The sequence below is a fragment of the Eumetopias jubatus genome, unplaced genomic scaffold (genome assembly GCF_037043125.1).
Source record: "Eumetopias jubatus isolate StellerSeaLion01/CBP00866 unplaced genomic scaffold, mEumJub1_p1.0 scaffold_2, whole genome shotgun sequence".
Lineage (NCBI taxonomy): Eukaryota > Metazoa > Chordata > Mammalia > Carnivora > Otariidae > Eumetopias > Eumetopias jubatus.
Genome location: NW_028274808.1, coordinates 58,768,195 through 58,840,283, shown reverse-complemented (window position 1 = coordinate 58,840,283; position 72,089 = coordinate 58,768,195). Strand labels below are relative to the sequence as shown.

Genomic DNA, 72,089 nt, shown 5'->3' with positions numbered 1-72,089 from the left:
CCTACCCTTGACAGAGTGTAAATTTTGGTATTGTAGAATGCATGGGATATCTGTTTTTTGCTTTCTTTCCAACTAAATGTGTATCTTTCCTCACTTCCTTTTTTTCATAACTTCATCTCTTTGTTATTTTAGATGTAGCATGCCTGGGCATTGTTGATAGTCATCACCTGGCATCCCATCCCATTAGACTGGAATGGTAGGAAAAGTTTATGAGAAGGCATGCAGACCTATGTGATCCTGCCTGGAGACCAGCATGGGAGATGAGCAAGGGCAGTGGTTCTCATATGAGGTCCCCAGTCAAGGAGCATTAGCATCACTTGGGATGATATTTGCTAGAAATGTGAATTCTTGGGCCCCAATTAAGATCTACTAAGTCAGAATCTCGGGGGGTGGGGCAAGCAATCTGTGCTTTCATAAGCTCTTCAAGTGATCCTTTTACATGTGAAATTTTGAGAACCAGATTGGGCTGGGTTTTTGCCATGAGTCATTCAGTAACCACAAGTGATAGGTAAAGTTTAAGATTAATTTTCTGCTCTCCTCAAAGTGCTTACTACTGAGATGTCTTTGGGAGTTAGATTCTTTAAGTAATGATGATGAAAAACATATCTGCAGAACACTGAATAGTAGCCTGAGAAGACACAATGGTTGCTAACTAGGCTTTTTATGTGGAACACAATTCAGTTTGTGAAATTCCAGAGAATACTTGAAGCAAACCTACCTCTCTAACTTTCACTTTGACCATCCCATGTCTTGAGTTCTGTCATTTTTCTGGTACAAGTTATGAAGATCATCCCACTTCCTTTTTACATTCATCACAATAACTCACAACATAAATGAACCTCAGTTTGCTATGAAGTGTCTGGTTTCCTCTAAGCTGCAAAGCAGCTTTTCTCTTGTCATTCTTGTCTCCACATGACTAGAGATTAAGAAATGTCTATGTGCATGCTCCTGGGCTTACATTTAGTTTCCCTGTTGAGAGTGGGTATGAGGGAGTAATGGATAAAAAATGGTGACAGTTACTTTCACTGTGAGAGAAACTGGAAGGCATGAATTCAACAAATATTAATCATTATCATTTAGTGTGCTATGTAATGAGAAAAGAAGAGATGTTTATAAATAGCTAAAAGACAATATGATAGGTGTATAATAAGGATGTGTATAAAGTACAGAAAACTAGATGAGGAGCAATTAATGGGGTGTCTGGACCTTGGCATGCATGATGTTTTAACATGCTATTAAGCTCTTCCAGTAAAATCCTACAATACACAGTTTTACATTATTTTGCATATATTTTTATTTATATTGCATGAATGCTACATCAAAATATCCATATTTTAAGTAGATAAAATACAAGGTAATTCAATGTATGACAAATTGTAATAAAGCATAAGTATGTATTTTCTTGCCTGTTACCTAAAACTGGAGTTAGGCCTAAAGTCATAAACAACCAGGACATATATTAATACTATTTTAGGAGAAAGAAAGAAATTTTAACCAATATCCAGAGCATTATCTAATTCAATATAGAAGCTTGGGTTCTCAATACCTAATCACATATACACATTGAGTTTGTAACCATCCTCAGAGAGGCCTTCCCAGACCCTCCTATATAAAGTGGCCCCCTACATCCCTTTGTTTCTGCAGAGCACCTTGACACACCCTGCTCTTATTTTATTTATTACTTGTTCATGATCTCACCCTCCCACTGGAATATAACTTCTATGAGGATACATGCTGCGTCCTTCCTGCTCACCATGGCGTCCTAGCACTCAGAACAGTGTCTGGCTTTTAGAAGGATTAATAATTGAGTGAATGAATGAATATACACATGACAAGACCAAAGTAGGACATGAAAAAATAAAGGTAGTTGTGTGATAAGAAGGAGTATTTTTTGATATAGGACTTCCTTCAATATTGGCTTAGTATTTCAATATTAAAAATATTTTTTAAAGTGAATTGTAATTTCAGAGGCATATTCCAAAGGTAAGACCTAACAGGCTGCTTTCTATCTATGTTATTCAGCTTGCAAACTCTAGTTCTCACCTCAGGTTCCATCTCTTAGAGAGGAAGTCTGAGAAATCAAAGACCTTCCTTCATAGACTTCTATTTTCTTACACAGCCAGACAAGTCTCAGCATCATATCTTCTAGGAGTAGTTGAAGTTTGTCGTGTACTTCAGTTAATACCCAATCTCTTGCTCTTCATGTCCCCTCTTTTATCTTATTGTCTTCTACCATTACATCATCCCTAATTCATGTTGGTAAGCTGAGGGTGATTTTCAGTCCCATCTGAACTTCAGAATTTAGTCCAAGTCCCTAAACAGACCTAGCAGCACTCAACTTAAACTGCATTTTAATAAATGACACTAGTTACCACCTATTTTATGTGCTTTAATATGACCAAATATCTCATACAGCAATGCTGTGAAGTCAGTGTCCATGTTCATAATGAAATATTAAGCAATTGTCCGAAACATCAGAGCATGGGTGGGAGATATAGTTCCATGATTCCTTGTGTGAGAGGGTTCCGTTAGCCTCATGTGGGTGCTGCCTATGACATAAGGCACTCAGCATAATGCTTCCATCCTGCATCTACCTTTCTAAAACACACTTAGCTAAAAAAACAAAAGCAGCATTTATTTGACTCCCTTGCAGGTAGGGTTGTGGAAGTGAACCTGTTTCCTCAATGAGATACACAAGGGGAAGGGGAGCAGAGGTCATTTTGTGCTGCTGAGGCCTGAAGTTTTACAGCTGGACTCAGCATTCCAGTGTGTAGTACGCTGCCCAGTGAGTACGGGAGGCATTTGTTTTGGCAGCAAAGGCGACAACAGTATCAGCCTTCTGATACTATCTGATTTTCACCTGTGGTGGTGTATCTTTGAAATCAGAAGTCTGGTGGTAGCTTACCAACTACTTGCACTAAGCTATGATTTTGTAGGTGCTTAATATCTTGTGTGAAGTCTCATTGTGCTTGAAAATCCTGACTGCTACTATTCTCTTGGTAAAAAGCCTACTAGGGAGTCAATCAAATTCACTCTATATGACTCCTTGGCTCTTTTATTTTATTTATTTTTTTTTAGGAGGACCTTAATACATAATAAGTGCTCAATAAATATTGAATGCAGTACTTGCCCAATACAGAGTTTTATTGAAGAATCAAATTATGTCTTCTACATTAAGCAAATTACAGTATTTTAAAGTCTCTAAATATTCCAGTATCTCAATATATAAGACAAATATGAGAGATACAATAATGATCAAAGCTTATTTCTTACCTCAAATAAAAGTGATACAGGAGGTACTGTGCTTCATGCTCTCATAAAGATACAGGTTAAGTACCATGAGATCAGATTTGCAATTATTTACTTCTTCTTTCCCTGGAAAGGGAAACATTTTCATCCCTGTAGAAAATGGGGACTTGGCCATGTGATGTGCTTTGGCCAATGGAATGTGAGAGAACCAGAAGCGTATTACCTCCAGGCAAAAGATGTAAGAGTCATTGTGAGTTTCTACCAGCTCACTTGTTCTTTCTCTCAGCGGAAAGAGTAACCCAGATTGGGTTGATCCTTTAGGCTGGGTCTCAGAATGAAAGGATACACAATATATATGTAATGAGATTAAGAAACCTTTATTTTAAGCCACTGAGATTTGGGGGTTGTTTGCTCTTGCATAGAAATAGGTTGATACCCATGGAAGACAGAAATTTCATTTTGCAGCTGATCTTGAGTAAGTATTCTAGGAGGAGGACATGCAATATAAGATTTACTCTGAGGCATAAGTAAGATTTCAATGGACAGAGAAGGCAAAAGAAAGAATGTATATATGCAAAGATACAGATGTGGAAAAATTCAGGCAGTCTGGGACATAGGGTAGAGAGTAACAAATAAGCTGATAGATCTAGAAAATATGGTATGAATGAAGAGAAGTAGAAGATAAAGTTGGGAAATTTTTTTCAACCATATTTAGAAGGACTTGAACCTCACGGGTTCGGGGGTTCAACATTTCTTCAGGTAGACATTGAAGAGAGTCTCTGGAAGAGAAAGTAGTCAAGAGGATGTCTCTAGTTTAAAAATATTTAGAGGCTGGGGGAAAGAGCTGGTTCAGAGGTAATATTTGAAGATACAAGAGAGAGGAAAATTGGGATCAAAGAAGGAGACTTGGAGAAGTTTTTCTGAAGTCAGGAAAGAAAAATAATAACAAACGTAAGTGAAGATAATGAGAAATTCGGAAGAACAGTGACTTCACACCAGATGCCCTGATCTCAGTGAAGGGAGGGAAGAGTCTTGAACGTGATGGTGGGAGTGGGGTAAAACAGCCTTGGGAGTGAGAACCATTGTCTCAGATGAGGAAACAGACCCAGCGATCCATGACGGTGGTGCAAAGCGCATAAGTCAACAAGTAAAGTACCTAGAAAAATTCCTGACACACAGCTAATTGGTGTTCCATAAATGTTTGATCCCTCTTTTATTTTTCATTATGTAACTTTACCAGATCCCTGAATATGGACTCTTTTCAATCCAGGGCCCACAGGTCAGTGACTGTTCTGCCAGTGTATTCCTTCTCCCTGACCCACACTTTTCATTGTATGGTCTTGCAGGCACTGCCCCATCCCAGAAAATCCCACCTTCCACTTTCATGGTTCACAGGCTGGCATCCCACCATAAATCCAAATCTCAGAGTTTGTGATGTCACTTTTGAGTCAGTTTCGTGTTTACTTCAATCTCAGCCCTTTTACATGCTTGTTGACTCACATGGTTTCTTAAATTCTATTTATAGAGCTAGACATTTGAGAAGTGGCAAAATTGATTTGCATGTAGACACTGAATCAAAGATTTACCTCAAACCCAACAAAATAAATGAAGCCAGAATGAGGCTTCTGCTTGGCATTTAGCAGGGATGGCACAGATTTCCCCAGCATAGCACATGGAGGAACAAGTGAACAGCATTCCCTGAAGTATTACCAGGAGCTCTACACTACAGAGTCGAGCCAAATCAGGCTGCTAACCCAATGGAAAAAACTTGGCATGAATATACATATATATGTTACGTGTCTACGTGAACATATAATACTGTATCTATATATATCAGCTAAAGCTGGCAATGAAAACAAAAACTCTGTACTTTCTTGGCTTACTTAAACTGAGTAAAAATAGAGAACAATATGCAAGCCACTGCTAGTTAAAGGGTGAGTGCATTTCCCATGAAAGAATTTGTTAAGAATCTTGCAGTCTGACTGCCTCTTGGTTTGGAAGTCAGAGGCCAGCTTCTCATCATGTTCTGTACTAATTTAACAAGGTTGACTTCAAGGAGGGCTTTTATACCTAGGCATGATTTAGGGCCAGGAAGAAAGAAGAATTTTCTCTAAGCTAGTCCAAATTGGTGATCCCTTTAAGTGAAGAGCCCAATAAATATGTAGGTGCTGGTGAGGTGGGGGCAGGGAGTCTAGGGTGGATGAGTGCACACAAAATAGGTATGTACATTCATATGCATTAAATGTATATACAGATATACAAGCACTGCCATCCATTATTGCATTTTTGAGAATTCATAGAGCTTGGGGCTCTGAACAAAAACTTCCAGTGATTATAAACTAAAATTATATCTTAATTTAATTTATCATAATTTAACATTATTTGACATCTGTACTCTCTAAGAAATAACTTACTCAACAAACATATATTGAGCATCTATTAGGTGTCAGGCACCATATTCGGTGCTAACATACAAAGATGAATAAAGCAGAATTCCCGTCTTTGTGGAGCTCACAATCCAGTGAGTAGGACAAATAAAAATCATTATTCTACAATGTTATTGAGTGCTATAATGTTGATATATACAAAGTCTTTTGCAGTCAGAGAAAATTGTTCCAGTCACTTTGCTGTGTAATAAATTTGCCCAGGACTTAGTGGCTTAAAGCAACCTTTTTTCATTTCTCACAGATTTGATGGGTTAGGAATTTGGAAAGCGCACAGAAGAGATAGAAAAGAGATGGCTTGTGTGTGTCCCACAATGTCTGGGACCCCAACTGGGAAGGCATGATGACTATGACTACTCACCAGAATGTGCATACATGACCTCTCCATACAGCAGGGTTTCCTCGTGCATGGCAGCCTCGGGCTCCAAGTGCAGGTGTCCCAGCAGAAAAAGTGGAAGCCTTATCATCTTTCATGACCCAGCTTCATAAGACACGAGTTTCACTTATTGCCACTTATGCTCTCAGTGAAGCAGCTACAAGTCCACCCAGAAGCAAGAGGAAGGAACATGGATCCTAACTCTCAAGGAGAGGAATGTCAAGGACTTTGTGGCCATTTACAAACTGCTGTGAAAAGACAGTGCCTTACGAGCAGGGAGAATCAGGGAAGGCTTCACAGGAGAGGTGGCATTGAAAGAGGAATGGAAATTTTCCAGGAGAATTGGCGTGGGTAAGAAGTGATTCTTCAGAGGGAACAATGTCTCTCAGGCTTACACATACAGGGAACAAAGAAATGTAAGAAGAAACATGCAGGGTGACTATAAAGTGGATCAAGCATCAAAGGAAAATCAGTCTCATTGCTTTCAGACACCTTGAACACATCAGCATGTCTGAGCCGCTAATGCAACTCAACAATTGTCCATCGATTCTGAAAGCATGTACATTCATTTGGGAAAACATTGCACAGCAGATGGGTTTAAAGTGGGGGTTGTGAAGAGACTCTTTTTTCTTTAACAAACACAGAGTACTTACTGTTTACAGGTACTATACTAAGGACATGGCAATTTCAACTCATTTAATCCTCACCAAGCCCGACAAGGAAGCTGTGGTTATTAGCTCTCATTTACAAATTAGGAAATTGAGTCCCAGAGAGATTAAGTAATTTGCCCAGGGTCACATAGCTGACCAGTGGTGGACTGAGGATTCACAGCAGAGTCTGGACACCTTACCACTAAACAAGATCACCTCTCAGACAGTTGGAGCCTGAGAACAGTGGCTGAAATTGAAGGCCACACTGGAAGCTTGAATTTGGTCTATATGGTAACTGGGAACCACTTAGAGCAACTACAATGGCAATAAATGTGGTCTAAATTGTGCTCACATAGCTAGTTATTGGCTGAGCCAGATAAGAAAACAAGTGTTTTGCTTCTTAGTTCAGTGTTCTTTGCTCTTCCCTAAAGCTCTTGTGCCTAGAGAGAGTATTTCATGGTTTAGCACCACTTCTCAATCTTTTCAATCATGATTTAAGAGCTTGGGCTCTTGAAGAAGAAGCAAGCTGTGGGGGTAATTCATGCCTTGCCACTCAGCATTTATCTGCAAGGTACTCTCCAGGTTAAGTCAAATGAGTTGATTTACCTACATCCGTCATCTTAAGGCTAATCTAGAATAATGCAAAGCATAGTTTGTAGTTTGACTCTCAAAGATAAAACGCAATATATAATTAGAAGCAGTTTAATTTGTTCATCAATTCAGCACTGTTTTTTACTGCCATGAGCTATGGCTGACCCAATATTTTGCTGTATGGTGTGGTGCAATTTAAATATACATGCTGACATCAGGACAGACAGCATTAATGCAGGCAATATGTCTGAATGAAAATGCTATTATATTATTACAATGAAAAATGGCTACATCAGCAGAATATTAGGGATGGAGGCCGAGTAAAAGAACATTAACCTTGCACTCAATTTTAGTCTCACATCTCAGACTCCCTCATGTAGTTATTATAGAACCTAAGATGCATAATAGTTTAAAAAGTCGGGGGAGGCACACTATAATGGCTACCTTAGAAAAATGGTAGGAGCAGTTAGCAGCTTAATTTCAGGCTTTGTGGAAATGATTTAAAATGGACGTTGTGCTAATCATTTTCTATAAAAAATTTAAACATTTTACTTTTGGATGACTTTACACATTCACTGAGATATATTAAAAGGTGCTAGGAATAATAAAAACAATGAAAACCATAGCATCAAACGCCTGTCTCAAAAATGCCCACTAAGGAAACTCATGAAAAAGGACTGGACGAGGTTAAGTTAATTTTGAAATTAAAGGTGGTTTAAAGAGAAAATCATTGGTTCTGGTATTTGTGTATGGAGTGTAGAAAGACATGACATGGAGAAAATTCAGGCTCATTCTGGCAGGAGGTATGCAGTCACTGGGCTGAAACTTGGTGGGACCAAAGTTACAGGCCCTGATCTTACAAATCATCTCTGGTGGGCTGAAGTGGACACACACACTATATATTTTTGGTGAGTTTTCTCAGAGTAGTTAGCCATCAAATAAACAACCCTAAAAACTATGACTCCTTGAATGTATGTGTGTATGTATTTCTCTAAACATCTTTTTCTCCAATGAAATGATCTGTAGTTTCCTTCCTTGACTCTATGCCTACCTCCAGCTGGCAGCAGAAATGGGGAAATCAAAGTATCCAGTACTGGTTTGTCAATCAGACCAGTAGCCTGCACAGGGATTTCCTTTTTTTTTTTTTTTTTCTTTCTTGAGCCCATTATACATTTTTTTTTAATGCAGAGTGAAAGAGAGCTGAGAATACACATTTGTATGCCAAAGGCCATCTCTACAGACTGTTATTTAAAAAGGACATTCACACACACTGTACTCATCTTTTGAAAAAGCTAATGAGAATGTTTACTGATTCCTAAGCTATAATTTCAAAGACGCGATGGTGGGAAAATTGATCCACAAGTATTAAAGTGATCTTAGTCTTGTGGCATGAAGGTGACAGGGAAAGATCACATATTTCCCTTGACTCAAATCTATTAAGTACTCATTCTGGCCTATTACAGAGATTTGAATTTCTCTTTCAAAAATTTTTCTTGCTGACAAAGCTAAGTGCCACTAGCAATGGGATTTCAAAACTTCCACTTAGATGGGCTTAGAACATATATAAAAGAGAAGTCAAGCATTCTTTTTTATTTGTGGTTATCTTGGTAACCAAGAGTTGAAGAAAGGTCCATCACATGGCCAGGGTATGAAAATCACTGCTGTTCCCCGGTACTTACTCCCCAAGTTTTCATACATATTAAAACTTGGCTACTAACATGGTTATTCCATGCTGAGGCCAAATGCCGGATGTTTGGAAAGAGATTACTATTCAATAGGCTGAATTTTGGGAAGGAGTTTGTTTTACCTTTGCAAACTGAATTGCTTATAAGAAAATGAGGCTATTTTTGGATCCCTTTTCATTCTATTAATGTCAGCTCTGTTGAAGCTCTTTGATTCTTCTAGCCCGTTGCTTAGAAACATTTTATTAAATATTGTCAGTGCTTCAATCTGATCTGATTTAAAATGTTGCTTTTATCTGTCAATGTAGAATGAACTTTTGCTCTGCCATTTTTCCAGTAATTGTATTCTAAGTTATTTATAGTTATTGTTTTATTGACAGAAGAATGATAGGTCAGGGTAAGCCAGTATCTCTGGCATATCTATTTTAAGGGCATTGGATGGGGGTTGGTCTGGCAAAAGTTTGTGATAGGAAAAAACAGTAGTGATGAGGTGTTCTTAACATTCTTCATCTCTGACCTTTAGAACCTAAGGGGAGGCAGATATGGGGGATTCAAAATTCCCATTTCAAAGTCCTTCCAACCACTCCTACTGGTTTCAATTACCATCCTGGCCTGTCACTATCTACCTGAAATTCTACTGTTAGTGATATTTATTTCTTTGATCTTGTTTAAAAAGTTATCAGGTTCAAATGAGAGATGATGGACTCTGAAAAACAAACTGAGGGTTCTAGAGGGGAGGGGGGTGGGGGGATGGGTTAGCCCGGTGATGGGTATTAAGGAGGGCACGTTCTGCATGGAGCACTGGGTGTTATGCACAAACAATGAATCATGGAACACTACATCAAGAACTAATGATGTAATGTATGGTGATTAACATGACAATAAAAAAATTAAAAAAAGTTATCAGGTTCAAACTTATTTGGAGGTTTGTTGAATAGCTGGATGGGCATAAGACCTAGGAGAAGCAGCTCTAAGATAGGAAGCTAGTGAAAGCCCGGACATCAGGAATGAGGAGGAAAAAATGAAAGGGAAGGTTGAGAACTGACAAAACCAAGATTACATATTCAACCTCCCCTGCCCCTCATTTAATTTGGCCTAATTTCCTCAAATTGCTGCTTCATAAAAGGGTTAATTGGACCAGTAACTCATGTAAGATCTGAACTGCTAGTCTGGGATAACTCCAAATGCTGTCTTCAAAAGTAACACCCAACTTATACCCTCTCAATAATGAAACACCATTTGTTATTAATAGCTACATTTCAAATTAATATACTTATATTGTCTACCATTAGAAAGGATTTTAGGTGGTTTAGAATTGTTCTCTTACCACTTGAAGCTTATTTAAAACCAAATGAAATAAAGCTTCCCAAATAGCCACTCCAATTAATACACACACATTTCACATTTATATAGTGATCCCTGTACTTCATGCTCCCTATTAGAGAAAGAGCATTGCTGTATTATACCATGGACTTGACTGTTCTGATTCTAATACTATGTGTAATATTAATTCTCACTATTTCAGAATCTCTTAGACTGCTGGCTGACTGGCTTCAACTTTAGAGCCCCAAACCTAAAATAATAGTTAGTAGCTACATCTAATACTAATTTTATACTTAAAAAGTTCATTACTATAACATACGCAGTAGGTCAGACTTCCTTAAAGGATCAAGTGTTATGGGTAAACTGATAATGCTTAAGAAGAATACTTTGTCCATTTATGAAAAGATTTCTGAGAGCTGCTAAGGGGGCACAAGCTAGGAAGAAAATAGTCAAATAAATTGTAATCTGATTATGTCAATATCATTTCTAAAAACAAATAGATCTCAAACCATGATTCAGGCAGCAAAAGCTAATAGTAATTTAGTGTGGAACTACTATTTTTGCCCATATACATCTGGGTGGTTGAAGCAATCTGATTGTATGATTAGGCACAAGTCCAAGCTGTAGAAATACTATGCTCTAAAATAGTTATGTGGGAAACCATTGGAAATGTGTCTCAGCCTCCGAGAGATTTCAACCTGGTGAATCAGTACATTTTTTCCCCCTGATATTTGACGTTCACACTTATTGGCAAACAAACACACAAAGAAACCAAAAAAAAAAAAAAAAAGCATGTTTTCTAGCATTTTATACTAATAGCCATAATCATGGTTGATAATATTATATAACTCTTAATATTCTGGGGAGCTCATGATGTTTGACAGTTATATTTGCCCCCTGATCCTTAAGACAGCAGGGAAACACAAGGGTAAAGAATGGCAAGATAGGGGCGCCTGGGTGGCTCAGTTGGTTAAGTGACTGCTTTCGGCTCAGGTCATGATCCTGGAGTCCCGGGATCGAGTCCCAATCGGGCTCCTGGCTCAGCGGGGAGCCTGCTTCTCCCTCTGACCCTCTTCCCTCTCATGCTGTTTCTCTATCTCTCTCTTTCTCTCAAATAAATAAATAAAACCTTTTAAAAAAAAGAATGGCAAGATATTTCTGGACAAAATGTGGGCCATCTAAGTGGAAAGCTATTCATAAATAATAAATCTGTAGATACATGGGATTTAAAAACCTGAGTGTCCCTGTTAAATGTTTCTCTTTGTATATGATAACCCTCAACTTTTAAATTTCATGAATAGTCAAAATATACAGCATGTACTCTTCGGTTCTTTTCTCTCCCTCCCCCTCCTCCTCCTCCTCCTCCTCCTCCTCCTTCTTCTTCTTCTGTTGTTGTTGTTTCAACTGATTGCCAGTTTCAGTGCCCTAAGATCTAGGAGTCTGAAAAAGAATTGTCCTTTGATAACTTTAGTGAGGTACTGCTTATTAGCCTGACATACTGAAGATAGATGGAGGTTTCAAATTTGTTTTGGAGCTTCTGGAAATTTCTTCCTCTCTAACAGTGATTGAGGCAATCAAAATGCTGGATCAGAAAAAAGAAAAAATATATATGAATGTAATTTTCATAGACCCAAGATTCTATGGTTACAAAAACCATGAACTGATTTCAGGATGATAACAGTAATAAGAATGCTTTAGGTTTAGAGAATTCAAGTCTTTTCCATGCATATATGGTCAATTAATTTATGACAAAAGGGCCAAGAATATAGAACGGTGAAAAGATTTAGTATATATCTATATACAATGGAATATTTACTCAGCCATAAAAAAGAATGGTGTTTAATAAATGGTGCTGGGAAAACTGGACAGCCATATGCATAAGAATGAAGGTGGATCCCTATCTTACATCATATACAAAAATCAATTCAAAATGGATTAATGACTTGAACATAAGACCTAAAACCAGAGAACTCACAGAAGAAAACATAAGGAGTAAGGTCCTTGTTATCGATCTTGGCAATGATTTTTTTGAATTTGACACCAAAAGTAAAGGAAACAAAAGAAAGAACAATTGGGACTACATCAAATTAAAAAGCTTCTGTACTGCAAAGGAAACATCAACAAAATGAAAAGACAACCTATGGGATGGAAGAAAGTATTTACAAATCATATCTCTGATAAGAGGTTCATATCCAAAATACATAAAGAACTCATACAACTGAATTAAAAAAAAAATCACCCAAATAATCCAGTTTAAAAATAGGCAGAGAACCTGAATAGACATTTTTCCACAGGAGACATACAAATGGCCAACATGTACATAAAAGGATGCTCAGCATCACTAATTGTCAGGGAAATGCAAATCAAAAGTACATTGAGATAACAACTCATATCTTAGAATGGCTATCATCCAAAAACAAGAGATAAGGGGCGCCTGGGTGGCTCAGTCGTTAAGCATCTGCCTTCGGCTCAGGTCATGATCCCAGAGTCCTGGGATCGAGCCCCGCATCGGGCTCCCTGCTCTGTAGGAGGCCTGCTTCTCCCTCTCCCACTCCCCCTGCTTGTGTTCCCTCTCTCCCTGTCTCTCTCTCTGTCAAATAAATAAATAAAATCTTTAAAAAAAAATAAGAGATAACAAGTGTTGGCAAGGATGTGGAGAAAGGGAAACTCTTGTGCACTATTGGTGGGAATGTAAATTGGTGCAACCACTATGGAAAACAGCATGGAGGTTCCTCAAAAATTGAAAAATTGAACTACCATATGATCCAGCAATTCCACTACTGGATATTTATCCACAGGAAACAAAATCACGATCTCAAAGAGATAGCTACACCCTCAAGTTCATTGCAGCATTATTTGTAATAGCCAAGATATGGAAACAACCAAAGTGTTTATCAACATATAAATGAATAAAGAAATGTGAGAAGTAGGAGGGAAAAATGGTGGCAAAGTAGGAAAAAATGAATAATCCAATTAAAATGGGCAGAAGACATGAATAGACATTTCTCCAAAGAAGACATAGAGATGGCCAACAGGCACATGAAAAGATGCTCATCATCACTTACCATAAGGGAAATGCAAATAACAACTACAATGAGATATCACCTCACACCTGTCAGAATGTCTAAAATCAACAGCACAAGAAACAACAAGTGTTGGCAAGAACGTGGAGAAAGGGGAACCCTCCTGCACTGTTGGTGGGAATGCAATCTGGTACAGCCACTCTGGAAAGCAGTATGGAGGTTCCTCAAAAAGTCAAGAATAGGGGCACCTGGGTGGCTCAGTCGGTTAAACATCTGACTCTTGATTTCAGCTCAGGTCATGATCTCAAAGTTGTAAGATCGAGCCCCACATTGGGCTCTGCACTGGGTGTGGAGCCTGCTTAAGTTTCTCTCTCTTCCTCTGCACCCCCCCTTAAAAAAAGTTAAAAATAGAACTAATCTACGACCCAGCAATTGCACTACTAGGTATTTACCCAAAGAGTACAAAACACTAATTCAAAGGGATACATGCATCCCTATGTTTATAGCAGCATTATTTACAATAGCCAAGGTATAGAAGCAGCCCAAGTGTCCATCAACATATGAATGGATAAAGAAGATTTAGTATATATCTATATACAATGGAATATTTACTCAGCCATAAAAAAGAATTAAATCTTGCTATTTGCAATGACATGGATGGAGCTAGAGAGCTTTATGCTAATTGAAATAAGTCAGAGAAAGAGAAATACCATATGACTTCACTAATATGTGGAATTTAAGGAACAAAACAAAAAAGTGAAAGGGGGAAAAAGTGAGAGAGAGGAAGGCAAACCAAGAAACAGACTCTTAACTCTAGAGAACAAACTGCCCGTTACCAGAGGAGGGGGTGGGTGAGGGGATGGGTGACATAGGTGATGCGGATTAAGGAGTATACTTGTTGTTGGTGAGCACCAGGTGACTAAACTAAAAACTTAAAAAAAGAGAGAGAGGGGTGTCTGGGTGGCTCAGTCGGGTAAGCATCTGCCTTCAGCTCAGGTCATGATCCCAGGGTCCTGGGATTGGGCCCCGCGTCGGGCTCCCTGTTCAGCGGGGAGACTGCTTCTCCCTCTCCCTCTACCTGCTGCTCTGCCTACTTGTGCTCTCTCTGTCAAATAAATAAATAAATAAATAATCTTTTAAAAAAAAGAGAGAGAGACAGAGGGAGATTTGACACAGAAGGCATTGAGGCAGAGATTGGACTGATGCACCAGAAGCCAAGGAATGTGAGTAGCTACCAGAAGCTGAAAGGTATAGGGAACAGATTCTCCCCTAGAAGTTGCAGAGGAGCCTGGCCCTACTGACACCTTGATTTTGATCCAGTGAAATTGACTCCAGACTTTTGGCCTCCAGAACTGTGAAAGAACAGACACTGGTTTGTATGCATTTTTCAACATTTTGTGTACAAATTGTTATGTGGATATTAGTTTTCATTTCTACTGATTTTATACTTGGAGTGGAATTACTGGTCATTTGGTAAGTGCAGAAACTGCTGGACTGTTTTGCAGTTGATTTCAGACTTCTGACCTTTAGAACTGTGAAAGAAAAAAATAAATTTCTGTTGTTTTAAACCAGCAAAAAATAGAAAGCTTTCCAAAAAAAAAAAAAAAAGAAAAGAAATGTGAGAAGTAGAATATTATTCAGTCATAATAAAGAAGGAAATCCTGCTATCTGTGACAACATGGATGAACCTTGAGGGCATTATGCTAAGCGAAATAAATCAGACAGAGATACATATATATGGAATCTACAAAAAAACTGTAGAAATAAAGAACAGATTGGTGGTTGCCAGAGTTGGGAGATCTAAGGGCAAATGCGGACAAAAGGTACAAACTTCCAGTTACAGGATACATAAGTCCTGGAGATGAAATATGCAGTGTGGCGTCTGTAGTTAGCAATAGTGTATTGGGTATTTGAAAGTGTGCATATAGTCAAATAGTTGTAGGAGTGGTTTTTTGTGCAGCAGTAGATAACCAGAACAATGCACTACCTCGGACTGGGTGCAGACACTGCAGCTTGTACCACTATGATCACATGGGCTAGCACGAGTGGTATGACAAAACCTCTGCCACTGCTGGCCCTGGAAGAAGGAAGGACAGCAGCTTCCATGGGTCACCACCTTCCTCCTGGACCTCTAAATATGCTAGGTCTTCTTTGCAGAGCCATGTCCTCGCTGCAAGGGAAGCTGGGAGAGTATTGGGCATTTTAAGCTTCTAGAGTGAGAGCTACCCTCTGTCGCATGAGGTGGAAGATTCTTCAAACACAAAAAGGGGGTTTAGATAGTAAGCTGCCTAAAGGAATGGCAGACGACCATCACAGCATGCGCTGCCAACACCAGAGTGGAGATGGGCAGAATGAGCTGCCTTCTGCGGGGCTCTGCCAAGAATGCAGGCTCCGTACCGCCAGAGTGGTGAGAAGGAATCAAGGTCGGAAGGGAGGTGCTGCGCTCTACGGAAGGCATGACTTTAGGGTTGTTACACCACACAATTGCATTCGAGTCCTGGGACTTTTAAGTTAGTACTGAACTTCCTCATTTTGCAGATTCCCTAGATCCTAGCATTACTGTGACCAAAGTCCTCCAGTGGCATCCCATCTCAAATTAAAGTCACAGATCTTTAAATTGCTGACCAGGGCCTGAGAAATTTGCCTCTTCCTCCATATCTTATGCCCTGTGGCTCCCCATCACTAGCTCACACTGGATCCTTGCTGCTCCTGGAACACACAGAGTGCTCTTCTCTCTAGGCATTTTGTACTTATTCCTCCCCCTACCTAGAAATTCCTTGTTCGGATATCCACTTTGGCTTGCTCTCTCAATTTCCTTAGGGTTCTTCTCCAATATTACCCTATTATTGAGGCCTTCACATAAAGACCACTACATATGGACTAGGGACCTGTCCCCACCTACCACACTTCATTTTCTCTTTATGCTGCATTATTGTTTTTGCCTTAGCAAAAATAAATAAATATCATATTTTTGCCTTGTTCACTGCTGCACTTCCAACACCCAGAATTGTACCGAGCATATACATTAGTGGGCATTTAATAACATTTGTTAAATTAATGATTATTGTCATCATGAATGAATAGAGGAGAATGGAGAACAGTACAGCCAACAGACGGGCCAGGGTGTCCTTGATCACCAGGCTGTGGTAGCATTTGTATATGACCCAGTGAGTTGATAACTTCCTGGCAAGTTATAGGTGTCTTGTGTCTATTAACGTGTTGGTAAAGATAGGTGTCCAGTTAGTTGGATTTAGACACATGGGCATGAAATGCTCAAGGTTTTCATATTGCCTCGAGTTGGCAAATGCACAAATCTATCAAATTGACAGGCTAAAAGTACCATGTGCATTGACATGAAGATACCAAGAACTCAGCTGTGTTGGCAGTATTTATCTTCCCCAAAACTCAAATGTGTATCAACCATCCCTAATCAAGTAAGAAACTTCCTGGAGGCACGACAAATGGAAATGAAAATTGGATTCATGAGTAAATACTTTCATGAGTCTGAGATGGACGAGTTTAAACAAACCCAAGACAGTCTAATTTATCGGGATACTTTTATCAAGCAAGGGTAAAGGGAACATCACAGGAGATAGGGCCAGTAGTCCTTTGGGCTGCCGAACTTGTATTTCGATTCTAAACCACACCGTAATGATCATTAGTCATTCATGATAGAAATCAATGATTCCACTTTTCTGACAGCGTTTATTCGCTGTTCCCAGGAACTGCCTTCTCTCTTCTCTCAAGAGGGCATTTAGGACTTGAATCTCTTTCCCTTGGCTTGTTTATTGTGTACTGTTCATTTGCAGAGTGGCCACAGTATCCCGTGCCAGTTTGGCAGTGTGAGGAGGGTTCGCTCTCACATTCTCCCAAGAATCAGTGTTAGCTCTCCAGTGACTTTGAATTCCCTTCCAAACGTTGGCTGTGGCTGGAGAGGCCAAGAACTTTATTCCAATCAGTTCTAGTTTCTATGGCTACGAAAGTCCCCTGAAAGAGTGACAGAAAATAAGGGCAGATTGTTCTCAATTTCTGAATTCACTGATATAAAGTGTTAAAAAAAAAATCCACCCTCTGAATCCATTCTCAAATTGATTATTCTCTTTCTTTCTCTCTCCCCACTCCCTCCTCCTCTTTCTCTCTCTCTTCTGCCATTGAGATTACGGCAAATACCACAGGTTGTCACCCAACTACCATTCATCTGTATTGTCTTCCTTTTTAATAGAACCCTGATTTTGCTCACCCCTCTTAATAGTTGTGGATTTCCGGGGGGGGGTGTGGCCCTATCAACAGGGTATGTATTATGGTTGCTATAAGCCGGTGACTGACTTAAGGATGGACATTTCACTCTGTGCCAGAAATGAGATGTGGGCGGAAGTGTGCTGGGCGCACCTATGAGAAAGGTTTTCCTTCCTTAAAACAAAACAAACTAACAGGAATAAGAAGAAATCGCCTTTTCTTATTTTCTGTTTCCAAATGGCAAGTACGAACAGACAATATCTGCAGTTGCTTTTGCTACCTGGATAATCATGAGGGAACCCCATTGAAGGACTAAGGACAAAATGGGACTATTGAAGCCTGGAGAAATCTTAGTACTCAATTATGCTGATGATTTAATCAATCTGGGAAACTCTCCAGAGTTCTTGTTATGTGAGATTAGAAAAAAAAAAAATCCTAACGCTGTTTAAATCATTTGGAGTTGGGTTTTCTCCTAGGGCAGCCAAAAGCATCCTAACTGAGCCATTTCACTTCTGGTTGTTTGCTCAACATGTCTTTATAATTCCTCTCTCTTCGTTGGACTTTCGAACAATAAGCCTTCCTAGGAATTAATAAGTCAAGATAGTAAATATGATGAGTCTCTATTTGCAACAGAAGACAAATTATTGATTCTATTTTTAAGTGCTAGAAAATTCAGTGTTATTTGTATTTTATTTTCAATATACAAAAATGCCATTGCATATTCTCATATCACAGCAGGCTCTTAAAGTCCTACCGTGTGAGGGAGTCCTTGTTACGGGTGGGAGAGATGCGTTGTGTGAATGGAGATCTTGGTTCTTGAATTCCCCACAGAAGATTTATGCTCAAACAAAGCAGCCAGAAGGAAGGTAGCAAGCACAAAGCAGTTTATTAAGGACAGTACACTCTCAGGAAGGGAGAGCAGGCAGGCCCAGGGGTAGCAACTGCCCTGAGATTATAGGGGTCTTTTCTTTTTATGTGAGAAGAATCTTGGGTCATGGACAGGAGCGGTCTCTAATGGAGGCTGCTTCCAATCATCTGGGGGACTCTTCCCACAGGTTGGGAGGGGGAGTTTTTGACCCTACAAGGTTTGTACTGGAACTGTCATGGCAGCCTTCCCCCAGGGGAGTGGGAGCTCAAATCACAATACAAATGCATTATAATGAGTCTAGGGGTTACCCTGGGGCAGAGGTAGAAGAGGACAGCACACGCTCTGTACCTGTGCCTCTTGGTCTCTTAGCCCCCAGGGTTCTGGGAGCCACAAGGCCAGGATGTTGACGGGTCTTGGAAGCCATAAAGTCAGGATGTTGTGCCTCGGGGCTTCTAATGTGTCACCTGTTTATCACTGCTTTTGCCCTCAGCTCATGTCTAATTAACTGCCTACTCTGTCAGTCCAAGGACAAGAAGATATTTAATAATTCCAAATGTACCAAGAGAAAACATTCCTGTCAAATTGCATGTTTATATACTCATATATGTCAATTTTGAGGTACTAAAGGGACTTTTAAAAATCTCATTAATAATTATAATTGTTCCAAATGTTCTGTTTTCTTTATGTTCTCCCCACTATTTCTGCTAATGGCACTATAATTCTCTTAGTCATCCAGGCTTAAAATCTCCAATTTATTTTTGGCTCCTCCTACTCTCTTACTCTAGAAATAATCTTTTGCCAAGCCCTCAATAATGCCATCTTAGAAATACTCTTACATCCCTTCCATTTGCTCTACTCTCACCGCCACTAACTTAGTTCATCAAAAGTCTTCTGAACTGCTTTGCAGAAAGTTTCCATGTTCTCTCCATTCTTCTTTCTTTTTTTTTTAAATTTTATTTATTTATTTAGAGAGAAGGTGGGCAAGCAGAGGGAAGGGTAGAGAGAGGGAGAGAGAGAATCTCCAGCAGACTCCATGCTGAATGTGGAGCCCACTGAGGGGCTCAATCGCACACCCTGAGATCATGACCTGAGCCAAAATCCAGAGCCAGAGGTTCAACTGACTGAACCACCCAGGGACCCTTCCATTCTTCTTTCTAAAGCAGAGATCTGTCATGCTTACTTTCTCCTTAGTGTGTCCACACTGCCCAAGGAAAAAGCCTGAGCTCTACATGCTGGCATTCAAGGTCCAAAGAGTTGGCTCCAACTGACCTCTCAACCTTCCTTGTCACCGCTGTCCTCTTCACATTCTATGTTCTAGTCCAAGACAAGGTCCTTTATTCCCCTTTATTGACTTGACCCCTCATCTCACATTGAGTTTCTTTTTTTTTTTTTAAGATTTTATTTATTTATTTGACAGAGAGAGACACAGTGAGAGAGGGAACACAAGCAGGGGGAGTGGGAGAGGGAGAAGCAGGCTTCCCGTGGAGCAGGGAGCCCAATGCGGGACTCGATCCCAGGACTCTGGGATGGTGACCTGAGCCGAAGGCAGATGCTAAATGACTGAGCCACCCAGGCGCCCCTCACATTGAGTTTCTTATCTTCATCTGTTCAAATCGTAACTACTGGTCACAGGTTATCTGAAATTACCTTTTTCTTTACAAAGATTTCTTGATTTCTCCCAGTCAAAACTATGATGCTCTTCATCCCTTGGATTTTACTGGGATTTGAGCTCTCTATTAATGAAGGCATTTATTACTTTTTAACCATCTATTACAATTATTTACTATATATCTTATGTCTTCTTAAAAGGTGAAGTTCTTGAGGACAGAAACCAGATCTTGTTCATTTTTGTGTTCATCTTGGAGCCTGGTATTTCCTTCATTGTGACAAATACTCAATAAATAGAGTTGAATTATTAAAGAGTGATCAGCTTTCTGTTCAGTCTTTTTCTTATCACCATCTGATCAATTAATATGTAATAAAATTTTGGGAAAAAGGGAAATTATTTGGTTCAGATGGTCAGTAATGGACCACACGAGGGAGAATTCTTTAAGAGCAATGAATTCAGAATTAGATTAACTACAAACAGGATAGGTAACTTAGTTTTTCATTTCAGAAATACTCTTAATCTGGAAGAGAGTTTGACTAACATATATGCTTCAGCATTATTCTCCAACTTTGTAAGTGCTTTTTGGTCTTTCTTCTGAAGATTTTTGAATTTTACAAAAAGATGGTTGTTTGTTTTACTGGAAAATACCACTTTTCAATTAGTCAAAAGTCATATGCATTAATATCAAGATGAAGGATACTTTTATAAAAAAAATGCCTAGTTCTTCCCTAGGCAGAACTTCCTTTCTGCTTGTCAAAGTTAGTGCACTGCATCTCACTTGTAGGTATAGTGATGAGATGCATAATTACCTAGTTAACAATTTACATAAGGGAGATTCTGTTGAACTTCTGGAATCTCTAATCTGCTGGCCTAAAGAAAAACAATGCAATACATACCCATGCATGGGGGAATTCTGAGAAATATTTAGGTTTACTCTCCACATTTTCTCACCCTTAATTTTTTCCTGCTGTTTAGCTTAAGTTTAGTACACAGTGTAAAACAGAAGTAGACCTAGAGGTTATTAGATTAGAGAAACTGTATGGTAAATGCACCCCATTCATTTCCAATATTGCTTATTGGATAAGAAGATAATGTAACCCAATAACACAGTAGGATTTATTCTGACTCAGTTAGTTTAAGGACAGATTACAAAGAAAGCACTTGATAATTGGTAAAATTGAATTCCTTAGTCCTTAGCAAGAACAATTAAGATTTTATTTGTATAATGTTCTCATAAAAGTAAAAAACAACTGGGCCCACCTTTAATCCATAGCTGGATCTGACAGTTCCTTTATCAAGTGGTGATAAAGAGGTCAAATGGAGCTCAGAGAAACACAGCAAATAAGTAGAGAGAAATGATTTACAAAGAGAGTTCAAAAGGATTTTTACTCTGCCGCTAAATAATACCTAGGGTCCAGCCTCTCGTGACTCTGCAAATGCTAGAAAATAGGATTTACAGTGAGATTGGGAAGACTGATGTTACATAAGAAGGCAGCAGCTGAGCCACCCTGCCAGATGCCAGGTCAGTGGAGCACTCTGGGATCCCAGAACTTTCTTACATTCATGCAGCAGCAATTATGGAACTAGGCCATTCAGGGGAGCGTGAAGAGTGGCCGCAAATGGACTCTAGCAGAGACAAGTTTGGAATCTGGCTCTGAGTTCTGCCTTCACCACTGCCTCTAGAATATTGCTAAACTTCAGGATGGAGGGTAGTATTAGAACCAGGACAAAGAACTGGCTTATTTGGTTGTGAGTGTGTTTCCATCTGGATGGGGCATCAGGGAGGACGTGAGAGGGGATAGGTAGACTTTCATGGTTGCAGTTATCAGTCCCACTGTTGCAAGATCACATGTGTATCGTACTGTGATGTGGTTCTGCCATTCTAAGACCTATCCTTTTGATGATCTATATTTACTGTTTCTGAGAATGACCAGAATGGCTCACATTCCTCTTGGCACTTCTTTTTCTTCCTTGCTTGCCTCTGGTGCCCGGTAAGGTGCTGGGTTGTATGTATACGTGTGTGTGCACACATGAACACATGCCCAGGTGTGATGGGGGTTGTGGGGCACATAGGTACATAAGCAGTTTCTCACATAGGGAAGCAGTTCAGGGCCTAATAGTGCAGGGCCTCTAAGACAAGTTTGCTCAGTGTCCCAGAGAACAAGATGAACAATGACAATAACGTTCTGAAGGCATTAACGATGTTCAGGGCGTGGGTCAGTGAAGGGTAGGCTCAGAAAGGGGAGAATGAGAATGAGTTTGTGAGGTCCAGGGATCAGGACAGTAAGGCAGAGTCAGGCAAACGGAGATAAATTGAGCCTAATCAGTTATGAAGGTTGGAAAGAGAGGTGGAATTAAGGAAATATGCAGCTTATCTTTCAAAGGCCTTTGTAAAATATGGAGGAAAAGTTAACTCACAGCACTCAAAGCAATTCATGTTTGGACATTTTTGTGTCTTAGTGGAGACATATGGTGACCAAGAATGGGTGGAGGGGCCAGAGATAATTAAGGCAGAAATATGAGTAAATGCCAATATCTCTTGGAGTGTATTCACAAGTTGCCCGTGTAAATTTGAGCACCAGGCTACTGTGAAGCAGCTGGCTACCCTCAAGATGGGAGGAAAATGAAAGTGTTCATTACCCACGGGGGCTGAGGCCAGAGCTGGATAACTGGTCTAACGTGCCAAATAAAAAGACCAACATACAGGGGCATAAAAAGATAAGGAGAAACTGGGTTTCTCTGGGGAAAGAGGAGGAGGGAGGGAGACACTGGTGAGTCCTTGAGGAAATGAAGCAGCATCAAGCTGCAGAAGGCTTCTGTGTCCCCATGAGTGGTGCGGTCCAATGGTGGCCCTTCGCGTAGACCCTCTGGCATTCATGTAAGCGAAATGCACGCGGGCAACACCAGAATGTACAGGCTCAGGATTTCAGAGTCAATATACGTATCAGTTGGTGTATTGAGCTGGTTATGTCTATACCCTCTGCCTTCTCAATCTGGAAATAATTCCCTCACCTAATGTGCCCCATTTTCTTGCTCCTACAAGGAGGTCCATGTGCAGTGCTGCCCTGTTTGTGCCTCGAAAGCAAATCAGGGAAGACAAACACCTTATCATTTAGGAAAGGAAAATTTAAACTCATCAGCTGTTTGGGGATTATTTTTCCGTCGGAGCTAGTCTGCCTTGGTGAAGATTTAAGGGGGAGGCAGCATGAGCTCCAGGAACTGGACTCTCTAACCCTATTTTTCACTAGAATTTTGTTTTGTTTCTTTTGAGAACAAAACCAGGGCAATCCAAACAGGTAATGTATTAACCTGTTGGGATGCATGGACTGTCCACACCGATATCTGCACTGCAGAAAGGACAGGGTTTGATTTTGCTCCGTCTTCCAGTGACTATAAAGTTCTTGCAGAGAACATAACATGTGGTGACATAGAAGTAATTTCAATGTCACAATTCATTTCTCTTGGATTCGCTGCAGACTTTTAATTGGAGAACATTGTCTCACCATGACACAATTAGAATGGACCAAAGACTTTTAAACAGTCCTTTAAATAGTAAGTTAAAGTGTGAAAGAAGAGAACACAGGAAGAAATTTACAGCTATATTCTGTTCACAAAAAAAGGAATCTACCCAGAAAAACCATCCTGAGATCAGGGGAGTCTGTACAAGTATGGTTTTAGGTTCAAAGAGATTCTTCAAAATGTACTCTTTACCCTTCACTGGGCCCTATAAAAGAGGACATTTAATCCAATCCTAATAAATCCTAATTATCTAGAAGACTTAAGAGTTTTTATTTAATTAACATTTACTAAAGGCCAGTAATCCTTAAGTTTCTGTAGGAAGCACTGTGGCCATATGGCAATATGGGTGTGATTCCTGTTTGTATAGAGCTCACAGGCTGAAGACTCTAGTATGGTCTTGGGAAAATTACTTTATTGTTTTTTTAGAACACAGGACCATCTCTTAAGCTAATCTGCCTGTAAGATGGAGGGAGGATATGTATTGTTACAAAGGGGAGACCAAAGAAAAGTCCTAAGGGTTTTTACCCTGCTTTATCTAACTACTCTGAAAAAAAAAAAAAAAAAGACAGGAAATGTTATATCCCACTGTTGATAAACCACTGGAAACAATTTTTTAAGACTGAAATCCAGCATGTGCAGAGAAAACAGAGCAAAACTTAGGTAGAACAGGATAAAATTGAGCATTATAATTAGAGTATGGTGTATAGATTTTGTGTTTAATCCTGGAATTTGAGTGGAAAATACAGAATAGTAATGTCACTGATCTGGCAATTGTAAAGAACCTTTTTGAATGTGATTGAAATAAAGCATCCTAGTTAATGTATCACACTCAAAATAAATAAGTATTTTAAAGATGCTTTGATGTTGCTACTCAGCTGAAAGTCTGCCCTCCACTTTAACTGGGAATAATTTCTTGGAAGCGATTTAATAACTTGATTTATTTATAACAGGACACTGCTGACTAGCTTAGAACAAAATGCTTTAAGTACTGAGGTTTGTGTCATTGAGGACAGAACAAGGATTAAAACTGAAGGGATTTTTTTTTGACTAGAAATTAGATGAGTATAATTTTCCATAATTTTAATGACTGATTTGTATTAGCTAGTGCATATACTATTTGCCATATTTTTAAAAATTCACTGATTATCTGGGCATGGCTCGTCCTGGGGAACAGTGTGAAATTTTAGTTTTTCTCATATTTATTTTTATTTATTTTTAGCTTTTTCATACTTCCCTTAGGCAACTCCTCTCATATTTCCGACAGGTCAGCATTCAGCTTTTTGGCTGCTCTGGACCTCTATCTAGGTCTGCCCTTCTGGATGTCTCCTTGGAGTCAAAATCATTCTTCTCCTCTCCCCTTTCAACACTCCTTGCCCCCTAGGTCCTCAGATCTTAGCTGGTTGTTAGGTAGAGTCAGTAGGATTAAACCAATTCCTTTTCTGTATTCATGATGCCTGACAGAGGCTAAAAGTGATTATAAGCCTAGGATATTTGTGTAATGAGAGAAAACGTTATTCTGAAGGAATGAATTTTTCATGATGCCATTTCACTTTGAGTGAAATGGCTTTGAGGAAGGATCTTTTAAGACTCAAGTGACCCTGCTTAAGAATCTGCCTCCTGCACGTTCCCTCGAGTTGGGTAGGTAGAGGATCTTTTCCCTCAACGGTGTGGCCAGTTGTCTTGATTTCAATACTTGAGATGGTAACTGTCATTACTTGGGTTTTACTAAGGCCCTTGATGTTTAATATAGCCTCAGAATCGATATCTCATTATGGCCTAGGTGCTGGGCGTTTAAATTCTAAGTCCTGTCTTATCTAAGAGAGAAGAATACAAGGCTAACAAGACAACCAGTATCACAGACGTTGTTTGAATCTTTACTCATGATTTTCTGCCTCCCTTAGTTTTAGAATTTCTGGAGTACTAGACATTTTAGATACTGGAGGGACTACTTCTTCTTCCCTTGAGACTGGCAAAGACATGTAAAAATCATGTCTTTGTTCTATGTTCAGTGTCTTTCGGCTACAGGAACAGTTTAGGGTACGAATGGGATGTTCAAGAGTTCCCCCACCAACACACTGTGACCCGTTGCTACTTCAGATCCCCTACTTCTCCAGAGTTTTCTAGAATTTCAAATATATGGCTGTCATTCCTTTGTGTTTCAGAAACCATCTCTCTGTCTTCACCATGTAAGTCCTTCAAAAGGAACAGGAAACCAGATACCAAGAAACTGATACATTTGAACATATTTCTATGGAAAAACACACTTGTCACAATTGGCTCCCCAGACACATTTTAGTTATCTAATTGAGTTTACTGATTTACAATTAATGTGTCCTGGGATGGGATGGGGGTAGATGTAGTTGTAAGAGAGCCACACCAGGGATCCTTGTGGTGATGGAACAGTTCCATATCTTGACTGTGGTGGCAGATACACAAAATACACACATGCAAATGAGTACACCTGAGAAAATCTGATTAAGACTGAGAATTGTATCAGTGTTGATACCCTGATTGTGATAGTGTACCTGTAGTTTTGTGAAATGTTACCCTTTGCCCTGGGTAAAGGGTACATGGGATCTCTCCGTATTATTTTTTACAATAGCAAGTGAATCTACAATAATCTCAAAATAAAGTCTAATTAAAATGGGTTTAATGTTGTAGGCTCAGAGTATTTAGGAAGATAAAATTCATACATGCAACACAGAAGCAAACACACGTGTTCGCAAACAGTAGTCAAGGTTCATTCTGCCATAGTAGATACACACACATTTTTGCTACCAATTGGAGACAATTTTGTGTTTAGGTAAAGGATTGAATCTAAATTTGGTGTCATAAGGCACAGCCATCCTCTTTAGATCTCATACAAAGTAGACAATCATGACTATCATAATTTTCTTACCCTGGTGAATGTCCATGTTTAATGAAGAAAAATAATTGAAGGTTCATAATTCTATATTTGTACTGATTTTTATATTGAAGTGTTAAAAATATTATAAGGAAAATGTTAAAAAAGGTAATCCAAATCCATGTGTAAGGACTTGGAGGAAATAAGTTGCATGCTTTATGTGTTCCTACATTGTCTTACACTGTTCATCCTGTCTTAGTCTGTTCGGGCTGCTACGACAAAAATACCATAGACTGGGTGGCTTAAACAACAAAGGTTTATTTTTTAATGACCTGGAGGCTGGAAGTCCAAGATCAAGGCAGTGGAAGATTCAGTGTCTGGTGGGAGCCTGCTTCCTGGTTCATAGACAGCTGACCTCCTGCTGTGTCCTCACATGGCAGAAGGGGTCAGGGAGTTGTGTGGGGTCTTTTTAAATAAGGGCACTAATCCCATAATGAGGGCTTCATCCTTCATGACCTAATCCCCTACCAAAGGCCCCACCTCCGAATACCATCACACTGGGGATTAGGATTTCAATGTAGAATTTTAGGTGGACACGAACGTTTGGTTTATATGTAAGCATAGCATAATAACGTCTTATTCTTGTGTTATAGCAGAAAGCCTTCCATTTTTAGCTTCAGATAAAGAAAAGCATTTATAGATCATCCAGCTGTTCTGCTTTTTTAATCATACTGTAAATGTCTCATTGACTCAAAATGATTGGGAGTAAGATGTTTGATTAATAAAGTATTCTTGTTACTGAAAGTTAGTGAGCTTGTGTGAAACACAATGATTTCCAATTTCAAAGGACTCACATAAAGTACAATATATTTAACTCAATCACATAAAACTCATTGTGGAATGAGAGAAGGTAACATAAAATAGTTAACATGATACAAGAATAGTATGTATGTTTTTAATTGGGGGATTAAATTTTTTTTCATGATCTGGCAGGGTTTCAGAAATTTATTAATCACAGTAATTACTGTGATGACCAAAAAATTAGGAACATTACATTCTGCACATTAAAAAATTTAATGATCACAGATCATTGCTCTATGTCAGCTGTCATTTTCCCCCCTACAAATAGGATGTATTTAAATCATCTGCAATTTCTAAGGTCTTAACACTTTCAAATTTCTTCTTTAGATGAAGACATTGCTACAAAGATGATGCCAAGTCATAATTTTTGTAATGTTTCAGTTTTAAAATAATTTCAAACATAACCAGCATTAAAATTTCCTTCTTTTATGTTAAACTGATGAAGTGTCTACTACATGGTCGATGAATTTTTTTTCATAGACTCTATTCTGTAATCAAGCATTTTACCTCATGCCCAGTAACTTGGTCCTCTGGCAGAACAGCTGAGGTAATGCTAATGGAGACGAGAGTGGGAAACATCATCCGCCATGGGAGCAGTCTGTACAGCTGGGACAGAGAATTGTACCTCTTTCTTTACACACACTTGTCATTGTTTCCTTGATGGTTAGAATTAGGAAGCTTCTTACACCTTTGGGACAACTTTGTTCACCTCACCATTTGCCTAGTTGGAAGAAGTGTGCAGCCCAGCAGACACAATAGTCAATCAGACTTAAAACCAGAGGCACTGAACACCTCAGGGGTCTCCAAAAACACATGAAAGTTTTTCATGTGTTCCTATGAATCACGAAAAGTTTCAGGAAATAGGTGCTGTACAGCATTTGCACTGAACAGAAAGTCCCCTAATGTTGTTAGAGTTCTAGATGCAGGTGATTTTTCTGCATAATTCACTGGGACTCCTATTCCATAATGAACTTTAAAACAAGAGTAATTGTAAGGAAAGCCACTACACTGGTAGTGAAAAATTTGTTTTTTGAAAAATTCATATTGCTTTATCAATCTTCATATTTTTAGCTTACTCATTAGTTATTTAATATCTTAGCAAAGTTGTTATTTTATCTTCATTTTACCTAATAGTGTAAATGCAGTTGAGGCCGGCTCTAATTCGATTGCTATTTTAAAATACCTCAATATGCCACCTAACACATATATACACTTCTCTCAGTAGTCAGTTCTAATAGTCCTTCAAACGTATACTAATACACTGAGGCAGTTAATCTGCTGCTTGATTCACTTCTTTCTTCTGGCTGCTGAACCATCCTTTATTTAGTGAGCTGTCGCCTTAGGATGTCCTGTCTCAGGGGCTGGGGCGGGGGGGGCGGGGGGAAGACCTGATTCACCTGACTTCTGCCTCTACCACCCATTGGCAGAAACTGTTCACTCAAAAGGTGTTTGCCACATGGCATGTTAATTAATGTAGTAGCATCAGGAGCATGCCAAATTTTTGTAATCCTGTCTTTTACATGAATACATTTACAATTTTAGTTTTGTGTTGACAGTAAAAAGGCAGTTTTATTGTGGCAAGACTAACTGACATTTTCTTTTTTTTTTTAAAGATTTTATTTATTTATTTGAGAGAGACGAGAATGAGAGACAGAGAGCACGAGAGGGAAGAGGGTCAGAGGGAGAAGCAGACTCCCTGCTGAGCAGGAAGCCCGATGTGGGACTCGATCTCGGGACTCCGGGATCATGACCTGAGCCGAAGGCAGTTGCTTAACCAACTGAGCCACCCAGGTGCCCCCTAACTGACATTTTCAGCTCCAGGTAGCTCAAGGACCAGTGTGGTAGCACTTCAACAATTTTTGACTCAGCACTTAAAACCCCGCCACCGTGGAATATGCTACTGCAGGAGGTAATGAGCTCCCCCTTTATCAGAGATTTTCAAGCTTGTAAAAAAGATATGTAAATCAGATAACTTCACATTTATTTTCCCACTCAGTGACTATAGGCTTATTTGAAAATCACTGATTAATATGAATTTTTATCTAGCTCCTTTGAGCTAGAATTTTGGAATTGCATTCCAAAACCTGCAGAAAATTGAGCAACTCTTTGCTCTGGGTCTGAAAATATGCACCAGTCAAAATTACCTGGTTAGCACAAAACTTTCCTATTTTCTCTTTCATGATGACACAAGTGCTAATTTTTCCATTAATGCCAGCATAAAGCTGGTTTTTTTTTTTTTTTTTTGCTTGGGAGAACCTGGGGATGATTAGTTATATGCATAGTTTATTGGATAACTCCGTTATTTTGTTTGCCTCTTTAGTCTGCAGTAAATAACTTTCTTCCCTTTTTGTCTTGCTTTCCCATTTGGTTGTGCCCTTTCTTGTTTTGCTTACATGCCCCACATCTCATCTTGTCAGAGAGGGATTCAGCTTTTGAAGCTTACTGATCGTCAAAGGAACCTACTTAGCATGTTCTTGCATTTGGCCTGGATTTGGTTGTTGTCTAGGTGGTGTCTAGGCAGACGTATTACTCATACCTTCTGTGGAATGTTCTGAGTAGTATGTGAGTTTCCTGGCCTTTTTGGATTCTCTACAGAATGCTTGATGTTACATGTTAAAAATGATTTCTTGATACAGATAAAAATACACGGCTACAAAGTTTGTTAGGATGGAGTTAAGGTTTCTGAATTTGGATAAGTTTTGTAGTTTTACATACAAATTATTTCATTTTTCCTTTTTTTCTCCCAAGATATGTCATGGATGCAAAAGATAGGGAAAAGAATTGGTGACAGACATCTTACCACTGAAAGAGTGAATCAGGCCACAATCAAATGCCCTTCAGGTGGGACATGACACATAATCCACATACCTGCGCAAATCCTTTATTAAAGCAACAATCAAAATACAGGATGGAGCACATGGTTTTTTGTTTTGCTACTATAACAGCAACTTAAAAGTCATTTGTTTATATCTTTAAATTATTTTTTAAAAGTGAGCATTTATAGCTCACAAAATCAACAGTTTGAAATTTCTGCCCAGATAAAGTTTTTCATCTTATTTTCCAATTTTAACAAAGGACATCCAGAACTAGAGATATAGCAAGCCAAACATAAGTACAAGCAAGCATCTTCTTCGACCCTAATTCACTGTAAGCAGCTCTGTGGTATCTGACAGATACATTTGAAGGCTTTTATTACTGGTTAAATAAAATCAATTTATGCCAGAATATTCTTAGAACTATTTGTTTTCTATTTGTACATTCCCTAACACCTTCAGTTTTGATTGTGGTATTCTAAGTATTAGTCCCCTTAAAATTGGTATCTCTAAAAAATCTCGAAGATCATTATCATCCTCAGATGATACTTTCTTGTATAGCAGACACACACTCAGTCCTTTGGAAAACATATTAAGCAATTCTGTTTTGATTTTCCCCCACCATTGGTTTGTTTAATCCAAACTTGATTAATCACTGTAGAAACCCTTAAAAAGTCATTAGGAAAATGAACTTTGTTATCTACTGAGGGAGTTTTAAATGAATAAGTGAATGTCAAAATGACTAGTGTCTTGAAGGTATCAGGTGCTCAAAATATGTGTGTGAATATACAATGAGATTTGGTTGGTTGAAAGAGTACCAGTAAATTGGTTTAAAAAGCAAGAACAGAAACAGGGATTATAATCTTAAGGGAATGCCAACCTCTCTGTGAAGATAGGTACAGAATAGTAACTGAACTGTGCCGAGTATAAAATAGAGTATCGAAAGATAAGTTAAATGTCCCATTTTCTTCCCAAATGAAACACTGAGAGGAAGTCCCCTGTTAACAGAACCACAGGGGCTGCCATTAAAGGAGTTTTAGCACTGACAGAACACTGTATTTCAACCTGTGACTAAGAGGTGTCTGATTTGCCTTTCTAAAACCGCATCTCCAGTGGCTGGGATGGGCGTTTTTACAGTTAAGCTGATTTGTGTTGGCTGCACTACACCGAGAGGGTGCCTGCTCACAACATGCAAATACTCTTTGTGCCTTACGTTTTCTTTGTGTGCTAAAGAGCTGAGCAGATCCTAGATCACCGATAAATAACAATCTAAGTATTAGACTTCAAACATGTCATCAGTCCATTAAATAATTTACATAGCCATAGTTCAATGCAGTCTTTTCGTCAAATTGCTTATCTCACCTTTGCCCTTCAAATGGAAACGTAAACAACACAGACTTCTACAGTTAAAAATGAAACAAACAATAAAAAAGGTAAAGGAAGGAAGGAGATTCCAGAATCCGTTGTGTGGGATGTTGGGCCTTTTAGCCTTACTTTTGGAAAAAAAAAAAAAAGGAATGCTCACAAGCGTCTGAGACAAATGGTTCCGGATGTAATGGCACAATAACGCTTGGGATGGGTGAGAACATTCAGATATTTTTAGAGCAATTTCTATACGTTATATGTCACATTTGGTTCCTAGAGATTTTAGTCAAGTATTAGTATTTCTTTTTGCCGAGTATGATATATAAAAAGATGAGAACAGTAGATGTGCCCTAAAGATATGAAAATATAATATATAAAACAAAACCATTATAAATTACATAGATTTTCAGTATAAAATTTTTTTTCCCCATTTAGAATAAATACCATCCAAGTTTACAGGTCATCAAAGTGAATTAAATATGCACACATATCTGAATCATTTTCAGAATTTCAAGGAAAAAAGTTGTTAGAGATATGACTCAGAAACCAGAAGCTGTTTGATATTGAGAATGACTACATAAGACCCAAAGGACATGGCTTGGGATTTAGTGTTAAGCTTTGCAGACTGCCCAAATGAGCCTGATGTGCATGCATTCACACGAGCACACACACACCTATAGCCATACTTCTATGCATTTCTATGAAGCTGAACAGTTTATCTTTGAAAAATCAGCTGAAAGTCCCGAGGTCTTTCTGCATTTTATATTCTAGAGGGAGAACGTTTCTCATTTCATAAAGAAGCTGTAAGATGGGATAGGAAGAGCACAGAATTTCAGGAAGGAGAAATCTCCATTGTAAGCCAACCTCCTTTTAGGTTGGCTATTATTATATCAAGAGCTTTTTGATGCCTCAGAAGGTAAAAGTTTGGAAAATCTATATAATAATCTCCCCAGTCTTAAGAAGCTAAAACCAATCTGGAACATTCTTTGGTCTACACATTTCTGCTCCTACTTCATAACAAATTTGCTGATTTTACATTTTTAAATCCTAATCAATGTCTAGATAGAACTGATGTCTTCTCCTGTAACTTCCATGTGGAAATCTGCACATGGGTCTGGGTGGAATGAGAACTGAACAGAAGGAGCAAAGTTTACACAATATCACAAAAAGAGCTTAAATCTCTGTTATTGTTTTGGGCAAACAGATCCACACGAAGAATTTGCTGACCTCCACAGCAAGTGGACAATGTTTATATTCTGAGAGTTGGAGGTAAAGCTGTTCTGCAACCCAAATACATAAAATCCTAGCCCAGAGAGCCCATCGGGAGTCATGGTTACTCCTGACTGCTGGACTACTAGTTGCTTTCTGTGACAACCCAAGACACTTCTAACTAGATGCCAGCAGTTCCTTCCTGGCTAAGTGATGTCTGACCAAACTCCAGGTCTTGTCAGATTGCCTTCCACACGAGTTATCTATGAATGAAGAGGCCCAGCAGGCCACCCCTAAAGCCAAACCCACTGCCCTCAGGCTGCAGAGCTAGACACATTCATCGTAAAATTGGAACCACAAAAGCAACCAATCTCCTGTATCCATTTTTGCTCCCAATGTTGTTTGTCTCTTGCAGTGGGGACCATGCCATTTTGGGAGATTACAAACTTTCTAGAAAGCAATAAATGTCTGAGCTAGAAGGGATCCTGTGACTCATCAGGCACAACCCCCATATTCTGCCGATGAAAAAGATGAAACCCTGGAGAGGGAAAAGGAGTTGTCCAAGGTCCCTTATCCAGATAGTGACGGAGTGAAGACTACACATCTCGGTCTGCTCTCTCTCTTTACACCAACGTGGCCCGTATAACCTCCAATGTCATGACCCCATCTACTTGATGTGGCCACGACCCTTACGACAACTTTAAGGTTCTAAGTGAAAACGAAATACCACTCATTCTCAACCATGATTAAATTTCAACTACAGAAGTGGTCCTAATGATGTTTTGGGAGAGAAGATCCACAACTTGCTTAAAATGCTATGATTATTTGAAATTGATCCTCTTTGAGTAAGTCATGCAGCATAAACAATGTGAGCTGAACCCAGAGAGAAAAGTGAAAATCTGTTAAGTAACTGGAAAGAGAGCAAGCATGATGATATTGGTTTGTTTCTGTGAGAGAGTGAGACCATTTAGATGGTACTCAGAGCCCATCTAGTCTGCCCCCTCTGACAGATAAGGAAACTGAGACCCAGACCTGCCCAAAGCCAGGCAGCTGGTTATTGGCACAGTCAGGTTAGGTGTTGGCCTTTGCACAGACTGACTTTTTCTTCTTTCCACAACATCATTCAGTCTCGTGTATAACTGCTTTCTTGTGAGACTAAAAAATAATTCCACAATCTGGCATGAAATTTGATGACACAGTTCCCTAGGTCTTTGTTCTAACCTTTCATTCTCCCCTTCAAGACCAACGAGTTAGCTCTGTGGTTACAAAAGTGGACCTGGTTACACGGCTTCACAGATCTCTCTTTTGCTGCCCCAAATCCAGTGTTTGAGTCACCCAACAGCGTATGTCCCTGCAAGCCCTTCTGGGAAGCCAGTACTCTACAACCTGCAGGGATTCATTAGATGCCTCTGTCTTTGGAAGCAATACATTTTCCAGATAAAGAATCAGTTTCTGTTTGTAGGATGATGTTACTTAACCATAAAAAGAGCAGTTTTCACGGGTAATATGGGTATATTCAACCTTTTACAATCTCCCTCCATACTTCAGTTGAGCTCACCAAAAGGCTCTCAGAATTGGACAGGTAAACACATTTTTATTTGGCTATTAAAGTGCTATTCCTGGGCAAAGGTTTTTCTCAGTTTCACAACAGCAGCTTCATTGGAAACAAACAAAAAAAAAGTAATGTATGAAAATAGGCTTGGGAAGTGACAAAAATAATGAGCCTAGTGACTACTCTGGAACGTTACAACTGACTTGTAGATATCAGCCCTGGCACTAGTGACTGATACCAAAGCCTCGGAGGTACATGTTCAAGGGGAAAATAAGGACAAAGGCTAGGAGGGCTGAACTGGAGCGCGATTAGCATTACTATAACAGCAGCAGCTCCTCCATCTCAAAGGAACAGTGACAGGAAGAAAAACTGAGAAGAAAGTGCAACAAACCCATGTACGTGCATTTGCTATTGTAGCAGACCTATATATTTTTTTTTCTTAAGGAAAAGCAATGCAGTGTGCATTGGACAGGGCTCTTGACCTCAGAATATCTTACAGTAATATTCTCTTTGCCAAAAGGGCATCATCACCCATTAAGGTATTTGGCAGAGAAGAGCCTCTAAAATTCGTATCACGTGGACAGACGCCTTCTGTCCAGTATTATCAATTCTGCACCCTGATGTTTCTCACATCCTTTCTACTGGGGAAATTCCAGTCACATAATAAACTGCACTCAGGTGTTTCCCCTTTGAAAATGGCATCACTCCTACCTAAGGGATGAGAGTCTCCTGGTAAGGCTTAGCGGCAAGTGCGTACTACATCTGCACTACAAGGAGCAGCCCCTGATTTTCTTGATATGCATAGCTTTTCATAGTTGATATTAGACATGGCTTTCATAAATAATGCAGGTGTTTCTGTCATGCCCCACTGCTGGCTCTGTAGTTTCCAGGTGAGCTGGTGGCAGGACTCTATCCAATACCTCAACAGGTGTTGGCTCTTCAGATGTTAGCTCTGTGGATGTCATATCTGTAGAAGGCTCTGCAGTTTCTGGGGAATGTTCAGCGGACGGTTCTGTCTCCTCTTCATCTTTGACTTCAAACTGTACACCCTCTGTGTCATTCACGTGATCTTTTTTGGACTGCGGGTGCACAGACACCTTGATGGCAATTTGCTGGGGCTGCTCGTGCAGCGATGAGGCGTCCGAGTCTGCGGTGGGCGAGTCACTTCTCTTCAGAGAGTTTGGGATCGTGTAAACCTCATCCCTGTCTGAGGCCTCCTGGCCTTCTGGAGTATGCCGCACAAAATTCTGCCCCTGCTCCTCCAGCCCAACCACTTCCATGATTTCCTCCATGATAGTCCTACAGTTCATAATGAGGGGAGGCAGAGGCACACTCCTGGCAAGCTCTTCAATATAGCGGGCAAACTCCATGGTTTTGAACTGGGTGACTTTGGCAAGCTCTAGAGTTTTGGCTGAGGTGATGATGGGGATCCGCTTGGCAATCTCAAATGCCTTTTGCAGCTTCTCTGCACCTTCTGTCCTAAAGAACTCATTGATGGCTTTCTCGGTCTTCTTCAGGTGGCTGCTCATCATGCACAGGCGGGTGATGTTGAGGATCATGACGATGGTGAAGGCCACAAGGCAGACGACCATGTAGTAGACGCCCATGTCTCCAGAGGTAAAGATGACTCTCAGGGTCACCGTGTTGTTCACAGTGCCATGGACGTTAGAAGCAACACATGTGTATTTGCCTCGGTCTGAAAAAGACACCTTGGTGATGTTCAGGAGGCCGCTGTCGTGCATCTGCCATTTTCCTGTTGGAAGGAAGAGTGGAGAATTCAACCAAGGACATACGGGTCCCATCAAAGTGTCTACAAACTCTCACGTTACTAAAAACATCTCTTACTACTACAACTACTGCTTCTGTTACTACAAATGATAATGACAATAGACATTTACTGTGTGCCAGACAGTGACACATACTAACTCATTTCATCTTCACAACAACTCTGTGATGTAGGTACTAATACCAGCTCCATTTCACAGGATGAAGAAACTAAGGCACAGTTAGCTTAGACCACCTTCCCAAGGTCACCAGTTTGGAATGAGTAGAACTAGTAGATGAACTCAAGCTCAAAAGATTATACCTTTAATCCCCAAACCGTACTATGGAATTCCACAGCCTTGCGAGAAATAGGAAAAATAAACCATCTGGAAAATCCTGTGCTCTTATTAAAGAATTCCGTAAATGTAGCATCTGGTTTTCTAACCTTCCTGTGAGCATGACTCTGTTGGATATATGTTCACTGGGGAGTTTAATGCTTCTCAGAATATAAAGTATTTTAGGATCAATGTAAAATCTGGAGTAAGTCAATTAAATTATAATTGTTTACCTGGATTTTTCATATTTGAGGTTGGAGTTATGCTTGTATGACCTCAGTTAATTAAAAAATAACATGTCATTTATTTTGAGAATTTACAAGGAATTGTTAATAGTACTTAAAAGTTACAAGCTAATAATGCGGACATTCAGAGGCTGGGTATGAATTACTATCAATTTGTTTTAGCCTTGCAAATAAATTACAGACCCATCAAGTTGAAAAGAAGCCTCACATGATGGAGAATGCCTGTTGGTAAGTGCAGTTTCCTTCTCTGGCCCGGAAAGGATCTAGTGTTGCTCTGGCAATGAGGTTCTGAATCAGGAGAAGCTCTTTAGTTGGAATTGATTCTTAGTCTGCCTGCGTACCCACACGTCAGAAGGCCCCTGGGAAACATGATATGATGTTTGGCTTCTAGGTCTTGGGTCTGAGCCTTTCTGAAACCCTACTATCTCCCTATATTGTCCTACAGAGAAAGGAGGGTCCAGATCAGGCCCCTTGGAAGTTCTGAGGAGCAGGCAGGCAGATATTTCCCCATAAAAGCATTCCAGTTCCCTAAGCCAACTGGAGGAACCTCTCCTGAGAGATGGGATAATTTAACATGTAGTTTCCCTTTTCAGCATCTATTATTGACTTGTATTTTTTTGTTGTTGTTTCTTCCCCTTCTGACAGTGACTTTTCATTCTATTTAAAAGTCTGATATTTCTCAAAAGCAACAAGCAACATGTTCCCCTCCCCACCTCTTTTTTAAATTTGTGAGCACCTAAGTGATTATAGTCTCAAGGGACTATGAAAGGAGGCAACAGAGGGCCTTCTTTTTTCCAGCATCTTCTGCTCCAAGGAACATTCTTAAGAAAGCTAGACGGAGCAGCGAGGTGCCTTCTGGGGGCCTACAGTTTCTCCTCCACATTAGCCATGCTGGATCTGGCAGGACACCTCTCGTCGATGCTGTCCTATCCCTTTGCTTTCTGAAAGAACATCTGTGGAGAGTGGTTCCTGGTGTCCCTGAGTAACCCTTTTCTACCAATTCAGCCAGTGTATTTTCCCCAAGAGTAGAAAACACTGGTTTGGAAAATCTAGTGAATTTTCAATTTCTTGTGACTGTGTCTTAACAGACAAAGCTAAGCACCCAGTCTGTGAAACGGTGTCTCCTTCAGAGTGGGCTGGGGCAAGCCTTCCACCCCCTTCGTTCCCTCAACATGGATTTTGATACTTCAGCTGCGGATCTAGCCAAATATGGAAACAATCCGAGGCAAGGGAAATCATCCGTTGACTTTCTTAAAATTTACATGTTCATGAAAGTGGACGACAGCAGACATAGGAAAAAAGCTCTAGTTGATTGAAAGTGCAAGGTATTTGGTTCCAAAGAATTACAGACTATACTTGTAGTAGTTTCTCAAATTTACCTTCCTTCTTTTGTTGGAAAATATAACAGAGAACAGGATGGAAGAGGGTGAGGTGAGGTTATTTGTATGGGGAATGGTTAGGGTCAAATTGTCACCTCCTAACCACCCATGGCCACTCTTTTATGGAGGAATTACCTCCAAAGTAGTCAGAACCTGGGTGTAGGAGAAGGAAAGCAGACAAGAACACTAAACTAAGAAGGCAGGCATCCAATGGTACTATAAACAGCTTTCTCCTCATACTTACTAAGAATTACAGTGATAACTGTATTCTAATTGTTATGGGTCACAAGCAGGTCTTTGGTAGCCAACACACACACACACACACACACACATGCTTCTAAAGACTACAGTGTCAGAAGAGCTAAGATACTAACCTCTAAAGTGATGTACATCTGTATCATTTTTTTTTAAAGGCTGATACTAAGACTATAGAGTTCCTCTCAGTCTCAGCTTGACCTTTGATTATTGGAAAATAAAGCTTTCTGCATGTTCTACTACCATTTGCAGCCCTGAAAACTAGGAAGATGGCACAAATTGCACTTTGAGGGTCCTCCCACATCTTTGGGCCCGGGCTCACGAAGAATCTCCACATGGAACCCAGCAGCTGGGATCATCCTGAGAACATTTTCTCTGCTGCACACTGCCATGCACCTCAGTCTATAAATACCTTGTCCTGAGACTCATTCTGGAAGGGTCCTGACTTTGGCTTTAACTTTAGTTAACAAAACAAAAATAACCCACAATGACTGTCACAGGAAACCATCAGGGCTATACATGGAGTGGGGATACAGTGCTGTTCTCGTGTATTTAAGATGGTAATTGAGTGGGAATGTCAAAGTTATGTGTTGAATTTTCATTAAGTTGCATCTCTTCAGCACAAATAAAAACCTAAAATGTCAGCAGCTGATGCCAAGTCGGTTCTACATGCAATGACTTTGGAGGAAAGAAAGAGGCGGATGTTTAACCATGACTTTCTGAATATATTACCAAAGATGATGTGCAAAATGTCTCTCTAGCACCCTTGCCAGTGGTTCACTTATTCAAGTGCTGCGCCTTGCTCAGATGGTGGCTCCTCCCTCGGAAAGCCCGTCCCCCACCTCCTCTGGTCCGGCTGTGGTCCTGTAAGGGGACCCTCACCTGAAGGCTTCATGCTAAAATACTGCCACATGCAGTAGGAGAAGGGCTGCTAGCGTCTGCTCTGCTGGAGACCAGAGTTTGCCCAGGAATCTGTCACAGACTCCCCAAGAAACTCCAGGCACAAGAACCACACATGAAAATCTGCCACGTGCGAACAGAAGTAGTGTGATGACAATCTCTCCTTTGCAAAGAGAAAAGCTGACAGATGTTATTTCTTAGCTGTACTGCAGTGTGTATATTATACGGCACACACACACAAAAAAGCTGACATTTTTAGAAGGGCAGTGATCTTTTTTTAATCTTGTTCACACATTTAGTCAACAAATATTATTGAGTAAATTGTGTTTGCACCACGTTCCACGCTAGACTATGCAAATACAGAGACGAGTAAGACAAGATCCCCGACTGAGAAAACCATCCAGCCCAAGGTGGGCACAGACTGCTACAAACAACTATGGATCACTTGGCAAAGGCGCTGGCCCAGGGCAGTGGGACGGAGCACCAGCTTCTTAGTGAGGCATGGGGCACCAGGCCAGGGTGAGGGCGGGCTGGAGGGTGCAGGCAGGAAGGGGCTGCTGGGAGCCTACGGGTAAAAGGGGGAAGCCAGACAGTGCTGCTCCAGCCGACAAACCGACAAACAGTGTCTAACACCAAGAGAAGGGCTAGGGTGGAGACAGGGCTGAGAGGAATGCAGGGTCAGAATGTTAAAGAGCTTCGTATTTATCCTGTGGGAGAACAGGAACCCCTCACCCTGCAGGACTTCCCCCTGACAAGCCAGCCTTATTTCATTTCTTAGAGCTGCCACAGGACCTTCCCACATGCTTCCTCTCTGCCTGGAAAGCTCTCCCCCCTCCTCACTCCAAGCCCTTAACTCACACATTCTAAGCCCAGTTTAGATACCACCTCATGTCTCATCGTGCTCCCTGAGAAGGCCTTCTCTGACCCCCAATTAAACCAGTGCAGAAAATCATTAAGTCCAGAAGCAGATGCCAGGAAGCATGGGAAATTTAAAAAATAAGGAAGATATTTCAAATCAAAGGGAAAGAATATTGGGATAATTGACTATTCATTTAAAAGAAAATAAAGTTACACCCCTATTTTATGTGATACATAAACATAAATTCCAAGTATTCTGAAGATCTATAAAAGTATAAAATGAATAGAGGATATAAAAACATTTTTACAAACTGGGGCTAGGAAGGCCTTTTTAAGCATTTCAAGAATCCCAGAAACTGTAAAGGAAAACAGTGATGGATCAGATTTCTCTGAAATTAAAGTTTTTACACTACAAAATATATCATACTAAGTAAAATTAAAAGCAAATGACAGAGTGGAAGAAAACTCTATTTGGATATTTGACAATGCTGAATAAGTATAAAACATAAAGAACTCCTATAAATCAAAATAACCCAAAAGAAAAAAATGGGAAAAGGTATGAACAGGTAGGTCACAGAAAAAAGAAATACAAATAGTGTCTCACTATAAAAATCACTAATGATTACATTACAATGGAATTCAAAGAGATTAATTTTTTAAAAGGTAACTTTTTAAGCTTTCAGAATGCCAGGAAAAGCGGGGAGGCACAGATTAGACAGGATGCTGAGAGAATGGGGAAAGGGATGCTCAGACACACTGCGGGTGGGAGTTGGGCTGGTAAAACCTTTGGGAGGTTGATACGGAGACATCTGTCAAAAATTCAGAATGAACGTAATCTATGACGCACTTTTAGATTTCTTGAAACTCTTCAAATCAGACAAGCCTAAATTGACTGGAAAAATATTAATGAATGTAAGAAAATCAAGGTAACAACAACAACAAAAATTTCCTTTTCAAGATAGTTTTTCTCTGAGGAACATAGTGCCAGAGCTTTCCTCCCCTGCCAACATTCCCTGGGAGAAGCCATAACTTCGGTCCCAATCCAGGAAGGTGGCTGACCTGGTACCACTGTGCTCACTGTGGGGCACAAAAACATGCCAGGGGAAGTCGCTCTAGAAAGTACAATGTCATGTCACTACGACAGTGTCAGGTAGACTGTCCAGTAATGAGAGAAGCAGATCAATGGCATCGTATGGCTATGGTCAAACCTATAGGAGTTACTATGGCTCAGTGTCTAGCCACTGGATGGCACCAGGTCAGAGCTATGGCTCATGCAACTTCTGACCACATTATTGCTGTAGAGAAATAAGCAGCATCCATATACCTTCTGGAACTAAAGAACCACAAAGAAAGTGAGAGCACAACCTACAAAGATACTGTTTAATTACAGTTTCCTTCAAAGACCATGTCCACTACAATCCTAAATTTCTTCAACTTTTCCTGAGGATCATGGAGCATTAGACATTAACAATTATGCCCAAATACTAAGCTCTTAGAATTTCCCCCAAATTACTTATTCGACGATAAGGATTTCTTTTTCTTTGGTGGTATCTTTCTGTGAATGTGGAAACAAGCTGATGTACGGTTTGTCTGTCTCCCCAATCAGTGGTATGAAAAGATTAAAGCTCTCTTCACAATCCCATTTAGATACGGAGGCTCTCAAGCCTTACATGCCCATGCTTTTTAAAGAGGAGGGTTCAGCTGGCCAAAGTAAGTAGGTTACTTTCTTGAGACCAACTTTAAACATTTTTATGTGGTAAGAGTTCCAAGAAATGTTCATGCAAACATAAATGGAGTACAAGGTTCACTCAAATAAGTAACACGTTGAATCGACACTCTTTATAAGACCGAAATGCACGTGTGGGTAGGTGCCTAAAACATGTGGCACTTCTTGTCCAATATGTGAAATATAGACCGCTGAAGAGAAAGGATCCACACCTTTTTACAAAACATAATTGAAAAGAAATTTAGCACTGCATGGCTGCATCTGTTGCAGGGCTTCTGCAGTAGGTGACAGCTCCTTGAAGCCACGGCAAAGACTGGTTATAAACACTGTAGGCTGCGAGGGCTCTTGTGTGTGCCCACCCACCCCACCCCCCCGCCAATCCTCCCAAGAGACCTCTTCAGAGTATACCAGGGCAGCTCTAACAAGCTATTTCCTACATCATGTGGAGCAAAGGTGGCCCGGGATAATACGGGCTTAGCTCGGCTTTGAGTGCAGGAAGGTGGGGGTGGAAGGCTATTCTGTTCAGAGCCTGCAGTTTCGCTCTGCTTAAAGGTATAAATAATATCTGAAGAGGACCTACTGTCTTTTCATTTCCCGGCAAAGGAAACATCTGACCCTCTAGCTTAATTTGATCTGGTGATCTTCATTTGTTTTAAAAAACTGCCAAACGTGTAATTCCACGGAGGCTAGCAACAGTCTTTTCTGAGAAGAGCTGCAGGTGGTTTTCCGAAACAAGAGCACCCTACACTGGGTTCATATAAATAACTTCCATTTGGGGAATCTCAGCTGTCATCCTTATCTGAGATGGATCCGGAAGGGTCTTTTCACAGCTAAGACAAGCGCTCTGAACTCATCTCCCAAACAAAGCACAGCTCATTAAAGAAAAACTATCAATGGTGGTTGTTAGGTTGGCCCTTGATATGGCTCAGTGAACCAAAATAAATTAAACCACTTTTGAGGGAAAATACATAATGGGTTCAAACAACTGACCTGAAGATCTACTTTGGAATGATCCTTTAGTTGGCTGATCTAACCCAAAGAAGCTTCTTTGGGTTAGATCAGGGTTTCTCAACTTTGACACGACTGACATTTTGTGCCCAATAATTCTTTGTAGGGGTCTATCCTGTGCATTATAGGACACTTAGCAGCATTCCTTCCTTCTGCCCACCAGATGCCAGTAGCATCATCTCCCCCTTCCCCTCCTCCCCCAAGTTATGACAACTGAAAAATATCTCCAGATTTTGCCAAATGGCCTTGGGTGGAAAACAGGTCCCCACTGAGAACCACTGGGTTAGGCAAATGTAAAGTTTATCTTGTGCATCATACGCTTAGTAATCTGCACATCTACTGCCTTCTCAGAGATAGAAGCGTTATTGGCTATCAATGGACCCATTGTACCCAAGAGTGATGTTGGGGCAAGGGGAGGCCTCTGATGGAGGAGAGGGTTTCAAACCTATCATAGCAGTCATGACATTGTTTTGAAATTTCCAATAACTTTTAAGGGACATAAAATTTTTTTATATCAATTACGTGTTTAAGGCTGAGAAACTGAGCTAGAGGATAAGAAATCACCCAGAAAATTATTTCCTGTTTTTTCAAAAAACACACTGGATTATGAAACAGAGATGTAAGTACTTGGATTCTATGCCTGTGACAACACAGGGCAGTATTACCAATGACAGTGACAGCAGGTGACCTTTATGGACAGCTTGGTGTGCTCCAGATAACTATCCGAAACATTTCATACACAATAGTTTATTCAAGCCTCTTGGCCCCACCTGCTAGTAAAAAAGGATGGTCTCTATTTTACAGATACAAAAAACTGTGGCTCAGGGAAGTTGAAGCACTTGCTCAAAGAAAGGCTCTTTGTGATGCTTCTGAATTTCCTACTATATATTTGTAATCGCATCAATCTTGTTTTAGGCCTTTGAGAAGCTGATTTTTCATCTCAGATATTTAATCTACCAAAAGAAGAATTCAGCAATCACATTTCCAGAAGTTAATGCACTACTTCGTGCCAATCTTAGAGGCAAAGGATAATTTACCTTGAAGGTGGGGATGGATCTCCTTCTATCTACATGTAGTAGGGAGGTCAGACGCTTTGGTCTGCAAACTGGGCTGGCACAGCGTCTAGTCCCTTGCAGAGTAGTTAATAAGCATTTCACAGTCTACTCAAAAAATTTGAAAAGTTGGGGCACCTGGGTGGCTCAGTCGTTAAGCGTCTGCCTTCGGCTCAGGTCCTGATCCTGGGATTGAGCCCCGCATTGGGCTCCCTGCTCGGCGGGGAGTCTGCTTCTCCCTCTCCCACTCCCCCTGCTTGTATTCCCTCTCTTGCTCCTTCTCTCTCTCTGTCAAATAAATAAATAAAATCTTTAAAAAAAATTTGAAAAGTGGAGATACCATGGAGTGACGTGAAGTAAATGCAAAATTTATAACCATGAATTCCAGTTGTGACAACTGTGAACTCTGTGCAGTTCAGCTCAGTTTACTCTGTGCAGGTTTACTTTCAAAGCTCGTTCTATCGTTCTTAATTATTTTTGGTGAAAGAATGCGGCAAGGGATGGAGAACAAGCCCACGGGAAAGTCTCAAACCTAACTTGAAGGAAGACTTTCAAACGTAATCGCTAACAAGCCAGACATGTTTACCAAGGCCAAGGCCAGCTGAGTTTCTTGAAATGCTTGTCATTTGTCATCTGATAAAGGTGCTAATAATGTGCATTTCCATGGCTTAAAGTTGGGGCAAGAAGGCATGGCACAAATACACTGGGTAATTCGTACCTGAAATAACTGGGACTTCTTTCATAATACCTGCTGACAACTATCTATTTCTAACTCACCTCTAGCAGAAGGAAAATGGAAAACAGTGCAGTGTGTGGCCATTTGTGGTTATGCATGGTACTCGAATTCTGAGTTATTTCTGTAATGTGGTTGGTGGACCACCCCCAACATGTCCTTCGGTGAACTACCAAAAAAAAAAAAAAAAAAAGAAAGAAAAGAAAGTCCTCCTCCAGAAAGAGATTCCACATTAGCCTCTCCTGATCCTGCGGACTCCAAGTAACAAGCACCAGGGAGGCAAGGCAAAGCAGCTGCCGCTCCGGCCAGTGACAGGAGACAGTCCCATTCTTTCTAGGACTGGCAGCGAGCTCACTTCTTCAGCATAACCAAGAAATGAAAACTGTTCCTTTCCACACTAATGGTGGTGTGCTCCTGGATTCTGATGACGTGCGTGTGCGTGTGCATGCTCACGCATGCCATGTGCACACATCCTAACACTGTGACTGTGATGTGGGTGATCACCATGCACTTTCCATCCTGGAAGGCTTCTCTCCTTCGCCCCGTCTGGGTTAGATGCTCTTCAGCGGTTTTTGCATACCAAGGCCTAGAGGGTGAGCAGATGCTGGTCAGGCAGAAAGGGAAAATACACACTTGGTTGGCCACACTCTGGTTGTGTAATATCCTCTCTATTCACCTGGTTCCTCATCTGTAGGCATGAGGATTAGTAACATCTACCTGTCATGCTTACTGTAAGGATTAGAAATAATATCTGAAACTTGGTACAGGGGGCTTAATCAATGGTGGGGATTGTTAATGAAAATTGCTTTAATTTTGTTAGTTTGGTTTTCACAGTAGTCTATTGTATCTAAGTAATGTTCTGGGATATTAGCATCATTTTTCATACTATATTCAATTACCTTTTTGTTGAGTTATAAATGAAACACTGCTCCATTTAAACTCCTAGACTATCAGCCTGAAAACTGAAATTTTTGTCCATGGTTATAATATGGGCATTTTCCCCATCAGAAAGGAAGAGTTAAAGACTTATGGGTCCTCTAATAGGACATTTGAGCACTAAAATTCTAGTATTTCATGATGAGGAGTCTTATTTCTGCTATTTCTTACGTCTTGCTTGGTTGTTTGGTGCAGTGTTTTGTGTATTACCCTGTGTTACTTATGTTCGGATGTTACTATTATTATGCATCGTAACACAAAAGCTGAGCTGGAACATCAAGTACTAGTATATCATGAGTTCTTTTAAAAATCGGCAGTGCATCTTCCTTATGAGGTTTAAAAACAGCTAACTGGCTTATCAGCCTGACTGCTGGCTGCACCATGATGGAGCACTGGCTTCTGATGAAGCAGGTGTCTGCAGCAAAGGCTTTCGGTGGCTCCCCCTGCTTCCAGGGTCCGGGGACAGGCTGCTACTATAGTGTCATCTGAACACCCTCAGAACAAAGGGAAATTGAGCCGTGTGGGGCTTCGCTCTACTCCAGCCTCCCAGGATACAGACAGAGAAGGCAAGATGCAGCGTATGCTTGCTGGACTGAGTTAATAGCGATAAGGACCTTTTCAACGGATGCAACACATGATCTCTCTGAAGGAGAAAGGTACCACCTCAGGAATGCACTCGGAATGTTGTGCCTGAAATTCAGGCCCCAGTACTGTCCGGTTCCCACAGTTTTCTTCCTCTCTAGGACTCAGGGGTTCAGTGCCCCAGTCCCAGCTCCTGGGCACGAGACATAACCTGGGCTTCAGTGTCCACGTGAAAGGTAGATTCAGGTCTGGAGTCCTTGCTCCCCTTACTTCAGTTACCTTGTTATTCCTCGCAGTGGCCCAGCCTGCGGAGAGATCTGATGAGGTACAGGGACTTGAGAGTGTATTATGTTACCACGGTTACTGCCCTCCTGCACAAGTGTGATATCACTTTCTTTTGCCTGGGAGTCTGGGAGGAAGGAATGGGAGGAATGGAAACCAGCTGTAGGCTAAGGGGTGGTGGTGTCTCATCTTCTCAGCGTCAGTAGTGAAGGTTCTAGTCACAGCCACTTAATAACAGTAGGACCTTGGGAAAACGTGTGTAAAAAAGGGATTTGGGTTACACTGTCTCTAAGTCCCATCCAATTTAAAAATTCTATGGCCCCATAATTTTACTTGGTGAGGAAAGAGTTCTGCTCTCCTAAGTTAAATCTACAGACACACATGTGATATGTAACATACAGTATTTTCATTAAGGGAAGAAACTTTGTCATACTGTACATCCTTGAATGGCTAACCAAAAGCAGTGTAATGAGAGCACTACATGGAAACCCCACATCCCAGGGAGCTGGACTGCTAGCGGCCTCAACCGTGAGGAACACAGCTGGGAACCGGAAGTATGTAATTGCAAGAAAACTCCATTCACTCAGCTCCTGAGGAGACATAAGGCATTAGCTTCTACTCTTTTTCAGAGTACAGAAGATGAAATGAGGGAAAGAGATTAAAAATGTAGGTTTTCTTGGAGCAGAAACGCTCTGGGGATTACTCATTGGTCAAAGGGCTGTGGGATGGGAAGTACAATATGAATGAAAGGTGATAGAAACTAATAAGCCGCTACTTTAGGAACAATGGTCTTTTTACTCCCCTACTTCACACAGTGAATGCTTCAGAAAGCATGGTAACTCCTTCAGGTCAATTAGAGCAGGGTTGGGTTTTTAGACAAGTACCTCTCCCATCTAAAACAAGAAATGTACTGATTCACAATGACCCAACCAATCCTCTTTTTGGCTGGAGGCTTTCCTGAAGCAAGCTTGGTGCTTAAGTAGGTGATTCACACTTTTTGGCCAGAAATACACTCATTAAAAACCAAACATTCCCCTAGTGCCACATGTTATTTCTTGCTCTTGAATCCTCCCTCCCTCTTGGCCTCAGCTGCGACAATCTAGAAACTTCAGCCAGGTCTTCAGGAACACAGAGCCATCTCTAGTAGGTGCCTGACAACCTTGCACAGAGACTTCTTTTAAGAAGTGTGGTCCTTAAATCCACGGCCAATGAATTAACCATTTAACCACAAACAACTGCTATATTGTTAACTGGAGCCAGCCCCCCTGAAACAAAACTCCCTTATAAATGGAACGTACACTAATGGAAAATCCACTTTACATTCGTCCCTGTAACATTTTGTATGCATTATACTACAAAATTCCAAGAGGCCTTTTAAGAGACTTTTATGTTTGCCCTTTGTCTTCGGAGTCGAAGAGTGAAAACTATGAATTAATTACTGCTTCGAATCCTTAAAGATATATATTTCTCTCTCTTGCCTTAGCAAAGAAGACAGAATGAGATCTTTAAGTGACTTGAATAAGAGCAACTAACATTCTCAGTGTGGCTTCCAGAGTCTGTGTTTGTATTTTTGACATTGGACACGACCTGGAGGCCTACCTCCTCCTCGCTCCTTCTCCGCGTCTTCTTTCAGCAGCTTGCCGATGGAGTTATACCACTTGAACTGTGGATCAGGGATGCCATAAACACTACAATTAATCAAGGCACTGTTCCCTTCCTTGACTATGATATGGTCAGTTCTGGCAATGATTACAGGCACAGAGCCCAAGACCACGTCCGTGCCATTTAAAGTGCTATTAGTCACACTCTTAGCAGTCGCCAGAGTGGATACTAGGATTAAAAAGGGCACAGTAGGCAGAAAGCACACAGGTAGATGGTTCTTCAGTCGATCCATCTTCTTTGCTTGCTCTATAAGGCAACAGAGATGGTTTGCCAATGGAATCTTCTATCGGACAACAGGCTGTTTAGAGCAGGCCATGGGACAAACCTGTCCCGGATCCATAGAGCTGGTTCTTGATTAAGAACCTATTAAAAAGAAAAAGATCCACACACACATAAATATTAGCATTCATACTTTAGCAATATTATTTATAAAATGTTAGAAACCCAGCTAAAATACACACCTATATAATTTTTAAACACACAAACTAGATGTTCAGAATGTTAAATTACATTTTTCACAGAAATCATAACAATACGATTTTGTTATTTTTGCTGTTGAGACATATAGCTTAGTAGGAACAAATATATACTCTGTATGTTAAATTTACATTACATGATCTTCAGAGAGTTCTAAAACCAACTCAGGCTTCCTTCATTTAGCAGGGTAAGGTCTCCTCCCTGTCACCTGTTGCTATTGCAGATGACCTGACTGTTCACCTGGGGCCCTTCTTCACCTCTTCTCCTTCCTTCCAGTTGATTTCAGTGGTCACAGCTTGGGTGCTGCCAGCATTTGGAAGCGCTCCAGCACAATCAGTCTGGCATTCTCCTCACTCCCCATTACGGCTTCTAGATATGCCTTCCCCCTGTTTCCGGCAACTGCCCATGCTCCTTTGAGCTTCATACCATCTAGCTCTCTCGGCTCCATGTAATTGTTATCTATCAACTCGTGATCACTCACTGAATTCCCTGGTTTCAATCTTCATCTGTCTCCTGGAGGCAAGGGGACATCAGTATGAATGGGGTGACCCTGTGGTGGTTGTGCTTATGTCCAAAGATCTAACCTTCACCTACATCTCTATCCTCCATTTCATCCATGAACCCCGTAGCCCCACCCTGCACCTTTCCTCTCTCCACATTCTCAATTCCGAACTGCCAAGTAGTTCTGAAGTTCTACCATCTTTAACTGCACCTGACCATTCTTCCAGATCCCTTACTCCCCTCACTGAACTTTCTAGCCCTTCTGTTTTCCTCAGTCTCTATCTCTGCCCCCCACCAGACCTGCATGCTCCACTTTTGTCTCAGTCTAGACCCAATGACGTGGACCACAGTCCCTGATATCCTCACCCCCTGTCCTTCTGCCACAACTACTCTGCCAGTATACAACTGTGATCAAGCCGATCACTTGTCATCCTGGTGCCTGCACCCAGGAGGCTGGAGCACCTACTGGAGAGAATATACAACCATGTCATTACTGCCAAACTAAAGGAACCATCTCACCCTAGCCAGGCCCTCGGTGACATCTGGTGATCTGTGTATCAGTGCTGAGTTCGTTCAGTAGCCTTTTCCCAAAGATGCCTATAGACACCTTAAGGTTTTGAATCAAGCACCTTTAGCCCAGTGGTACCCTTACCTTTCTCAAACGACTGCTTTCTCCTACTAGGTTGTGTAGGCATGAACTCCTACTTTCCCACTTTTTGGAAAGAATCCTCTGCGTCTTATCCTAGCTCCCTCCCCCACGCCTGCCACTCACTCCTCAAACGACTACATTCTGTATTTGGCCTGCTCTTTACTGAAACAGCTCTTGCTCAAGTCACCAGTCACTCTGAGTTGCCAAGTTTTCAGTCTTTCTCTTGCCAGATTTCTGTGGCAAGTGCCACTATACTGAGCAAAGTTGCTTCCCCGGCTTCCACACTCTGCTCCTCCTAACTGCTCTCATTATTCTTTACTGGTTCCTCTTCTTCTTTCCAACCCTTACAAGGCAGTTAAACCCTAGAGTTTCATCACTGGCCCTCTTCTCTTTTTACCCTCAGCTCTTATTAAAGTTCCATTTCCATGCCTTTCTTTAATAACTCTCAAATCCATGTCCTCAGTCCTGACTCCTTCCTGAACTTCTGACTGGTATTACCAACTGTCCAGTAAACAGCTTTAGAAGGATGTTTTGCAGGTAACTCAAAATTAACATCCCAAGCCAAACTCATCTGCTAACTCTGCTACACTTCCCGCATCCCTTTCTGTGAGTTCAGGGCACCATCATTAGCTCAGGTACGCACGGGCAGAATCCTTGATTCCACTCTGACTCTTGGCCCCTCAGAATGTACGTGGGTACAGGATGCTGATTCCATCTCTTGATAAATATCGCTTGGATTGTTCCACCCCTTATGTCCTCTGAGTGAGCCTCAGCTTAGCCTCCCTATCTCTTCCTTACCAGAAATGGTGGGGTCGCCTTCTATATCATCTGCCTGCCTTCAGTCTTACCCCAGGTCCCAATCCAATCCCATTAACCCAATAACCATTCTGCCACACAAATTCTACGGTGCCATTTCTTTACTTAGCAACCTTCAGTGTTTCTGCACTGTCTATGTTATAGAATCGGAATTCCTTACCCTTTTTATTACTTTATTATATTAATTTTTTAATAATTACTGAACATCAACTATTAGGCAGACATTATTGTAGGTCCTAGAGATAGAAGAGTAGACAAGACAGATCTTTCCTGTTATGTGGATATTATATTCTCATGGGGAAAAACAGACAATAAATAAATACCATGTAAATAAGAATTTCAGCTAATGATGCATGCTTCGGAAAACACACAATGATGTACTCAAATACTGAGTTAGGCAATCAGGGAGAACTTCACTGAGGAGGTGGGAACTTCACCAAGGAGGTGGCCCCTGAGCTGCAGCCTCTTTAGGAATCAGCCACACCTAGATCTGGGAGAAAAGCGTTCCAGGAAGAACAACAAAAGCAAACAGAGAGGAGTGGACAGCTCCAGATCACCTAGGACTTTGCAGGACAGAGTAAAGGAGTTTGGATTTACCTAACGTTCACTGGAAAATTTTAAGCAAAGGAGTGACAGGATATGATGTTTTAAAATCAACTTTACTGTTGATTTTAATATACAAATATTATATTTGTATTTGTATATTATTTAATATATATTTAATATATTTAATATATTAATAATATATATTATATAAATATATAATATATATTTAATAAACATTATATTTGTATTTGTATGTTATTAATATACAAAATATACAACTTTGTATAATTTACAAACAATAAAATGAGCCCATTTTAGGTATACATCTTAGTGGGCTTTGACAGATGTATGTAACTACGTAACTACCACAATAAACAAAATATGGAATGTTTCCATTATCACCAAAAGCTCCCTTGTGCCCCATGTTTTTACTGATCCATTCCAGTATTTGCTGTGTGTATATGTATGGCATGAGGTAAGGACTGAGGTCCATTTCTCCCCCATATGGATATCCAGTTGTTTCAGCACCATTTCTAAAAAAAAAAAAGACTATTTCTTCCATGGATTATCTTGCCTTCTTGTCAAAAACAGTGAGTCTACTTCTAAACTCCATTCTGTTCCACTAATGTTTACGTCTATCCTTGGGCCTGTACCACACTAACCGTTCTGTCTGCCTCATTCCTCTTGGCATCTGTAGTGTCTGAAGTTGTCCCCGACAGTAAGTTATTGAATAAATGAATCTCTCTCCAAAGGCAGAAATAATTATTCCAATTCTGTAGACAATGAAACTGAAGAGGTAAATAAATCAGGGGTAGTAAATTAGCTTCAGAGCATACATTTCTTCAGTGGGAAAGACGAAGAGTTTTCTTAGTGCTGTAGACTTCCATACTTCCCCGTGGACTCGAGGGCCTTCCTGCCCCAGGAAGGCCAACACATTTTTCCACCAGCAGGAATCATGGTCTAAGGGAGATAGCGCAGGCTTCAACAGCATGACACATACCCTGTTATGAGTTTGTAAATGTTTTTTTTTTTTTAAAGATTTTATTTATTTATTTGAGAGAGAGAGAGAATGAGAGATAGAGAGCACGAGAGGGAAGAGGGTCAGAGGGAGAAGCAGACTCCTTGCTGAGCAGGGAGCCCGATGCGGGACTCAATCCCAGGACTCCAGGATCATGACCTGAGCCGAAGGCAGTCGCTTAACCAACTGAGCCACCCAGGCGCCTGAGTTTGTAAATGTTTTCTTTACTTGGCTAACTTGTGGTTTCCTTTGAACAGGGAAGTTGTAAAGCTGACCTATTCACTACAGAATGGTCGTTAAGAGCATGGCCTCAGGTTGTAGGTAGACTGGGCCAGAACCTGGGATCTAACCACCCTCATTGACTATGTGTTTCTGGCCAAGAACTCACCAAGTACAGGACAATTACAAGGATTCATGATCAAATGTACATAACGTACTTACATAACACTCAGCTTGATAAACAAGAACTGCCAGCCTAATGTATAAAGTATCCTTTGTTGAAATTACGCTTCTCAAGTTGATTTTTATTATAGCATTTAAAAGACCTACCTTCTTTTTGGTTTTGTTTAAGACTTTTTTTTTAAAAAAGATTTTATTTATTTATTTATTTATTTGAGAGAGAATCAGAGAGAGAGAGAGAGAGAGCATGAGAGGGGGGAGGGTCAGAGGGAGAAGCAGACTCCCCGCTGGGCAGGGAGCCCGACGCGGGACTCCATCCTGGGACTCTGGAATCATGACCTGAGCCGAAGGCAGTCGCTTAACCAACTGAGCCACCCAGGCACCCTGCTTAAGACATTTTTGGGTGCCTGTGTGGCTCAATTGGTTAAGCGACTGCCTTCGGCTCAGGTCAAGATCCTGGAGTTCCGGGATCGAGTCCCACATCGGGCTGGGCAGGGAGTCTGCTTTTCCCTCTGACCCTCCCCCCTCTCATGCTCTATCTCATTCTCTCTCTCAAATCAATAAAATATTAAAAAAAAACCATTTTTGACTGCCCTCCCACCACCACTGGAAGTAATTACAAAGGATTTTCAGCACTGGCTCCTTTTGCAGGAACTCGAGTCTGAAAATACACGAGCTGCCTCTCTGGGCAGACCCTGAACTGAGCATCCTGAGGACAGTATCTGGGGTCACTCCTCTCTGATGCCTTGATGCCCATACCAGAGCCGATGCCTGACTAAATAGCTTGGGGGAGAATGAAAGACAAGACAACGTATGAGGTAGGTTCTAGTAAGTGTGTGTAGTAAATATTCTGTAACATTTCTTTTTTTCACAACTAGGGAGAATGCAACAAATGGAAGATCAAACTGGGTTTTAAAATGCAGAACTCTAAAATTGTTTTCAAACAAAGGCTGGCCACTTTGGTTTTCTACTTTCAAACACCTTGTGCTAGCAAGAATAAGGAGAATGGGACACTGCTGTTCTATTATATTTTAATAATGTCAGTAGGTACTTTGGGCTAGAAACACAGCAACTGTTCCAAAAATGTAACGAGTTCCCTTAGAGTCCTTCACAGGTACAGAGGCGGAGATTTTAGTGCAGGGATTTCAGATAGCAAACTCATTCCTCCCTCCCCTATCTCATTCCCATTTTGAAAAGTTACCAAAGTACAGAAATCATAATGTGTAATTTGTAGGCTGTTTGTGCCAATGCATTTTTACTCAAAAACTCTCTGTGAACATTTATTTTCAAAAATAAAGCATTTAACTGATCAACACTAATGAATTAAAAGTTTTTAGTAGGAATTCACCAGATCTCATACCATGCCCTTTTAGTTTTTTTTTTTTTTTTTTTTTTTTTTTTTAGTATGGCTTCTGTGTTGGCCACACCGCTAGGGGTCTGGGGCAGGCGGTGGGGTGTGGGAGTGCTACAAAGCTCAATAAGCCATAGGCTAGTCCACTTATAATCTACTAGGGAGAGAGATACAGCTAATTCCAGTATGTTCTCCAGGTGCAATGAGCTTAGAGGTGGGTATGTAGAAGGAGCACTGGCTGGTCTGGGTGACACTTGGAGGAGATGTTTTTTGACTGCCTACCCAGCAGCCAATCCCAGTTCCACTTTCCCCTTACCACAGCCCCATAGCTCACAGCCATCCAGGTCCTTCTAACTTTCCAGTGAGCCTGCAGCTTGTACCGAACTTGTGACACTCCTTCCTGGCGTATGATCTTGCATTTTTCTTAGCTTTGTGCTGAGGAAATGTCTTTTCACAATTACAAGCAGAGCTCCCTGATGGTAGAAACTCCAGCAAAGAGCTCTGTAGAGTTTTCTTAGTACTGGGCACCCGAAGTAATGCTTACACACTTGCTGTATGAAGCCACACTTATGTGGGATCCAATGGCAACTGGAGTAAATTCACAATGTGTTGCCAGAAAAACATAGAGACAGCATGTCACTTTGGGCACTGGGGAAATATTCTACAAATGTACTTTGTGCAGCTTGTCAGGTGTCACAGACAGCATCGTGAAAAGATCAGTGAATAACGCTATAACATTGTGAAAGACATTTTAGCTACTAAAGACTAAACCACGAGCACTATAATCCAGCAGTTTAAAATGCAGTCCTTCAAAATACAAGAACAAAGGCCACAGATTCCAAAACCAGAGTTTAACAAAAGCTACAATGGACAAATTGTTAAGCTTCATGTGTTTACTCATGGCCTTTGGGAAAACTGTCATAGAACATTTTCTATAAATAAAACAAAAGAGAAAATATTTAGCAAACATCAAATGTCCTTTCTTTACTCAGCCTCTTCCCTATTTCCCAATGATTGTACTTTATCTTAAAAGCATGTAATAAAATGCTTTTTTGGATCTTATTTTTTTCCCTTACCTATAATAAAACATGACTATTAACCATGTATTTCTGGAGTTGGGAGGAAAGGGCCCCTTGTTTAAGGGTGTTTTGGACTAAATGAATATACATTATTGTTTGTTCTTGGCACAGTTCATGCTGACATTTCCCCACCAACTATGATGAGTAATTTTATAGTTACATAACTGGATTTTGTCACAACATCTACTGAGAGTCACCACTATTTTCATTTGTGTGTAAATGATGCCGTAGACACAAAGGCTGCCTTTTAGTTTAGAACACATTCTTGATAGGTTTCTCCTCTTGCAGCAAGGAGAAGAAATCCCAACTTCATGGGACATGAAGAGAGACACTGAAATACTCATTCCGTCATAAACACTAACTTTTTAAAAACTGGTAGGCAACTGGGGCCATTTTGGTTATGGTCCCAATTTGGACTCCCCTAACTTCTTTTAAGATCAACATATACTGAGTTTTTAGGTAGCTAAGGTGGTGTCTGAATATGGACTATGAGGATCCAAAGTCAAAGTCCAAAAAACTTGTAGAACAACAATATTCCTGTAGCAATTATGACAGTCCAGAATCAAGTCATTTAAGTGCTAAGTCTAAGAAGTTTTATCTCAATGTCCAGTTATATTGCAGAAAGACTCATACTGTCTTTGTTTCCTTCCTATAGATGTTCTGGAATCTATATGTGTAGAGATTCTTAATACCTCTAATAACACAAAGGTAATTGCTCACTCAGATGGCAAATGGGATCATTACATGAAAGAATGGAAGAACACTGTTTTTAGGTTACTTTTAGAAGCACCCAGATAGGTCAGTTCAATCCAAATCAATACACATTAACAGAGAAATTTTTCTGTGCCAGGCATACTGCCAAGGATTAGGAGTATAAAGGTAAGACACAGTCCTTACCCCCTGTCATCTGCAAATCTAGTAGGTGGAGAGAGAAAAGTAAGGCAACGATTAAAGGCAATATGAAAACTGACAGATCAGAAAGAGGTCAAAGATCCTCTGGGGGTACAGGAGAGGAGACCCAAGTGGTCTGGAAGGGCCAGGAAGAACATTCTATAAGAAGTGGCCCTTTAGTGCAATTATAAAGGAGTTCACCAAATAGGCCAAGGGAGTGAAGCTGACCCCAAAGGAGGAAGAGCATATTCAAGAAAATGCTGACTGGAGGGAACCTGGTACATTTAGGGAGCTGCATGGAATTAGGCACCACTTCCTGGTATATAGAAGAAAGGAGGGGGAAGAAGCCTGGAAAGGTAGGCTGATCCAAATAATGAAGGGAATGGTGTGTAATACCAAGGATGGGGCGCCCTCAACAGCTTCGGGAAGGGGGAAGTGACATGGCCAGTTTCGTGTTTAGAAAGATCACCGGGCTCAGAGTGTGGCTGATGATGCAGAGGTGGCTAGAGGCTTACTACAATATGCCGGAAGGAAAGAAGGAAAGGAGGGGTGTGAACGAAGAGCAGCGGGGCAGCCAAGATGTGGGCAGATCCAAAAGAGGTGCAGGAGTTAGAACGTACAGGATTTAATGAGTGCCTGATGATACAGTGGGTGAAAGGAACTCTGGACTTCTGGAGCAGCCGTGCCTCAGGTCACACCAACGGCTCTCAGAGGAGAGGAGTGTTTCGTTGTCCAAGAACCAGCGCCTGGCACTGTGTGTGGGGCACGCACGAACGCAGGAGTTGCGGATTGCAGCCAGCACCTCCCTGGGGCTGTGGTGCCCAGGTGCGGCTACACGTGGATGAGGGCCTGTCTGCTGGCTGCGTGGCTGAGCACAGCCCGTGGCGGCTCCTGCCTGTTCCCCGACCCTCTCCTCCTGGCTTCGTGCCCTCCTTGCTCTGCAAGTCCCCACGGACGGACGGTTTGGGAGGACACGGAGACGCCACGGCACTGACATTTACCAACTGTCACAAACCGGGAGCTATATAGCAGCATATCATGGGAGAAGTAGCATTGTCTCAGGAGAGTAGTCAGCCCCAGAAGGGGAAGAGACTAAGAACCCTCGTGGCATTCTTGGCACCCCCTTTGTCTATTAACTGCCTGGGACTGGGATAATTTATAGCTACTTAATGGGCAGAACAGAACGTATACCCTAACTTGCTGGACTGCTGTGAACGGTCACCAGATGAGCTCTTTTAAGCTCACCCAACAATTTAGAAGGAGCTAGAACAAAAGGTCTCAATCCTACTTTACCAACTGCGCTAATGTTCAGGCCTCTACAGAATTCTATGCTTTGTTATTTTTTCGATACATAAAAGGCACATACTTCTCAAAAACGGATCTGTTTTAAATCACTGTTTTTCAAACCTGAAAAGGAACTCGAGGCCCAGAGATACCATCTTTGTAATACTTTACTTTTGGTGGTGCATAATATTAAGAAACCATTCTTGGATCTTCATCACAATTTCCCACATGGTATGTTTTTCTGATTAAAAGTAAGGCTGATATAAAATAAAGCCCCCAGAAATGTAATGTTTTAAAAAGGAGGAAGAGAAAGAGAATTATAGTAAAAGTTTTCCTCTACAGGTACAATTATCATTAGGCAAGATAAAAATAGGTCTATTGTACATATCTGTTCACATAACTAGAATATTAGATCTGGAAAAACTCATGTGTTTTCATAAAGGTATTCCTTTATACAGGATGAGAAAGGGAGGCCCACAGAAGATGAGCAATTTCCCAGCATCACATACTTTAAGTGGCTTAGAACCAGGATAAAAAGCTCACACCCAGATTGGCCTGAATTACATTACAATGTCTTGGTTCCACAAAGGCAATTCTTGAGTTGTCCCAGCAGCTGAAACATGCACTGAGGGCTATTCTAATCATAGGTATATCTTTTGGAAGAGTTTACTGATGTTTCAGTGTGTATTCAGCTTCTTCAAATTCTCCTTCTAAATGAATAGGCTAAAATAGTTTCGGGCCCAATTAATGCAAATCCTTAACTGATCAGAGAGATGTTTCCTCCAGAATCTAATGGTCCAGGGAATAAACCACAAACCTGGGAAATGAATACAAATCGGATAGATGCAATGGTGGATGGTGCCTTTATGCTACCAGTTCAATACCCAAAACACATTACAATGCAGATAAAAGGATTAAGATGCTGTCTTGGCATTTTTCTTGAATCTCTGACACCATCATTTATCAGATTCTATACACCTATAAAACCTAAAGCTGGTTCAGAAGCACCTCTGTTTATGTCTTTCTCTTCCTGTCCCTATTCACAAGATTTTTTTTTTTTCCAGTATCTCCTCCCTTTTAAAAAATAATTGTGTCCTTTCAAAATATTTTCCCTACACACTTGGAGTGTGTGTATAGAGAGATTCACATTTTCTTTCTAGCACAATTAATTTATGTCACCTGCTAATCTATAGCACTACTTCTGCCAACTTTCATTTCTTTTTTTCATTTCATCTCAAGCCCATTTCCTCAGAAGTTCTTGATGTACTTAATATATGAACCCCTATATCCAGAGTGAAGTCAGGCAGGTGCTGATGGGCATCTGGAAGGCTGGACACATCAATGAGTAAGAACTCTTCTCCAGCCTGGAAAAGTGGCCAGAGGATCCCACGGTATCAGGGAGATGTTTTATTGAGATGCTGACCCCTAGCTGCCTGCCTGCAGATCCAGGCTGGCCAGCTCTCTGCCCAGACAGAAGAGGCAGATGCATGTCTGCCGTGCAGCAGAGTATACTCCTCTATAAATCAGAAGCAATATTCTTAACTTGCTTTCCTAAATAGGATATATGGCCTGAGGCAATTGCCAACAATTACATTTTCTTGTGGATTCTCGTATACTTTGTAACCTCCTTAGGCCTTCAGAGTAAAAGTGCCTTTCTCAGTTTCCCCATTTGACTGGACATAGAAAGCTTCCCAACTGGCCAGATGTAATGCACTTGTGGGCAGTTTTCCACTGACATGATATTATGAGGGTGGTTGATTATTTTGTGCTTGGACAGCCCATGATAAAGCTATTTCACTTATCATGAGTATGAAGGACAGTATTAATAGTACCCAAACAAGACACATAGTAATGTCTAATAGGAATACATCCAGTGTTTCAAGGGATAACCAATGTAGAGAGGAACTTGCTACAGGACTCTCTGTAGCCAGAGAACTGAGATCATAATACAGCAAAGGGTTGGAATTAGGTTCCTAAGATGAGAAATGGGATAGGCCCTGAGGTTAAAGTCAAGAACAGAAATTTTGGGATGAGCTGTGAAGAGGGAACTAGTTTAGCATTTTAGGATTAAAACCCACAAATTCCTTTCCTCAGTTTTGCCATTTACTAGTAGATGACTTCTGAAAGTCAGCTGATCCCTCTCAGCTGCAGACCCATCTCTTAGGCCCCTTCTGATCTACCATTCTATGACCATGACAACCAGGAGTGTGGATGGGGCTGGCCAAGGGATGGAATGGTGAGTGGTAAAGAAGGGGGGGTGGGAGAGGGAAAGAGCAGGGACTTTTTTGTGTAAAATGAAGATCCCATTGCAGGAAATTCGATCAGGGCAAAGAACTGTGGTCGCCAAGCCATTTGTGACTTGGTGATGGCCCAGGAACCAGCTTGTGCATCATACAGCACATGGTAACTTGTTCTCCATAGGGAAGGCAACTTCTTGAGTGTTTCTCACATCCTAAGCAATATAATGAAAAACAAAACCGACTCAAGCTCCCAAGACCTTTGGACCCTCCATCCACAGCCTTCAGACACCCTCACCACACTGCTGAGGTGAATCATGTCAGATTCCTGCAGGGCTGTACCACTGAGGGGCTGGTCGAGGCATACCACAGTCCCCCAACTGGGGCCGTGAAATCTTCATTTCACTTGATAATTCACAACAGAGAGGTCTTGGGTCTGCTCTTGCCATTTAGGGGTACAATTTTTATCATGAAATTCCACTATGACAAAATATAGTTGGTGTTCAAATATTTATTGATTGTCCTAGGATCCAGGTGTTCATTACATTTCCCCCCCCTTTTTTAATGACTAGTAACAATCTGTGCATGGGGAAGCTTCAAAGAAAATGAAAATAAAACACAAACACTTTTAAATTATTACAATGTACATTTCCAGGGGTTCTTCGTTCAAAGGTAAAGACCAGAGAAAGCCTTCCCATGGCCTCTACAATATTTGGCCCCTAGCAGCCTCGCAATCTTCATTTCTGACCTCTCTACCCTTCTCTCGCTCCCTGCCAGCCACACTGGGCCTTGCTAATCCTGGAATGTGCCAGATATACTGGAACCCTTGCACTTACTATTCCTTCTGTCTGAAATAAGTCCCTGGTGTGCCTGCAAGGCTCACTTCCTACATTTCCTTTCTCAAATGTCACCTCATTAGCAAGGCCCTCCCTGGTAATCTTACAAAAAAATAGTGTGCTCCAACCCCCATCAGGCCTTGTCACCTTTACCCTGCCTTTTTCCTCATACCGTGAACTACCCTGTTCCTATGCAGATGTGAGCTCCTGGAATGACTGACTTCTGTTGTTGACATTGTTCGCTGGTGCATGTCGTATCCCTGTGTCTAGAAACATGCTGTGTTCATTGCAAGGGCTTGGATATCTGCTGAGTGAATTTATACTTGTTCTATGCCCTCTCATTTGGACATATTATTAACTTACTGGGTATCTACATTTGCCCTACATTTCCTGCAAATTCTACCGATTTCTTAGAAATTCTGGGTAACTAGGTCTATTCCTTACCATGAAACTAACTTTAAAATATAAACCAAGATTTCTTTAAAAGTCAGTCTTCAAGAAACCCATCCTTCCTTGCAGAGAGCCCTGAGGGGCTGAGCTGTTCCCAACACAGCCCTGGAGCAAGGCTGAGGGAGTGGGTCTGTCAGAGGACTTGGGGCTGCTGTCTGGCATGCGTAATGTATCTGGGGACTATTTTCTATGCCTGAAATATGCATTCTTTTTATTGTTGAGATGAAAAGCAACTGCCTACTTAATTTATACGTCAAATGTCGAAACCATCCCTTACTCCTTATCTCTCTGCTTGTTTGATTAAAGCCATTCAGATTCACGGTATAGGAACTGGATTACACTGGGTTTCTTCTTTCAGCAGAGTAAAATTTCACCTTTTTGAAAAAATATGCTCAATAACTGAAGAGGGTAGTTAAAAAAGCCTTTCCTCCTTCCTCCTTTACCAGCTTATTATCACAAAGTGGAATTGCATAATGAGTATTTCCCTGAATCACATATGCCAAGTGTTTTTCACAGACACTAGGAACTGGATCTTAGTGAAAAACAGATCAGAAGAGATCCTGTAATTCAAACCCTATCAGATTTGTTATTAAGAGCTCAATAACAATGTCCCTTATGCTTACCTAGCACTTATGGTTTATAAAACACTCTCACGGATGGTATTCCATTTGAGTCTCACACTACCCTAGGACACGGGCAGGCCCCTGGTGTTCTTTCTGTCCCCACTGACGGTGAAAGCAGCAGAAACCAAGCCGCCAACCCATGAGAAGCCCCTCACAGAACCTCGTCTCCCCTCACCCCCTGGCTCTTATGGCCCATGCACAGATATCACTGAATCAATACCACGGCTTGGCCAAACTGTCTAAATGTCATAAGCACCCAAGCTGTCAGAATTTTTATTTAAAATTAATTATTTTGAAATACTGTTTTTTATTTTAAAAATTATTTTAAAATTTTGGACATAAAATCAATTATCTTTCAAAATTTTGTTGAATCCAAATACTCTTCTAGCTTGACTTTAGTGCATATCCTAAGATCAACCTTTCCCCAAAATTAAGTGTTTTTCAGTGCAACAATATGGAAAGTTGCCTTAACTGAACAAAAAACCAGAAGAAAGTTGAAAATATGGATTTAGTGATTGCCACACAGAGTTTTGAAGGAAGCTTTGCTATTCTCTCAGCTTTGATGGGAAAAGGCCCTGAGCACACTTGCCAGATGTTAATGATTTCTCAACCTGTGCAGACAGATTCAGCTAAGTCATTAAAAATTAAGAGTCAGTTATATCAGTTAAGCTGAACTCAAAGTATTTATGAGGCCACTATTATCAGGTTAGTACCAATTGCTGTGGGCTTAAAAAAATTTTTAAGACCAGTTCTTTACCCTAATGGTGCTTAGAATCTTGGTGATAACTGCATACCAAGCAATATATAATTAAGCACTAAACTGGGCAAATACCACAGAAATTCAGAGGGCCAGCTGGAAAGGTCATAGAATGTTCCCTGGGGTTGGTCAAATCCTGAAGGATGAATAAAGGAGACAGGATAGTTTTCTCAGCAGGAGTAATGGCTTAGTTTAGATAAGTAGGGATGGAAATAAACACGGCATGCCAATTAAAAATAAAAATCTATGTTATAGTATGTTTTTGCAAGGCTCATGTAATGGATCTGATGTGCATTCTCATCTCAAGAACTCTGGGATATTAGAGTATTCCTCCAGAAATTCTATTTAATAAGGGGGCCTCTAAGGCTGCTTAGGAGAAATGATGAAGAAGATTCTGGGATGGATGATCCATTTCTTAGGAAGTAAAAACTAACACACCAGTGAAAGAAGGGGAGACAGCCGTAACACAGATGAGATGCCCTAGGAGGCAGGAGGGAAGCAAAAGTCCACTAGAGGCCCTGGGTCCAGCAGCACAGGGAGAAATGCTCTGCCCTAAGTGAAGCAAAGTATTGGTAATACTCAAGTGTTTTCTAGAAATTAATTTCGAGTTCCTCAAAAGTGTTTTAAGATGGAGAAAACCAAGTTACCTTTGGGAAGTCTAAGAAGAGCAAGACTCATTCGGACACCAAAAAATCCAGGGTTGTCCAAACCCTGAAGGAAAAAAAACCTTCCCTCCAACTTGGGACTGACAACAGGAATGGTAAAAAGGTGGGTGGGGAAAGAGCATGAGCAGAAGCACAGGCATGATTAGTAAGAGCAATGCAGCCCAGCGCCTGGCTTTGGTAACGAAGCAGGAATTTACAAAGTGAAGTTAGCACTAGCAGCTAAGAAGTAAGAAATCTCAAGGGTTACTAGATGTTCAAACCATCCCATGGCCAGCCTAGGGTGTAAAGACTCAGAACAAAGTCCTGGGTAAAGCCTGGAGCCAAATACTAATGCAGTCTTTACTCAAATACCTCCCCATGCTGAAGACCAAGGAAAGTGGGTTTTGCATCTTTAAGAAAACACAATGCCTAAACATACACATACTTCTTTACAGGAGAGCTTGGCCACTGGGAAGAATTAACTGGTCAGCCTGGAATAGGTCCCACTTTCACAAGTATTATAGAGTTCTTGCTAGTTCCAAGAGGGCACAGAAAGGTACAGAGCCTGGAACAGATGCATCCCAGTTTGTCTAGGAGAGGCACTGCTTTAATAAACCGATGAAAATGAAGTGCATTAGCCCCAGCCGGGGCCCTTGAATCCTGAACAGGGTGGGACTTGTCAAGGAGTAATTCTGGAGCACTTTATTCCAATCCATTTACTTCCTTAAGGAGCAAAGCCTTCCCTCCCACCCTACCTGGCACAATCAGCCAACTCAAACCCTCAGTGGAAGGAAAGACTTTGAATTATATTTAAATACCTGCTCAGCAAACTTCCTCTTCTCCATGGATTACAAAGAGTCAACTTCAGCCCAGCCTCTAAGACAGTTACCTTCTAATCCAGAATTAGGGAAGTCTACCCCTTATCAATATCGTTTCAGCCTCACTAGCATCCCCAAATACTTCTGCCCAGAAGCTGATGAACCATCAGGGAATCAATTCCTTCTTTCTTTCTTTGATGTCTCCCTTAAAAGTACGTGCCTGGCAAGGAAATTCTGATTTCCTCCTCCACACACAGTTGTGTGTTTGGGCTTTCCCGCTCCTGTGCTGCATTAGGTCCCTCTGGTTAAGTCCGTGCAGTGGAAGTCAGTGTCTCTGGTCCTGCAAAGTCTTGTGCTCAGCAGAACTCTTGAGAGACTGCACCTTCCACACAGCAGTACCTGACACAGACAATCCGATTACATGGGAGTTGCTCCCGGTGCCTCCTTTCCTTCCCTGCCCAGGTGGCCATCACACCCCTGGTCTGTCCCAGCTTCATGTGCTTATTGTCTCTGACCGGCACCACTCTACCAGACTCCTTCCTCACTGACCTCCCTCTAGCCTTGCCTGCCTCCAATCCACATACCAGGTTGTCACCGAAATCAGCTGACTCTGAAAGATCTGACTTAAAACATATTCCGTGTCTTTGTCAGTAGTGTGAATGTAAAGTTCTTGGCAGGACATACATGATCCTTCATGATCTGACTCTTACCCACCTCTTTAACCTCATCTCTGGAGCTTCCCCTGCCCCTCTTCTTTCCTGGCCTCCTCACATGCCCCACAGCACCTCTGTGTCTCCAGCTGGCCATGCTGCCTTTCCTAACCTTACATGTCTGGCAAACCCCTACTTGGCTTTTAAGTCTTGGTTCAAAAGCCCTCTAGGACTTCCCCAGGTAGCCCCGGACACTCCTCTTCTCACTGTTCTTTACCCATACCTTCATTTTTCCCCCTGCAATTATTTTTGTGCACATCTGCCCCACCATTAAGCTCTCAGGTCATCAATATTTGTTGAATGGATTGATGAATTAACTAATGAATGGATGAGAGAAACTTATCTGAAGATACCGATTTGAAGACACTGGTGTGTGGGCTAGTGATGCAATCATGAGGAAAAAGAAATCACCCAGAAGGAACACAGTAGACCACAAGACGAGAAGACCAAGGTTAGAACTCAGAGAAAAGAGAGACAGACCCTCTTTTTGGGAAAGAGCAATAAAAAATAAATAAATAAATAAATAATAAAATAAAATAAGCATGGAGAGAACTAGGGATGCATATCCCAGTAGACCAAGGCAGAGGAGATTCAAGAAAGAGGAATGGTTTGCAATGAGCTAGTCCTTTACAGTGGTAAACAATAATTATTACATCATTTTATAAGGACATTTGGGTAAAAATCTTAAAAGTTATACAAAAGGGAGCTAGACAATGTAGATACACAGTTTTATTTTTATTAAGATGATTCTTAGTTAAGTCTCACTGTTTCCAGTTTCAGATTTTGCCAGCCAAGGGCTTCCTTTGCTCATGCTGTCTGAAAAGTGTATTTTTGTCTTACCAGTTTTTTCTAACATATAGTTTAGTTTCAGTTCAGAGCCTCTCTTGTAACACTAAGGTAGATTTCTTCAGTTGAGGTTTTCCAGACTCAGAGATGTCAATTTAACCAGACTGTAAGTTTTTATGAGGCAGAAATTAAGCCCCTGAACATCAGAGACAGAGTGAATAAATATGTTCGGAAAGAATGACTGAATTTCTTACAGAAGTTAGGTCATCTAGTATCATAGCTTTCATCCATACCCTGGCAAATACGGAGCCTATAGTGAAGACTGCTAGTTGATTTTGGCCATTTCCCAGCTGAGCCTGTACAAGCCCATAACATCCCACAAGCTACGAGCAACTGGTCAGAGCTGGCCCAGGTGACATTACATCATCTCAAGTTAACTGCATTAGATTTGAGCTTTCATGGCTCTCTGGTCATGTCTGCATGGTATACAGCCAGCAGAGCAGCTGTCTGCTAAGAGGACAATGGGCAGAAACAAAGTAGTCAAAATGAGACTTGGCCCTTCTGCTTTATTTTTTATGACCTTCTTCTATTACAAATTGTGAATAAGAGTCTCTTAAGCTATTAATTTCACAGATGTATACAAATGCCATCTCAGATCAATTCAGAGAACTGAATTATATACATGCGGGTTCCAGATTTCTGTCACTGACCACCTCTGGCTAGACACCCTTTGTCAAACAGCTGTATGAAACTTGGGGTGTGGCCATACATTGCTTTTTTAGGAAGATAAATCTTGCAGCAGTGTTTCATTGCTTGTTCCTCTTTAAAAATGCTTAGCTGGTTTCCCATTGTTTCTCTATATGTAATAGGATAAAATCCAAACTCCTTTGCATGGCACCAAGTTTATCACAATGAAAGGACCATTTCATTCCTTCTCCTGCCTCTGCTCATTATTCCATCATATCAAGACTTTCTTTGCATAATGGTTGTTATCAGCTTTCTACTGTTCCTTTCTATGACACTAAGTCATAAACTTAGTGACTTTAACATACAAATGTGTCGTCTTTCAGTTCTGTGGGTTAAAAGTTCAAAAGGGATCTTACTAGGCCAATCGGAGAGTTGGCAGTGCTGTGTTCCTTCTGGAAGCTCTAGAAGAGCATCTGTTTCCTTGCCTTTGCCAGCTTCTAGAGGCTGCCCGCATTCTTGATTTGTGCCCCCCTTCCATCTTCAAAGCCAGCAAGGGGCAGTCGAATCTTTTTCACATGGCCTCACTCTGACACTGACTTCGGCTTTCCTCTTTCACCTATATGAACTCTCGTGATTCCACTGGGCCCACTGAATGATCCAGATAATCTCTCCATCTCCAAATCTTCAACTTAATCAATCTGCAAAGTCCCAGAGTGGACATCTTTGGGCGGCCATTATTCTAACTACCAAAGTGGTGTTCCTTCTGCCTGGAGAGTTCACTTCTCTGCTTTGAAGACTTCTGCCCAAATTCCTTAGTCATTCCTTAAGATCCTATGGAAATGTCACTATTTTCATGCCCCACCCCCTTCCTCCAACCCAAGGGGCTCATTTCTCTTGTCTCCTCAGTCCCATGTACAAATACCTCTCTTGGAGCACTTACCTTGCACTATAGTTTGTCCTCAAGTCTGTCTCTCTGGCTAGATTCTGAGTCACCAAGTCTTATTCATTTCTGGAGCCCCTGAGGCCTAACTATTAAGGACTGTGGGGAAGAAAAATGAATGTGATATTTTGATGAGTGAAGACCTTAGGTGGAGGCAGAGGCAAGACAGTAAATTCACAGGGCTTCTGAGTACAGCTTAGAAACTAGTTCCGACAGCTCTTAACTGGGTCCTAACCCATTATCAATCAAACCCCTTAATTCTTCAACCATTCCAGGGAGGCATTATAGCAAACTTAGACCATTCACATCTAAGAATATTTCTTTTCTTTTCTTTTCTTTTTTTAAGAAGATTTCTAACTTTAATGTGAGTTGTCATGGATCACAACATGTCAGTTTTAAGTGTCCTCTGAGGCATGGCTGGAAAAGGGCAAGCTGCACCCCAAGAGCTTCGTTAGGTGATGGAAGTGATACTATCTGAATCATTTCTGAGTTCCAAAAAATGACACTCATCTAACAAATCTGACTATACTACGTTGGAGGTTAAAAGCCACTTTGCCACAATATTTATTTGGTATTTCAGTATCTGGAAGTTTTTCATTAAAAAAAAGTAGAACAAAAAGTTCAAAATTAAACAAAATTTAAAATAGCCTTAACTACTCAACTATTCAAATTACAATCCGAAGGCGAGGTTGAATAAATTATGGCCATGTGAATGCGGGAAGATCTATTTTTAAAGGCCAAGAGTTTGCTATGAATATCCAATGTCACTAACAACACCATACAGTACAGAAATCTGAAGACATGGAAATAAAATAAAAAATTACATGCCTAGCAGTTGAGTTGAAAGAACCCAACAGGCACAGAAAAAGAATTGGGGGCGCTTGGGTGGCTCAGTCGTTAAGCGTCTGCCTTCCGCTCAGGTCATGATCCCAGGACCCTGGGATCGAGCCCCGAGTCTGGCTCCCTGCTCTGCGGGAAGCCTGCTTCTCCCTCTCCCACTCCCCCTGCTTATGTTCCCTCTCTCGCTGTATGTCTCTCTGTCAAATAAATAAATAAAAATCTTAAAAAAAGAAAAGAAACGAAAAAGAAGAATTGATCACCTGTTTCCTAATTTGAATACAAAGTCTACTCTGCTATTTTTTCTTCATTAGCAATAGTAAAACCCTTCTTGGACCTAAATCTTATCAGTTTTGGTCATTTTCATTTAGGAAACTCCATTCTCTTGTGGAATTCCTGAGGCAATAAGCAGTGTTTAAACATGCCTTTTGGTAAATTTCACTGATTTTCCTAATCTTGAAAAAATGGGATTTTTTTAGATCCAAAAGGGGGCCTACTGATCCGTATTAAACCTCACATTCACAAAGAGAGACACTTAGGCCTTGCTGCTTCCTCTAGGTCAAGAAGAAGCCAAAGCTAAGGGGAGACATTATTGACTGCCACTTGGGAATGCAGCCTGAGAACACAAGACTTGCTCTACAGGATTAATTGTGCATGTATGCGGTGCTTCAAGGCCGACTTTAAACATGGTGCATTTTTATAGAGAAGGGAAGTGCAATTTCTCAGTGTTTGTGTTTTTTTGTTTTTTCCCCCAAACTTCTAAATTGTTCTGTGAATGTATTTAGAAGTACATTTAGGAGCAATGAACACCCACCAACCAACCAACTGGGCTAAGATGGAGGACTTCAGGCCTAATTTGTAGAAAGACTATCATGTCATTGCTATTGTTGTTGTCTGGACATTTCAAGCCTTTCCTGTTCTTAAATCTTGGTTATGTATAGGCTAAGCATAAAACTCCCTGGGGAAATTACTCAGAGGATCTGGAATTAGAGCTGGAGCCATCTCAGGCCAGAACAAACATTAAAGGCTATTCACAAACCAATGAAAAGTCAATGCACCTCCGAAGTCTATTAAGGTCTGTCAAGAATGCAAACAAGAAGTTTTGTAATAAGCTTAATAAATAAAACAACTGAACCTACTAAGTGGTACTTATGGAAACAGGCTTGAGGATATAGCCTGAGAGGTAGAACAGGTTGCCACTAGAACAAGGATTGTTTACCTAGCTCTGATTAAACCCAATAATCCTAAGAGTGGTAATGGTACTAAATGTTTTAGCAAAAACCAACAGTAGAAACCCCAGTGGGATCTACTAACTGCATTTTTCTGTAAAAGTAAAATGCCAGTAGGAACTACATCGTTCAAACATTCTCCCTTCTGAATATAAATCTTCTTCCATCTTGCATTTCATCCTGAACGATTTTACTATGTTCAGCATAGTAGCAACTGAAAAAAATGTGTTTCATCTAGAAGCAAAAGTGAGAAACCTTTACAAAAAACACTGAGTTTCTCCAAAGCTAGATTTCCAAATTCTTAATATAAGCTAACACAAAATAAAGACTGCTACAGTAACCAAACTTTTCTGCTAACAAGTATCCTTAAAAACAATGACAATTCGACCATAATAGATTATTTTCTACAGTGTGAGCAAATAATGGACCTACATTCTTCTTCTTCTTCTTTTTTTTGCTAGCTTGCTTTATAAATCTTGCAACTTGCAAGCTCAAGTTTTTTTGGAGGCCAAGGCAAGTTAATAGTCGAGCTTAAAATAAATCGGCTTTGCAATTACTTTGGTTTTTTTAAGCCGATGAAGCACGTTTCCCCATTCCATGCCATGAAGCAATTCGATGTCAACTTGCTATGGAGTCAAATGCGACAAACTCCAAGAGCTCCAGTCGCGAGGCGGTGGCTTGCTGCACCCACAGCTTCCCGCACTCCTGCAGCATTAGGACGCTGCACTCTCCCGGCTCTGGGCGCAGAACACGAACTCAGGGCCTCCGGGCCACGGGACAGTACACCCTACCCCCGTCCCGGGGAAACTGAGGCACGGTGACCCGAGCGATCTGGAGTCCGGCGAAGGGCCCCGCCGCTGCTTGGCGTTCCCTTGCCCCCCGGAGGTTTGGGAGGCTCCTAGGCATCACACTGTAGACACCGCGCTCTTCGCCGTAGGAAGATTACGGCACAAGCCTGAGAGGTGGCTGTCCCCAACCCACCGGCCCCCTGGATCCCGCCCCGCACGTATCTCGAAGCATCCTGAGACCCCCAGGAGCCCGCTACTGGAACCTCACGGCGCCTCCAGCACGCAGCCTCCTCCTTGGGCTCCGCCAGCCTAAGCGCCCGAAAGTTCCTCGGCCCCAGCGGCCGCAGCGACCCGGCCGCCCACCCCGTGCGGGGCTCCCTGCCACCCGCGCCCCGCCGCCCCTGCTGTCCCGGCGCCCCTGCTAACCTGACGCCGCCGCGCCACTCAGGTGGCCGCCTTGCGCCCCTCGCCATGGCCAGCCTGTGAGCCGTCACCACTCCACGCCCCGCGCCCGGCAGCGCCTACTGCGGGCGAGCTGCCTCCGCGAGCGCCGGGCAGCGATGCGGGCTGTGCCGCGGGAGGCCGGGAGTGCGGAGCTTCCCACCTACAGCAGCCGGAGCCGGCCGGTGCCGAGCATGCCCAGTGCGGCTCGCCGGGCGGCGCGGAGGCGCGGGGCCGGGAGGGGTGTCGCCGCCGGGTTTTCGCAGCAGCCACGGGGGCGGGGCGGAGCGGGCGGTGCCGGGCGAACCTGGGAGAGCCGCGGGATCCGCCCGCAGAGGAGGGGGGCGGGCTGAGTGTGCCGGGGAGTCCCTCATTCAGCCGACGCAGCCTCTGGGGCGGGATTCTGTCCCCGGGGCTCCGCTCAAGCACGCCTAGGGTGTTGCTGGAGCCGAGGGCACTTATTTCCGACGCTGTGATGCTTGGGCAGCGTGACTGATAATTGCGGAGCAGGGCGCTCCCAGGGCTTCCAGCGCAACTTTTCTGAGCGTCGCGTCGCATTGTTGTTCAGGGACACCCAGGAACAGGTTTCCTAGGATCCCATCCTGGGACACGGGAGAGAGCCAACGTCCAGCCTCTGGACTTACTTTATTCCAAGGCCACCTGTGAAGCCACCTGGCAATCAAAAGCTTCGCAGGCCTTTCCGGGTGACTCTGCTGTCACTTCTAAAGCCCGCACAGAAGCGGCTGCAAGAAAGTACAGCAGGATGGTCACTGGTGGCTTCTGAGGGGTGGGGTTCCAGGAATTTTTTAATTTTCTTGTTTTTTGATTACAGTTTCTCAGTTTTCTATAACGGACAATCTGGTGCTTTTTAAATAAGATATGTTATTCTATGTTATTCTAAAATGATTTTTTGCAAACACCTGCAGAACTTCGGCAGCCCCGTCCTGCAATGTAAGCACCGTCCCCCCCAACCCCCACCCCTTTTTTTAGGCTTGCGGGAGACAATTTCTGGGGCCCGGACCAGGCTCCTCCTCCCTGGCTCCTTTCGGGCCGCCCCTTGGCCACGCCCCCAACCGACCCTTTTACTCCAGTACCGCCCTCTTGTCCTTTGGTTGCTGAGAAAACCCGGAAGGGTGGACTCTCAACATTCACGTTCCCGGTGGCTCCTATGCCAGACTGGGCATGTTCCGCCGCCGGGTCAGGGACTGCTGACAAGGAGAGAGGCGTCTTTAAGCAATTCCCAGCCTCTCTCCTCCTGCTCTCCGTCCTTGGCAAACGGAACAAAGTAGCACCTCCGAACCCCTGCCAGGAGCTCGGACCTGCAAAGTGGGTCAGGACTCGACTGAGCATGCTCCGGACAGTGCCAGAATGCCGCACGCGGCTGCATCTCCTTGCCCAACGTTGATGTAGTTGCGCTCGCTCGTCACGACATCGAAGGTCAGGAGGCGGGTGGAAGCAGGGCCCTCGAGTTTCCCTATAGCTTCGACACATGGACAGGTCGCTTCTACCCAGGCCTGTGTTGGGGGGGTGGTGGTGGTGTGGGTGCGTGGGATCTGGCTTATCAGTGACTCAAAGCCTGATTTTTCCCTAAAAGATTAAAATTAGAAATAATATTTTAACATTGGCTTTATGGCATCTCCAATAATAACACGTTTTAAGCTCTAAGAACTTTTCAGCCCATCTTTCTTTAAAGAAACCTAAATCTTTTTTTGATTTGCACTAGAACCCTAAATTTTCCCTTGTTTCATCAAAGATTAAATGTTTGTCCTCACTTTCAAATAATTCCACAGTATTATATTACTTTTTTTTCCCTTCCAACAATTCTGTGTTCACTGCGACTCCTGTCCACCTTTTTTCAAATTCTCAGAGAATCAGCAGAATGCTCTCATGCTATTTTAAATAGGCTTGAAGCAGGTGTGGGAAACTTGCTTTTAATGCTCTGTCACAGAGGAGAAGACTGAAATGGAGAAAGATTGCAGGGAAGAGATTTTACAGGCTTGAGGTGAATAAACTCGAGAACCCTCTAGAGAGAGCCTTGCAGTGAGCCCAGGCAGGTCAGTGGGATAATTGTCTGTTTTGTGTCTGGGGAAGGAAATGGGCAGATGGGTCAGCTGCCTAGTGACGTTTGGTCTGATAGTGGGAGATACCCTCACTAATGGTTGGCTTCATTTCAGCCTCTCGCTCTCATCCAGCCCCGGTTCAGCTTCAGCATGATTGGAGACACCATCTTTAGTGGAAGGTCACTCCTGGGAAGAACTTAAGTGTTTCCCCCTAGACTCTAACTTGTGCTGGGTCACCCTCATCCCTCAGCTTTGAGACTCCATTGTTCGTGGAACCTCCTGAGCACTGCTCTTGTTCCCTGT

General features: G+C 41.5%; 1 protein-coding gene across 2 annotated transcripts; it reads right to left on the bottom strand.

Moving 5' to 3' along the window:
• Window positions 1-30,143: 30,143 nt before the first annotated feature.
• MFAP3L (microfibril associated protein 3 like) lies at window positions 30,144-69,864 on the bottom strand. 2 transcript variants are annotated; one of them, XM_028104345.2, is made up of 3 exons: window positions 69,712-69,864; window positions 47,870-48,295; window positions 30,144-35,968 (listed from the first exon to the last, which is right to left on the bottom strand). In XM_028104345.2, exons 2-3 carry the CDS (start codon window positions 48,162-48,164, stop codon window positions 35,037-35,039), a joined length of 1,227 nt encoding a protein of 408 aa, XP_027960146.1. In that variant the 5' UTR covers window positions 48,165-48,295; window positions 69,712-69,864; the 3' UTR covers window positions 30,144-35,036. The 2 variants fall into 2 exon arrangements, with proteins under 2 accessions (XP_027960146.1, XP_087877132.1); XM_088021006.1 differs by lacking the exon at window positions 69,712-69,864 and adding an exon at window positions 66,432-66,601.
• Between the last annotated feature and the right edge of the window lie 2,225 nt (window positions 69,865-72,089).

Bases quoted from the DNA above. Each gene is read 5' to 3' on its own strand.
- MFAP3L (XM_028104345.2), bottom strand. From the start codon at position 48,164: ATGGATCGACTGAAGAACCATCTACCTGTGTGCTTTCTGCCTACTGTG. The intron at 35,969-47,869 runs GTAGGCCTCCAG...TCCTTCCAACAG, and splicing joins GGAGAAGGAGCGAGGAGGAG to GAAAATGGCAGATGCACGAC.